The sequence below is a fragment of the Thamnophis elegans genome, chromosome 1 (assembly GCF_009769535.1).
Source record: "Thamnophis elegans isolate rThaEle1 chromosome 1, rThaEle1.pri, whole genome shotgun sequence".
NCBI lineage: Eukaryota > Metazoa > Chordata > Lepidosauria > Squamata > Colubridae > Thamnophis > Thamnophis elegans.
In genome coordinates this window covers 14,087,456-14,159,544 of record NC_045541.1, presented here as the reverse complement: position 1 = coordinate 14,159,544, position 72,089 = coordinate 14,087,456, and the positions used below count along the sequence as shown (strand labels likewise).

At 41.9% G+C, this 72,089-nt stretch overlaps 2 protein-coding genes across 2 annotated transcripts; one reads left to right on the top strand and one right to left on the bottom strand.

Annotated features, from left to right (window-relative positions):
- Window positions 1-29,944: 29,944 nt before the first annotated feature.
- Window positions 29,945-30,776, bottom strand: LOC116522660 (testis-specific serine/threonine-protein kinase 6-like). The gene is given in 3 exon segments (XM_032237678.1): window positions 29,945-30,408; window positions 30,411-30,644; window positions 30,647-30,776. Coding segments are annotated over 3 exon segments (828 nt in total).
- Window positions 30,777-35,927: 5,151 nt separating this feature from the next.
- NABP1 (nucleic acid binding protein 1) lies at window positions 35,928-46,386 on the top strand. The gene is made up of 7 exons (XM_032232579.1): window positions 35,928-36,632; window positions 37,181-37,294; window positions 42,646-42,716; window positions 43,047-43,148; window positions 44,810-44,884; window positions 45,125-45,173; window positions 46,238-46,386. The coding sequence occupies exons 1-7, from the start codon at window positions 36,548-36,550 to the stop codon at window positions 46,288-46,290; spliced, it is 549 nt and encodes a 182-aa protein (XP_032088470.1). The 5' UTR covers window positions 35,928-36,547; the 3' UTR covers window positions 46,291-46,386.
- The last annotated feature ends 25,703 nt before the right edge of the window (window positions 46,387-72,089 follow it).

Genomic DNA, 72,089 nt, shown 5'->3' with positions numbered 1-72,089 from the left:
GACCTCAGAAGGATGGAAGGCTGAGTCAACCTTGAGCTGGTCAGGATAAAACTCCTGACTGTGGGCAGAGTTAGCCTGCAATACTGCATTCTAAACACTATACCGCCATGGCTTTTCTTGATCATTTCTCGTAATCTCTGCGTGAAAACCTTCGCCCAGCCTTGCTTGCTGATGTGGAGCTATGCTAGGAAGAGTTTCAAAGGGAAAGGACCCCCTCCAGAAAGGACTGTTCTGTTTTTCCCATCAGGCATGCCCACTAGCTAAATAAACACGACAGAAGTGAAACGGATACAGGTATTCAACCCTTTAACTGCTTAGATGGAATAATTAAGTTCAGCATTTCTGAATCAGCAGAAGGAAACACAATTGTGGATTGTCTTCCAATTGCTTCTGATGTTTCAGAGAGTGAAAGTAGTGATCTTAAGGACTAGACATGGCATGGCCAAAAGGAGTCTGAGACCCAACTTGTCTGGGTAACAAACCACAGGTGCCATCTGTTCCTTCTTCTCCACTTAGGGAAGGAGAAAGGAGACAAGGAGCCACACAGACAGGAGAAAAAAGGTTTAAGAGTTGAACACTGACTGATGCACAGTAGATGCTGTGATAAACCTTATTTATCAAGAGTTGCATTCTTGAATCACTGCTTATGAGACTTTCAGTTCCAGTATGGACCAGGAAAGCTCTGATGATGATTATATTAAAGAAGCCCAAGCCTCCAGGTTCCACCACAAAACCGCGGTAGACTAAAGCGCGTGTGACTAAAGCGCGGTGACAAAACCGCACCGTCCAAACCGACAACAGCGCGCCGACAGAAGCGCGCTGTAACATAACCCTAAAAATAACCCTAAACCTAACCCTAAACCTAACCCTAAACCTAACCCTAAACCTAACCCTAAACCTAACCCTAAACCTAACCCTAAACCTTACCTTAAGTTAAATCGCGCTTCTGTTGGCGCGCTGTTGTCGGCGCGCTGTTGTTGGTGTGCTTTTGACATCGCGGTTTTAGCGCCGCGGTGTTGTCGGTGCGCTTTTGACGTTCGCGGTTATGTCGTGCCACGAGCCTCCAATGATCAGATTTTAAAGGGAATTAGGCACAGGTAAACTTTATGTCCATGAAACTTCTTATTGTTTGCAGAAATATGGAGAAGTATTTAGCAACATACTAGGTTTATTTCAGTAGAGTAAATAAGAACGTATTCTAAATGGGTTGAGCACAATAACCAGCACAACTGAAATAACAAAGAAGCATTTCTTCTCTGAGGAAGTCTGTACAAATGAAGAAAACCCCTCTGGTTCTACTCAGAATTTTCTTGATCAACCACAACCTTCTAAACCAATTAGTGTTCTGACAGTGTAGTTAATTTTTACATGCCATGTAAATATTAAGGATGCGAGAAGTGCTTAATCTATGTCCTAAGATTAGTCATTACTAATACTGAATTAGTATTTCCAAATTTCAAAGGTATCTTACTGTTTGACTTGAAAACTAAACAAGATTCGAAGTGTCACTGAGTCTTCCAATTCTGGTACTCTAAAGGCAGTGGTGGGTTTCAAAAATTGTTCGAACCTACTCTGTGGGTGTGGCCTCCTTTGTGGGAGTGGCTTGCCACCCATGTGACCAGATGGGAGTGGCTTGCCGCCCATGTGACCGGATATAAAGTTGTCAACGACACTTGTCAGAACCACCTTAAATTACCTCACACACAGCACTGGCATGCATAAGAATATGATGTAAACCTGTTTTTCAAAAGGCATCTTTGCGTTAAAACAGCTTCAACACACGCAATGTTCTGATTGCACCACAAACGCAGGAGTCATCCTTACCTTTCACAGAGGCAATAAGTTTTATAAATATGAGCATGATAGTGTAGAATAATCATATCCAAGGACCAGTGGTGGGTTTCAAAATTTTTTGGAACCTCTTCTGTAGGTGTGGCCTGCTTTCCGGGTCCACTGGTGGAACCTCTTCTAACCGGTTCGGTAGATTTGATGAATCGGTTCTACCGAATAGGTGCAAACTGGTAGGAACCCACCTCTGTCTAAATGCCATAATTTGGGTTTCAATGTAATTCAGGATTGTAACAGATATGGGTTGCTTCCCTAACCCCATAATCTCTACATGAGTGTAGGGAGTCAGCACCCACCCCTCTCCTAGAGAAATTAAATATTTTAGGAAATATTAAAAGGAACAGAATATTTCCCCTAAAAGGGAGGCAGAAACTCAGGGCCCCCACCTGTGTCAATGGGCCATTAAGGCCTGAGCCAGTCTATTCTACATAACAAAGATCCACCTCCTCCAGGCACAGCCATAATAGAAATCTCAAAGCCCTTGCATTACGTCATCACCCAGCAACAGCTCAACCAAGCTTGGAACTCAAAAGACAACCTACAGAGTTGCCCCTGCATGGCCCCATGGGAGTGTGACAACCAATCAGAATGCAAGCTCAAATTCAAAAGCCCAGATTGGGCGTAAAACTAGGGCACTCCCAGCATCTCTTCCCTTTTTGGCCTGGACTTCAAACCATGTGATCCTGTCCACCATCAAACCATCTTTCCAAGCAGTCTCCATGTTTCCAGTGTCTTTTCCCCCTCTTGGACATTTCTGTCCCAGATGAACATTTCTTCCAACATGAGGAAATGTTATGTGGAGAAAATACAGCTGATACCCCCTAGGGCTTCTCTGTAAATAAACAAAAAAGCACATCTCCAGGTTCAAATGTTACAACATCTGGTTATTTCTAACCTGAAAATGCCTGTGTTTGAAAAACGTTGTCAATATAACAGGAAACAGGAATTTTAAAAAAAGAGTTGGAGATCGTATATTCCTGCTGGAATTGGGTTGTTGTTGTTAAGGATTTCAGTCAGTCATACATTCAGGAGAGTTTTGAAAAGATCAGACAAGGAAACGGGAAAGATTTCTGATGACTGGTCTGTGTGGAATTACATATAAAGCAGCACATGGTTTCGTTTTCCTGTCAAAGCCCTGGCCAATAGCGTCCTCAGTTAAATTAGAACGATTAATGGTTGCTAGATTAGATAATACTGTAAGGAGATATTTTCTTTGATTTGATTCTGCAAGAATGTGATTAGTCAGGTGGTGGGGCTAAAATAGATTGAAAGATTTTTTTAAACTTGAATATTTACATACATTTATCCAATTCAACTTTCTGAATGTATGCATAAATCGCAATGGAACTATATGTTGACATACAGATTTTCCAGAATCTTGCAATGTAGTCCTCTGCAGTTTAAAAATGAGTAAACTGCTGTGTTATGTTAGAGACAAATTGTTTGCAAATTATGCAGACACAGCATAGAACATACAGTGGACCCTAAGCTTAACAGATCTTGTTGCAATGGACTTGAAATGAATCAACTCTTTGAGGTGGTTTATACCATTTGGATAATTACAGCATGACACAAATGATGTGATTTCATCATGCACGATGATGTCCTTATTCAAAGGATGCAGGTGGATGCAAATGAAGTAACTGACAAAAATGAGCATTAGTTCAAATTCATGTCGGGAGTAAATTTGTAGATGCCAGAACAGGTCTTCAACTGGAAAAATGAGAAATGGGATGGTAAGGTTGTGTTGGGCACTTTCCTTCAATAAAGGCTGAAGCAATATTATCTTTCGAAGCTGCTTGGCAAAGCAACCTAGTCTCTCTCTCTCTTTTTAAAAGTACACCAAAATTGCTGCACAGCTTCACTTTTCAAAACTCCAAGGAATCTTCTGCAAGCTCTTCTAGTACTTGCAAAGCTGGAAGAGGTGAAGCAATAGCAATAGCAGTTAGACTTATATACCGCTTCATAGGGCTTTCAGCCCTCTCTAAGCGGTTTACAGAGTCAGCCTATCGCCCCCAACAATAAATGAAGCAACAGTAAATGAATCTCATTTGCATAACTCTCAGTGCTGCTAACTGAACCAAATCAAAGCAGGTCCATTTTGTAGGCTGTACCCTCATCCAGAGATGCTTTTGAGCCTATTGACATAAAAAACACGTACTAGCTTCATTTCCCTTTTTGAAAATATAATATTCATCCATTATTTAGAATTTTTTTAACTAGATTATCCTAAATTTGTTTTAGGGAATATGCTATAATTTTATTTTAGCCAATAGAAGCCAAACGGGGCAATCTTTTGCAACAAGACAAATAAATATTCTATCACCCTTTCTTTAACTGGTATAAAATCTTTCTCCAAGTTGGATTCTTTTCTTGGGGAGCTGCGTCTGTTGATTCAGAAGAAGAATTCAACAATGAAGGCGAAAGCCTAAAATTAGTTCCCTGATTCTAAAATCTTCTTGGTTTTCTTTCCCTGCTTCTCTGTTTTGCTAACATCTTGCCTGATGAAAAAAGACAAAACATTTTGCATAATGAAAATGAGAACTTAAAACATTTGACCACTATTTTATGGCATCTTGGTTGGCCTAATAAAGATATGCACTACTATTAATTTATTATGTTCATCAGTATGGTCTCGTATGAAGAGTTTCACAAAACAGAGATGTAAACCAAAATAGGAGGATGAAGGAATATTACTAGGCATGCTCGCCGTCTTGAGTTGTTTATAAAAATAATAAAGATGAAATTAAACAAACAAACAAATAAATACAGTCTAATTACTGCCTGTAGGTGGCATTGTTCATCAGTGTACACCATACTGAATTGGAATACTTTTGCACTTGTTTTATCCTGCATAGCATAACCCTATGCTGCATATTTGTTTGGGAATGCTTTATCTTGCCTTAGTCTTTTTATACTGCAATCTAAATTAAACTAGTTATAAATGCATGACTTTCAATTCAGTAGCATTTACTCCTAAATAATTGAGGATTAGTTCACAGTCTATGAATTCCTGAATTTCTGGGAAAATGTATTTTGACATACTGTACAAAAATTGTGTATTGTCACTGGCAGTTCCAAAACATTCTATGGTTTTGTTTAAATACATTATCACCTTTATTTGTAAATAGAGCTATAAATATGATATGAGAGCCAATTTGGTGTAGGAATTAAAGCATGAGGCTAGAAACTGGGAGACTGAGTTCTAGTCCTGCCTTAGGCACAAAGCCTAACATTGGGCCAGTCACTTTATCTCAGCCCTGGGAAGCAGGCAAAGGCAAACAACTTTTTAAAAACCTTGCCCCCCAAAAAATTCAAGGACTTGTCTAGGCAGTTGCCAGGAGTCAACACTGACTCAAAGGCATAAATTTAAATACATCCCAATTAAACTTGTATCCAAGAATTAATCCCATTTCCTGTGGATTAAAAGTTCTGCAATGATCTCAAATTAACATTTTTGTTGTATGACTGGGGCATTCTTGGAGTTGAAATCCAGGCATCTTAAAGTTGCCACGGTTGAGGTAAGGTGTACAGATTTGAATTTCTGGAAGAAAATCCAAAGATAAATAATTGAAGATAAATAAATCAAAATCCTACAAAGTACAAAGTATTATGGAGAAATAAAATGGAATCATGATGATGGGTTCCAGACCCATCATTATGTTCCATGTGCTTCCAGAATGGTTGCAATAAATGTTGAAAAGCTGTGTAGGTGCTTCCATGTTTTTAAAATGTTGGAAATGAGAGCACCAACATGATTCCACGTTGCAAGAAGTGCTCAAGTTCCTCAAAGCAATGATTTCCATCAAAGAATATTGAGAGCATGTATTCTGAGGAAGACAGTATTTTGGCTGTAAAGAATTTGATTACTTAAAACATCCAGTTGGTTCTTAACACTGATTTAAGCTTCTTTTTGTTTCATATTAGTGGGATTTACCTTAATGTAAGTTAAATGTGCATTTTATTAAGTTGTTGCATTTGGAGACAAAGTTTTTAAAAGCAGATTTCAAACAAAGTGCAATGTGAACTAATATTCATTTGACCTTGCTTTAAATCAAGAAAATTGGAAGATTCTAGAATATACAGCTGGCTCATGCAACTTGCTGAGCCATTCCTGATTCCCATTCTCATTTCATTTCTTTGTGTAAATAGAGACTGCACACTAAATTGTACTCAACATTTTCCTGTAGCTATATATTGGTAGGAAGAAGAATTATGGTAGCCACAACAATTAATTGTCATCTATAATACTGAAAAGAACACTAAGGGCTCATTTCTGTTATGCCAAGCCATAATTTGATGTAATGTCTGCCAGACCTATTATCTGTGGCCTAACAGCTTTTTTCAAGCTTTCATAATTCTTCTAAATATGAAAAATGTTTGCCGTACAGCTGACAGTAAGACAAAAGAAATGTGTACAATGTGTACTGTAGGCAAACAACTCTATTATACTATTACTTTCTTTAGAAAAACCAGTTAGACTAGCTGATCTCGAGATCCCTTTAGTCTTGATGTTTTACATGTGAAATTATGATTTGAAAGTTAATAAATCCTGTTTGGAATTGGCTATGAATTTGAGGATGCTGACAATATAATCATGATTCAGGTGAGATCAGCAAATATAAATAAATAAAAAGGATTGTTTTTAATAAATAAACTAAACTTTTTTCTCTTTCAAAGCTAATGTGTATCAAATTCAAAGGTGCTACTAAATCATACAGTAAATTGTCAGTAGAAACATGAAGTGTATGAGATTCAAAATGTGGGGACTTTCACCATACCAAATGTTCTCCTCAGAGGTCTGCATAGCAATTAAATCTCTCGTTTAGAAAGCTTTCACCAAATGAATCTTTGTTCATTTTGAACACACTAGATTTGGTCCTTCTGAGCACATATATCCCATATGTTAGCAATATAGTTCTGATAACAACAGGACTTTAAGTAGGTTCTTTGCTGACCACAATAACACTTGTATGAGCAGTGAACATTTTTTACATTTTAGTCTAAGATGTTTAGGCAAGATTTCCTCAGTGAATTCAGCCTCTCTTCGTTGCTGCTATTTATGTCCATGTTTCCTCTCTCTCTTGGATCAACTCAACTGTTTATAAGCAAAGGAGAAGATGAACAGTGCTGGTCCTTCAATCTGCTTTTATAATAGCTCACTCAGAGAAGACAAAGGGGTACATCAAGCAAGGAGGAGAAACAACAGGTCACCCGAGATTGGTTTGTTAATGTAATGGCCATGCCAAACAGTGCCAACTACAGTCCTGCAACCTTGAGATATTTTTCTGTTGCTCAGAAGGTTGTGTACTCCAGCTAGATTGCAAAATGAATTTTTGGCAACGTGAAGAGTAAAAACCAGCTCTCTAAAGGCCTTAGTAAAGTTACAACTGCAGCTGCAAAATTAGATCTTGCCCCCCATGGCAGTGAGAATCACTTAAAGACACTAAGTTTATTTATTGTTAGGTGTTTTTTGTATGGATTAGTGTTGTGGCCCAGCAGGAGCCATTGGAGCTGCCACCAGACTCCGACAGCGAGGGGCCCTATGAGTCGGCTCTGGAGGATGTGGAGGACCCTGGACAGGGTTCCGACTCCAAGCAGGGCGCAGAGAGACTGGTTGGCCACCAGGTGGGGCCTGAGCCTTGGACCAGTGGGGAGGAGACAAGGGAGAGTGATCCAGAAGCCAGCAGTGAGTTGTTCCTGGATGCACACCATCAAAGAGCTACTCGGCGTCAGGAACAATTATGCAATTACAGGAGATAATTGCGCTCAGTTGGTGGTCATTAGGCTCCTCTCCAGACTATAAAAAAGACTGCTTGTGACATGCCCCTCTTGCAGAAGTCAACGCATTGACTAAAGAGAACGTAACTAACTTGGCAGGCTGGATTGCTGCCAAGGTTTGTCTGACTTGCTGCCAAGGTTTGTCTGACTTGCTGCCAAGGTCCTTATCTGTTTGTTTGCTTGGCTTTCGGCCACCGAGATTTTGGCTTCTTGCTATTAAAAGTACATTCTAGTTAAGCTTGTCTCAGCTTTCATTACTGGACGGAGGAGGGGGTCAGAACAGATTAGTATGTATTTGTTAATGTTTGGCAAATTTACAGTTCACAGTATTATATGAACCTAGCAAATGTTAAGTAAGTTGTGTGACAGCAATCAATATGACTAATGCCAACAGAAAGCAAAGAGAACAGTGTTAAACATAGTAATATGTGTGAGTTGGATAGATCTCTGGGCTGGTCCCCTTAGAAGTTAGAAGTGCTGAAAGCAGAAGTAAGGTGTTGAACAGAATAATCCTGCTCCTTGTCTCACAAACGTGCTTCTCAAGGACAAGACATTTTTTTAAAGGAACTTAGATGGCATCTGATTGACTTTTCTATGTGGAATATGGAGTGAGAGTAAGGAAGCAATGTGTGGTCCTTTGCCTCAAGCTATCCCATGGACTAATTCGATCTTAGTCATATGCACTTGTCTCATTGGGAAAATTATTTTTGTTTTTTTACAAATAAGATTCCATTTTGTACTAGTGGAGATAAGCAAAGTGCTCATTCAAAGTATTGGCTACGATAAAATAACATGTTGCTGTGCTCAAATGAGATAGTGCCATTTTTTCAAAGAATGAATTATTATGTGATATCTAAAAGATTGCATCATCTGTAAATATTTTTATCTCAGGTACTCTGCCATGCATCTAGCACATTTAACACAATCACCCAGCAGAAAATGAAATCTTTTTGAAAAAGATTTCTCCCTTCTTGTAACTCAAAGTCGTATGACATTTACATTCATGTCTTAATTTGAAGTGAAATAAAATTACCAGATGTTAATTGCAACGTTGTGGTTTCTTTAATAATTTGTTTAAAAAAAATGTTTTCTAATATAAATTTGAGAATGAAAAAATTCAATTGTAATTTTCAATTTTGTTATAGGAATTGTTCCATTTTTAAGAGGGGGAAAAATTCACACTATGTCAAATAGCCACTTAAGTTACCAGAAAAGGAGTGAGAATGGTGACTTGTGATTCCATTGGAACAGCAAGAAGATTTAAAACATACACCTCATTGGTGTTTTTATGTATAAAATGCCTTCCTTTTTGTATTGTTGGGCATAGCATGGCTGGGCAAGACCTAGGATTTCTAAATCCAAATCTCTGAGCTTCCTCCTCCTTTTCTCTCTATTCTTTAAAAAAAAAATCAGCAGTTTCCTCATGCGGCCTAACATGGGGCATCATCACTCCTTTTACCTCCAAGGCAGTGGTGGGTTTCAAAAATTATTTGAACCTACTCTGTGGGTGTGGCCTCCTTTGTGGGAGTGGCTTGCTGTCCATGTGATTGGATGGGAGTGGCTTGCCACCCATTTGACCGGATATGAAGATGCCGACGACACTTGTCAGAACCACCTTAAATTACCTCACACACAGCACTGGCATGCATAAGAATATGATGTAACCTTGTTTTTTAAAAGGCATCTTTGGTTTGCGTTAAAACAACTTCAACACACGCAATGTTCTGATTGCACCACAAATGCAGTAGTCATCCTTACCTGTCACAGAGGCACTGAGTTTTATAAATATGAGCATGATAGTGTAGAATAATCATATCCGAGGACCAGGGGTGGGTTTCAAAAAAGTTTGAAACCTCTTCTGTAGGTGTGGCCTGCTTTCCGGGTCCACTGGTGGAACCTCTTCTAACCGGTTCGGTAAATTTGACGAACCGGTTCTACCGAATAGGTGCGAACTGGTAGGAACCTACCTCTGCGCCAAGGCCAGCCTATTATATAAGAAGGGTGTAAGGGAAGAAGATTTGATAATAGTACATAAGAAGGAGAAACAATAAAAGTGCTTAATAAGAAGCAGGAGTAATTGCAGTAGTATATTATATGAAAACTTTTGGTGACCTGCCTAGCACCTTCAAAATAGGCCTGCCCTGACAGGCATTATACATTATCTAAAATAATCTTTGGGAGGGGATGGTGTTTTGCCTTTGACAAAGGGGATCCCAAAAGTTAAAGAATGTGATCTATTCTGTATTTCTACTCATCTATTGAATGTTAGATTCAACAAACAGGAGTGTTTATTGCTTGTCTGTAAATATATTACATGTTGTAGTTTGTGGATTGTTTTTCTTTTCTTTTGATTTGATTTGCTCAATACCAGAGGTGGGTTCCTACCAGTTCGCACCAGTTCAGTAGAACCGGTTCATCAAATCTACCGAACCGGTTAGAAGAGGTTCCACCAGTGGACCCGGAAAGCAGGCCACACCTACAGCAGAGGTTCCAAATTTTTTTTGAAACCCACCACTCACACACACACACACACACACACACACACACACACACACAGACTCACAGAGAGAGAAAGAGAAAGAAAGGAAGAAATTAATAAAGGAAAAAAGAAAAAGGAAAGAAAAAGTGAGAGAGAGATGAAAGAAAAAAGGAAAAAGGGACAGAGAGACAAAAGGAAGGAAGGAGAGGAAGAGAGAGAAAGAGAGAGAGAGAGAGAGAGAGAGAACACATGGCCAGCAAGCCACTCCCACCAGGTCACATGGTCGGCAAGCCACTCCCACAAAGGAGGCCACACCCACAGAGTAGGTTTGAAAATTTTTTGAAACCTACCACTGCTCAATACATTACCTCTGCCTCATTTGTATGCTCATTATCTTCAAATCCATGAACGTATTGCTCAGAGTATTTAAAACATGTGCATAATAAAATAAGAAGAAACAAGACTGGATGGATAATTGGGAACAATGGTAAAAGGATATAGAGAAGTGTTGGGGTCCGGCAGGAGTTGTTAGAGCTGTCGCCAGACTGCTACAGCCAGGGGGTTGATGAGGTGGCCTTGGAGGAGGTGGAGGACCCTGGACAGGGTGTTGTGGCCCGGCAGGAGTTGTTAGAGCTGTCGCCAGACTCCGACAGCCAGAGGGGTGATGAGGTGGCCTTGGAGGAGGTGGAGGACCCTGGACAAGTTGTTGTGACCCGGCAGGAGCCGTTAGAGCTGCCGCCAGAATCCGACAGCAAGGGGGTTGATGAGATGGCCTTGGAGGAGGTGGAGGACCCTGGGCAGGGTGTTGATGCCGAGCAGGGCCAGGATAGACTGGGTGGCCACTGGGTGGCGGGAGAGCATTGGATCAAAGGGAATGTTCCTGAAAGTATTTGGGAGTTATATCAGGAGGCAAACAGGCTGAGGTCTACTCAGCGGAAAGGACAAAGGAGGAAACACAGGAGATGATTGCGAGTCTCTTATATGGACAACCCATCCCGACCGCATTCGGACCGTCAGACCTGGGGGAAGGGCCCTACGGTGAGGGATAGAGTTGTGGCTCGGTAGGAGCCTTTGGAGCTGCTATCAGACTTTGACACAGAAACCTCCTGTGAGTGGTTTCAGGATGCACACAGGAGAAGGGCTGACCGACGTAAGGAACAATTGAGGACTCACAGGAGATGATAACAAGCAGCTGTGGCTTGTTAGGATCTCCTCCTGCGGATAAAAGATTGATGATGCCACGCCCTGGTCGCAGAAGTCAACGTTCCGTTTCTGTTCTAGTCAAGTTCTCTGTTTGTTTGCAACCATCGAGAAAAAGCACTTGGATAAGTGATTTGATTTATATAATCCTGTTTTGCTGTAGTTTACTTTTGCCAGAGCATTTATCTGTGTTTATTTTGGGCTCGCAGCCAGCAAGAGCCGGGATTGATAAAAACATTCCTTTGAACATTCTGTTTGGCTGTAGTTTCTGAACGGGCAAGGTGGGGGTCAGAACAGAGAAGTATAGTAAATGTCTTGTAGAAATTAGATTGTTGTACTTTCTGATTCATATTTACTATTTCTCAGCTTTTTCTGTTGTTTTGTTTTGCATAATGTTACTTACCCTAAAAGGGAATAACATGATGAGTAGGGATATACTGCTGCAGCTCTGTTCGGCATAGTTTGGAGCCTCTGGGTGTAACCATGTTTTCCTGGACTACTATTAGTTTTCCATATTTTTCAAAGTATTTCTTTATGGGAATGATCCCTTGCAAAGATTACTTGGTAATTATGATTACACCAGTAATTATGAAATCAAATTTAACTATTCAGTGATGTTACTTGGAGGAAAAAAAGAGTAGGAGTAATGATTCCTATAATTGCACATGTACTGTAACTGCTACAAAGAAGACTGGAAGACACTTTTTATGTCTTTGTTCTTTTCTATTTTTTTTCTATCACTTTTTTCTATCATTTTAGTTTCCCATTTTATTTCTTCCTTTTTCTTTTGTCACGCTATTATAATTTGTATTATTTTTTACTCTTGGTCTTTAAAGCTTTCGATAAAACTATATGCCTGTAGAGTATGTTTGTCTGTGTCCATTATTCCTTGTTCATTCATTCCTGATGGGAGCCGAGGAGTATGAGGGTTCTGAGCAGGATCTTAGCTCAGTGTTTCTCAACCTTGGTCACTTGAAGATGTCTGGACTTCAACTCCCAGAATTCCCCAGCCAGTGAATGCCAGACATCTTCAAGTGACCAAAGTTGAGAAACACTGTCTTAGCTGTTCCTAGCAGTGCACTCTTCTGGATAAAGAACTCTGATGTTCTTCTTGGAATCTGTTGGATCTACTCCCCCAGATTAGGAGTCAGAGCTCTGAGTGCTCTTACCACCACTAGAACCACTCTGGCCTTTACTTTCCACATCCACTCTATTTCCCCCTTCAGGCCCCGGTACTTCTCAAGATTCTCATATTTCCTCTTCTTGATATCACTTGGCACCACTACATCTATCACCACTGCTATCTTCAGGTTCTTCTCTACAGCCATGTTATCTAATTGATTGGCTAGCATCTGCCTATTTGTCTGGATATGGAACAGTGGTGGGTTTCAAAAATTGTTTGAACCTACTCTGTGGGTGTGGCCTCCTTTGTGGGAGTGGCTTGCCACCCATGTGACCGGATAGGAGTGGCTTGCTGCCCATGTGACCGGATATGAAGATGCCGACGACACTTGTCAGAACCACCTTAAATTACCTCACACACAGCACTGGCATGCATAAGAATATGATGTAAACTTGTTTTTCAAAAGGCGTCTTTGGTTTGCGTTAAAACAACTTCAACACACGCAATGTTCTGATTGCACCACAAACGCAGTAGTCATCCTTACCTTTCACAGAGGCACTGAGTTTTATAAATATGAGCATGATAGTGTAGAATAATCATATCCAAGGACCAGTGGTGGGTTTCAAAAAAATTTGGAACCTCTTCTGTAGGTGTGGCCTGCTTTCCGGGTCCACTGGTGGAACCTCTTCTAACCGGTTCGGTAGATTTGATGAACCGGTTCTACTGAATAGGTGCGAACTGGTAGGAACCCACCTCTGATATGGAAGTTCTATGCAATCTTAGCCCTGTTATTCTCCACAACCTTCTGTGGAATCTCCCATATGAACTTGGGAAGGTCTAGATTCTAGCACATACACTGTGAAGACATTCCTGTACACAATGCCAACAACTTGGTTATGCCATACAACGTATGATGTCCTTGTCTGAATCTTAAATCCTGCCACTATATATTAGACTGTCTTGAATCCTGCCTAGCATGGTAGAACCCTGCTTCTATGGATCTTGTTTTTGGTACCTGTTCTTGTGTAGCTATGATCAGTGACTCATTGCTGTCTTTTAGTCTAGTCCTTTCTATACACTGTAGGATATCCCAATGTCTGCCACTCCAGCTGACTTACCATGACATTCTCCCAGCAGCTCATTTTTGGATGCCATCTTCCCGTTGTCCTCCTGTAGGATCTAGGCTTCATCCAGGACAATGGTTTTGACGTTCCAAGACCCTACCCACTTTCTGGCTAATGCACAGCATCAGGATTTTGGATTTGGGATGGAGACCTCCCTACATTGTGAGGAGCTTCTGGGTTTTCACGTCAGCAGCTTTCATTTCCTTTCTGCCTAGCTCATTATATCAGCATGTCATCAGATATGTGGCAGGGCCCAAGGCCTGTGGGGTTGTAGTGGGGCGGGATGGAGGGAGGCATGTTTGTAAGAGCAAATCCACTGTATTTTGTTCACGTGATTGCAAGGTTGCTGCAACTGCTGTAATTTTGAAAACAGGTCATAAGTAGTTTTTGTGGGATCTGACCAGTGGTGGGATTCAGCCGGTTCGCACCTATTCAGGAGAACCAGTTGATAATTTTCTAAGTAGTTCAGAGAACCGATTGTTGGAAGAAATCTCCTTTTGTTTTTTTTCCACTTTACAGGGCTAATCCTGTAAGGAAGGCAGGAAGGAAATATTCTAGTGTTGTTTCTAGCCTAATCTTTATTGCCCTGCTTACAGAAACTGCCTCTCCAGTTAACCCTTATTACATTGTAACAGCTAAGGTGAAGCACCCATCAACCTCAGTGACCTTGAGTTGGCCACACCCACCCAGTCACATGACCACTGAGCCCCACCTACCAAGATGGTCATTAGGGCAGAGAACCGGTTGTTAAATTATTTGAATCCCACCACTGGATCTGACATAACTTTGAATGATCATTTGACTGGTTATAACTTGAGGACTACCTGTAGCAGCAAAAGCTATTCGCATAGTAGGAAATGTAGTTGTAAAGTGCATATACTTTATACAATAGCAGAGGTATTCAGGAGTTTTCTGCTTTAAAACCACTAATGTCTTACATCTCTGTTCTGTCCCCCCTTCACGGCAAGACAGGCAAACTTAAAAGGAACTTTTCTTTATCAGTTCACAGTTCAAACTGGCTTCGAGCCCAAAAATAACATAAATACAAGTCTTTGACCAGATAACATAATGAAAACAAATCTTTCTTACGTCAACTCAATTTGAACAAAAGGAAAGCAAAACACTTCTTCCCAGTCTCTATGAATCAGGGCTACAGACATACAGACCACTTATCCAAGTGAATCTTACATTAAGCAATGCACTTCTCCAGTGTAGCCTTGAATCAGGGTTATAAGAAACAGAAAGCACTTATCCAAGTGTAACAAGCAATGTTGTATGAACCAAGAAACCCAAGAAGGAACGTTGACTCCAGCAACTAGGGCATGGCAGCATCCATCCTTTTATCTCCAAACTTGCTTCTAACCAGCCCCAGCTGCATAATGAATCTTGTATCCCGAAAAGACTCTCAGCAGACATCTGCTGAGTCACAACACATCTCTGTTTGTATCATCAGTCAGAATTGTAATTGGGAAATAAAGGAAGAGGACTCACTGTTCTTTGGGTTAATAGCAGTAAGGTTTAGATAAGTATAGGGACTGTCATAATTTCAAATACCATCAATAACCAACCGCAGCAGCTAATTACCTTGAAGGAACTCATTTCCTCTAGAAACCTTTTTCATATTTTTTGTGTAGTGACTGTGCTAGTTAGTCTTGACTTGCGACCACAATTGAACCCAACATTTCTATTGTTAAGTGAGGCATATGTTCAGTGAGCCTTGCCCCATTTTATGACCTTTCTTGCCACAGTTGTTAAGTGAATCTGGCTTCTCCCATTGATTTTGCTTGTCTAAAGTTTGCAAATGATCTAGGGACACTGCAACTGTCATAAATATGAATCAGTTGTCAAGCATCTGAATGTTGATTACATTAACATGGGATGCTATAAAGGTTGTAAGTGTGAAAAATGGCCTTAAGTCAGCTTTTCAGTGCTGTTTTAATTTTGAACAGTCACCAAATGAACTGTTGTAAATTAAGCACTACCTGCATTCTTACTTCACTTAGTACACAGGTATGAGCACATACTGTACCAAGGAAAGAAAAGGTTAGCATTGTATAAAGTGGATGAGAGTATCAATTGCACAGAATGTGCCGTAAATGTTTCTTTCGCTCCACATTGCCTGCTTAGCAAAGGGGAGAAGGTGTTTAGGCTGTTTTGTGTTGCTGTGTTTTGATTTTCCTACTTTGAGAGATTCAGGATTATAGTCCTATGTAAATTAGAAGCAATGAAGTAGTTTTCATTGTGATGCTTCTTTATAACCCATAATTAGTTGTCTAAAATGGGCTCACGTTTCTGTTTTGCCTGCTACTAGCATTAGAATGTCATATCTGAAAAGTCTTTTATTTGCTATGGATACAGATGATGGATGTGATATACAGTATTGGTTGTGATTAGGACACAGTGACTGAAATTGCCAGAAAGAACTGTTCACCATTAATCATTAATCCTAAACCAGACTCTGTGTGTGTTTGTGTGTATGGGGTGGGGAGAAATGTGGGATAGCCAAAAGTAGTAGGCATAATCTGTTGATGCACATAGTTCACCAGCAGACAAGGCAAGACCATTTTGATGGGCAAAAAAAGGAATATGAGACCATGTAAAAGTTCTGGGATGGTAATGTTTTATTTATGTCAAATACAGTATGTTTCTAATTATCCTCACAAATGATTTTACAATCCATTGTTTCTTTGAAGTGCACTGAAATTACTTGAATTTGTATGCTTTCATTTGTTTCTTAGCACAAAATACTTCTCTCTTGTTAATAAATATGATAATAATAGGACTTGTTTATGGTATTTGGATGATGAGACTCATACTGAATAAGATAACTTTGGAATTACACTCAGATGCCAGGTGAGCAAAAGAACAAATATGTGAATCATGCTTTTTTCTCATTCCTCTCTCTCATCATTCTCTAAATGATGGGATTTAGGTTGGCTTCCAGGTAAACATTAACCTGAAATTACAGGCACTAGATAATTCTCATGTCACATCTGTCTTCTGGACAATACAAATCCAATACAGATGACTCATTAGTTAATAGAAAACTGTAAACAATATCTGAAATTTGCCCTGAATTCTTCTATAGCTTTGCATTGTGGCAGATTGGCATGATCTGGTAAAATGAAATAAACTTTCCAAGGAATGAGGAGTTTTTCAAAAAAGCAAAAGTTTGAAGGACAGTAATATCTGTGCTTTGGAGGGATGCTCTGGATTAAAAGGAATACAGAAATAAGATAAAAGTCATTTTGACATTGAAACCACAGTCATTTAAGTGACATGCTTTCTCTGGAGAATTATATGATTTAAAATTTGGCTAGCACAGAGGATTGTATGGTTAAGTTCACTTGTTATTACCTAGACCTAAATTTTTCAGAGTTCCCTTGGAAAGGGGAATGACTATTAAGATAATGACGTAATAACTATTAAGTCAAGCTCAGTGTTATTGTCCTGGCAATATTATAAGTAGTTTGCCACTGTCTTTTTGTGTGTGTTTGTGTATGTGTATTTATTTTACCAAACTACAGTTTATGTGCTCCAGTTTATATATATACCTGGTATTTCCTAGTGATTTCGCAGTCAATTGCTATGAACCTTTGGTACAAAATAGTTTTGAAATAGTTTTACAATTCATCATTTCTCTAAATATTCTGAAATTACTGGATTTCTATGTTTTAATTAGCTTCTTGCACAAATATTTCTCTCATGCTTACAAAGATGAATACAGTAATCAGGAGTTATTGTTGTGGTATTTGCATGATGAGAGTCATATTGAACAGAAAGCTTGAAGGGAAGTAAGTAAGTGGGAAAAATTAAAATGGCCAGGGAGCTGAATGCCAGATGAGCAAGAGAAAAAAAAAATGTGAATATTGGAAATATGAAAAACATAATCATTGAACATAATGGACACAATGATTCTTTCAAGGTGGAATAACGGAGGCAGGATCAGTTTGGATGATGACCACTAAATCTAAAAGTCTTAAAAAACTAAACATGCAAAGTACATTGTGTTTTATACATGTAGATATGTTTCTTGGCGCAGAAGAGGGTCATAGCAGGTGGCTGTACCCTAGCTGACCAAGGCTGATCTTGAAAAAATCTAAACAGAGTTTGCCTGCTAAATACTTGAACATGTGGATTATCAGGTAGTCCTAAGCAGTAGACTAAATTGGGAATTTGAGGCAATTTCAAATTCCTTAAATGTTACTACCAAAAAAATAATTGTTGCATTGATACATTCATCAGCAGCAGCACCTGTGCCTCTAGGCAGGCGAGGTACGAAAAGGTATGAGTGGGAAGGGCAGGAGCCAGTCAGTGGTGCATTTTACCGGTTCTCCAAACTGCCCATAATTTGTCCTACTGTTCAGGAGAACCGGTCAGAACCGGCTGAATTTCACCCCTGCCGGAAGTGCTCACCTGACTAGTGGCCAACAGAGCCCCAGACAGAATTGCGCCCTGTGAGGGGGCCACCTCCAGCACTCGTCTGCCACCTCCCTTGCCTCTTAGCGCACCCCTGACACAACCTTGCCTTTTAGCGCACCCCTAAGTCAGTGGTTCCCAAACTTGGCAACTTTAAGACTTGTGGCTGGAGAATTCTAGGAGTTGAAGTCCACAAGTCTTAAAGTTGCCAAGTTTGGGAACCACTGCCCTTTAGTCATCTCAGCGCCTCCCCAGGGGGCGGTAATGCCCACTTTGGGAACCACATGGTCTAGAGCTATGATGGTGAGTCTGTGCCACGCATAGCCATGTTTGCTGGCACATGAGCCATCAGCTCTGGTGCTGCTTTTCGGGCTTGCGGAGGGCTGGGGGAGGCCGTTTTCGCCCTCCCTAAGCTTCAGGAAAGCCTTCAGAGCCTGCGGAGGGCAAATACCAGAACTTCTGGTTGGCCAGTTGGGCCTGTTTTTCACCCTCCCCACGCTCCGGAGGCTTTCCTGAAGCATGAGGAGGGTGAAAACAGCCTCCCACAGAGGCCCTCTGGAAGCCGGATGCATTTCCAGCTTCTGGACGGCCTCCAGGGGGCCCCAGGGAGGCCATTTTCGGCCTCCCTGGGCTTCAGGAAAGCCTCCGGAGCTTTGGGAGAATGAAAACTCCCTCTCGTGCAGGGTGGGGGCCGCATGCACATGCACAGGTGGGCGGGGCACATTGAATTGTGGGTGTGGACACACATGCACGCACAATAGCACAATTTTGGCACGTCTTTACAAAAAGGTTCGCCATCAGTGGTCTAGAGCATAAGATTCCAGTTGGGTCTGGACCACAATTTGTACAATGTGCAGTTCCTGTTCTGTCCCCCCTTCTCCGCTCGTTAAACAGACGACAGGCAAACAACTTAAAAGGAACTCTCTTTATCAGTTCTCGGCTCAAACTGGCTGCGAGCCCAAAAATAACATAAATACATTCTCTGAGGAGATAACAGAATACAAAACAAATCTCTCTTACGGCAATGCACTTCTCCAAGTGTATCCTTGAATCAGGGTTACAGAAAACCAAGCACTTTTCCAAGTGTATCTTACATAAACCACAACTGATGATCAATCAATGTTGAACGAACCAAGGAACATTGACTCCTGCAACCAGGGCGTGGCACCATCCGTCCTTTTATCACCAGAATATGCCCCTAACGAGCCCCAGCTGTATAGTTAATCTTGCATCCTGAAAAGACTCACAGAAGACGTCTGCTGAGTCACAACAAGTTCCTATCCTTCAGGATAAATAGATTAGCCATTGTTGTGAGCTCCAAGAATCTTTCATTATTTCAACTTCCATGGTGAAATAATTCTAACCACTGCACCAAGTGGTGGTGTACTAGTTAAAATGCAGTATTGTAGGCTGATGCGACACACTGCCAGGAGTTTGATCCTGACTGGCTCAAGGTTGACTCAGCCTTTCATCCTTCCGAGGTTGGTAAAATGAGGACTCAGATTGTTCGGGCAATCTATTGACTCTGTGTAAACCCCTTAGGGAGTGCTGTAAATTACTATGAAGCTGAATATAAGTCTAAGTGCTATTGCTACTCCTATATAGTGAGTTTTTTTGACTAAAACAGTTTTTCGCATACCGGTGCACTGTGACTGGTGGATCAATTCATCAAATTACCAATCAGCAGGCTGGCTGAGAATTTTGAGAATTGCAATCCTAACATATCTGGATTGCAGTCCGTTCCAGAAGGCAGGCAAAGATCTTTACTCTTTTTCTTTAGCAACTACTGGAGAAATGAGAACTCTCTTGGAATCATACCACATTTAAAAGTGGTCTTTAAAAATGACTGTCACTTTTTTTTTAAAGGCTCCTCCAAATACATACAGTACCTCCTCTGCAATTTTCCCTGCTCCTTTTGACTTTAGTTTCATTCTTCCTTCAACTTGTATTTCTGAAGCTATTTTTGTTTTGTGCAAAAATACAAACAAAGCTAAATAGAAGGTTAAGAGGAATGTTTTATTCTATTCTTGTCTTACTTTTCTGGGGTTCCCAGAGGAATGGAAAAGAATAAAGTGTAGTGTTTTGCCTCCTAAATTAAACTGCATTTGGAATTAGAATTACTCTGCATTTGACAGAACAGCCACTTCTGTTATAAGTAGAGCCGTGATAAATTGTAAACATTAAAAAGGTATTCTGGCCCTAAAATAGTCTTTCAGCTCTCTCTGGCAGATGCTAATTGCCATGATTGTCTGCTAAAATATTTTGTTTCACAAAGATGGCTTAGCAATCCCTCCCTAGAATTGTGCAATCTGACTCAAATGGGAAATGGCTTGCTGAGACTAATAAGCACTTAGGTGTAGGGTGCTGTCATGGCAACCCTTCATATAATACAGAAGAAGGTAAGCCTGTTAAGTCACTCTGTTTGCCTTCCTTTTATCACTGTGAACAGCCCTGGCTTAATTACCATTCCTGGAAATCATCAGACTACCTGCTTAGATGAATATCCAAAGAAATTAATGTGGAACTGGCCATGTTTGAGGTCCACTTATTTTTATAAACTTTCCATGGTTTTATTGGCTCAGAATAGGCCCAATGTATGTCCATTTCACAGGAAGATGTAAATATTTATGCTAAAAATACTTAAATGTGTTTTTTTTAGCACACCTTCTGTTGTGGCTGCTTCTTCTTCTTCTTCTTCTTCTTCTTCTTCTTCTTCTTCTTCTTCTTCTTCTTCTTCTTCTTCTTCTTCCTCCTCCTCCTCCTCCTCCTCCTCCTCCTCCTCCTCCTCTTTTTCTTCCTCCTCCTCCTCCCCTCTTCCTCCTCCTCCTCCTCCTCCTCCTCCTTCTCCTCCTCCTCCTCCTTCCCCTTCCCCTTCCCCTCCTCCTCCTCCTCCTCCTCCTCCTCCTCCTCCTCCTCCTCCTCCTCCTCCTCCTTCTTCTTCTATATCGTTAAGAGTAGCATGATATGTTGTCTTTTCCCATAATGGAACCACAGTTGCCTCAGGTAAACAGTACTGGGGAGATGCAAAAATCCTGGAAGAGAACGGCACGAAGATCTTATCCAATCACAAGTGCTGAAATAGCATTCAGCATTGATAGAAGACAGGCTTAAGATACAGAAGGACCTTAACAAACTTGAACATTGGGCACTATCTAATAAAACTATCTAATAAAACTATCTAATTAAATGAAATTCAATAGTGAAAAGAGTAAGGTTCTACATTTAGGCAAGAAAAATGAAATGCACAGGTACAGTATAGGTGGTACCTTCCTCAATAGTAGTAACTGTGAGAGGGATCTTGGAGTCCTAGTGGACAACCATTTAAATATGAGCCAGCCGTGTGCAGCAGCTGCCAAAAAAGCCAACACAGTTCTAGGCTACATAAACAGAGGGAATAGAATCAAGATCATGTGAAGTGTTAATACCACTTGATAATGCCTTGGTAAGGCCACACTTGGAATACGGCATTCAGTTTTGGTTGCCACGATGTAGAAAAGATGTGGAGACTCTAGAAAGAGTGCAGAGAAGAGCAACAAAGATGATAAGGAACTGGAGACTAAAACATATGAAGAAATGTTGCAGGAACTGGGTATATCTAGTTTAATAGAAAGGACTAGGGGAGACATGATAGTAGTGTTCCAATATCTCAGGGGTTGCCACAAAGAAGAGGGAGTCGAACTATTTTCCAAGGCACCTGAGTGTACAACAAGAAGCAATGAGTGGAAACTAATCAAGGAGAGAAGCAACTTAGAACTGAGGAGAGATTTCCTGACAGTTAGAACAATTAATCAGTGGAACAGAAGTTGCCTCCAGAAGTTGTGAATGCCCCAACACTGGAAGTCTTTAAGAAGATGTTGGATAGCCATTTGTCTGGAATGGTATAGGGTTTCCTGCCTAGGCAGGGTGTTGGACTAGAAGACCTCCAGGGTCCCTTCCAACTCGGGTATTGTATTGTATTGTATTGTATTGTATTGTATTGTATTGTATTGTATTGTATTGTATTGTATTGTATTGTATTGTATTGATCTAGGCTTTCATAATTGAAAGAGGGAAGGCAACATGTCAATTTCTAAATGTAACAAAATGTCTTGGGCTGATCTTGTTGGTCATGTATTCCACTTGATTCTTGCTAGATGCTTCTAAAGCACGGAATATAATTTGTTTTGGCAACAGTGAGAAGTTTATTGTGACCCATTTAAAAGAATTCACTCGATGTGGGAGATTTTGCAGTGAAAATAAAATGGAAACAAAATGTGTCATCATCCTTAAATGCTTTACAAGTCTGTTTTTCTAGAATCGCAGCAGCACGAGAGTTTTTTTAGTATGGCTCTTTCCTGTTCAATTCTGACAAAATGATTATCATTAAACAAGGACTATGTGGGTTGTTAAGAAAGGAGATCACATGATTGTGACTTTCGGTTTCCCTCCAGCTTCTCCAGTGACTTTTCTTGTTAAACTGCATCAGTGTTTATGGAATGCCAATCGGAAATCTGAGCCAGTTGCCAAGCACCTTGATTGTGATCATGTGGCCAAGGGGGCACTGCAACAGCTGGAACTTCAAGGACCAATCAGAAGAACCACTTGTTTAATGCTGTAAATTTGAGCAAGTTTTGAATGAGTGGCCAATAAGTGAGGACTTCTTGTAATGGTTTAACTGGGTATTTTTCTAAGTGGAAACGTGTTTTATAAAACAAGCTTAAATTAAGAAACCCTTGAATTAACTTTGTGAGTTATATTGTCTTGGGTCTTTTATTTTACATAATTAGAATGTTAAAATGAAAATGTTCATAATGAAAGTCATAGAATTAAAACCACCACATGGTCTGATTTTATCGTTTAACAGAACGGAACAATATAGAAGATTACTACTGATTGAGCTGCTAGTTAACAATTGTATTCTTTCATTTATATTTGCAACTACACCCTTCTGAAGGGTCATGTGTAATGTTTTCTCATGTGTAAATTGTCAGTCTTACTAATACATTATGGCACAATCCTCAAACTGTTAATCAGTTTGTTAATCATGAACCAAAAACTTCTGGAGTAACTTGTCTGATGAAATCCTCAATAACTTTATTAAAATGACCAACACATAATTAGTAACACCAGGTATTAAATTGAACTAGGGCATGGGACTTTAAAACAGGATGTGGTATGATGAAGTAAGACTTAGTGTTCTCTCTCCTTAAGAAGTTATATGGAAGTTATAAAAATTGTTGCACATTTGTATATAAAATGACATATATATTTCAAGATCTCCATTACAATTTTAGGCCAAAAGAACCAATGAGACTGCATGAACCAACTCCTGTTGCTTCTTTTATTATTTTTAGCAAAGAAAATAATGTCACACATTAACTTAGAATTATGAATATAAAGGAGTGCCAGTTTGGCACAGTGCTTAAGGTCCTAAGCAAGAAACTGGAAAAAACACGAGTTCTAGTCCTTTCATAGGCATAATGCCAGCTTAGTGACTTTGGGCCAGTCACTTTCTCACAGCCCTAAGAAGCAGGCAATGGCAGACTACTCCTGAAATCTTGTCAAGAACATTTTAGGGAGTTGTTCAGACATGTACATTACAGACAATAAATAAAATAGGCAACTTTAAAAGAATGGGAGAAGTGTATTGCCAGTATTCCCTACGGCCTTATTTGTCTAGTTACTATTCAGATTGTGCAACCGTGAGAATGTAGATAAATTGCTTGAAGACTGAGGCACATGGAAATCTACCACATGGTTCTCAACTGACGCATACTTCTTGATGGGAGATAGTGCTCCTGCTGCCCTAAAAAAGCTAGCAATGAAATTTTCATGGGGTGGGGGATACAAACGTTGGTTCACTGACAAAACCGTGAAGCCCTTTTCCGTGCCGACATAACCGCGGAGGGCAAATCCGCGCCGTCCGAAGCGCTAAGCAAAATGCGACCCTAGCGCGCCGACATAACCGCGGAGAGCAAATCCGCGCCTTCCGAAGCGCTCAGCAAAATGCTTTTACTAGCATTCAAAAGCTAACCCTAACCCTAACCCTAACCTAAACCTAACCCTAAACCTAACCCTAACCCTAACCCTAACCCTAACCCTAACTTTAACTTAAATCGGCTTTCTGTCACCGCGCTGTTGTAAAGCGCCCTTCTGTCGCCGGACTGTTGTCGCCGCGCTGTTGTTGGTGCGGTGATGACATCGTGGTTTTAGCGACGCGGTTCTGTCGGTGCGCTTTTGTCGTGCGCGCGTTTGTCGGGTCACGACAAACGTTTAGATCTTGAAAATTACTCCCTAGTATCTAATGTCCCATTCCCATAATTCTGGAGGCAATGCATTATCTAGTTTCTGACCTCAGTCTGATTTATGAATGCTTAATTTTGGAAATGGACGGCGGGAATACAATCCCATTGATTCTTGAGCATAGCGTTGATCTGAAGCATCTTGGGTTAATGGATGCCACTAGGATTCATTTTATAACTTCTGTTTGCATGAAATCTTTGCAGTTTCCCAGATTTAATGGGGGATGATTTTATTATACAATTAGACATCCACAATTGGTTATAATGAGTACCTTTTATCAGCACAGCATTAACTGTGACTCTCATCCGTATGTGGTAGAACTTGCTATAGAAACTCATCTCCACCTAGCCCATATCCAGGCTAGACTTCTTTGACATATTCCACATATGAGGTGGAGACTAGTGCACAAATAATGCAGCAGATCAACTGATTTTATTAAACCAATTTCTCCCGTCAGCTCTAAGTCCAATTCAAAACATTGATACTGATCTTTTAAGCTGTTTGAGAATAACTTCGTGAAAAAGCACCAACAGGGCAGAAGCTCTCTCTCTGCCCCAGAAACTAAGGTGATACTTGCATGCACAAAAAGCAGCAGCAACAACATAGTCCTTTCATTGGGGTTCCAACAGGGGTGAAATGCTACCGGTTTGGACCGGTTTGCCCGAACCGGTAGTAAAAAAATGCTACTGGTTCGAGCGAACCGGTATTTTTGACAATCAGCTGTGACACGTGATTTATGTTAGCTAGTGTAGGAAGCTAAAACCCACCCCTCTCCTAGAAAAATGAAATATTCTAGGAAATATTGAAAAAGCAGAATATTATATTTCCCTGGATGTGAAAAGGGAGAAACATGTTTTAAAGAAAAAGTAGCTCCCTGCAGCTTCCTACTCATTCCCCTTTGTCAATGGGCCATTAAGATGCCCAAGCCAGTCCCTTTACATAATAAAGAGTTCTCCCCTTCAGCTCCAGGGCGATGGGATTAAGGCATGATTAGCCTTTACCCTCTCACCACATGGCATCTGAGAACTCAACCAAACCTGGATTCAAAACACAGCCAAGAGAATTGCTCCTGCATGGCCCCATGGGAATATGACAACGAATCAGAATACATTGCTTACACAGGAACAGGAAACAGATAGGTGGGGCCAAACAGATTATAAAAAACCCTGCAAGCTCCTTCTTTGCGCTCTCTTCTTCTCCACCCAACATTGAAGCATGTGATCACCTTGTCTGTTCAGGACTCAAGCCATGTGGTCCTGTCCACCATTAAACCATCTTTCCAAGCAGCCTCCATGTCTCCAGTGTCTTTTTGCCCACTTGGAGCCGAACCCAGAAGGACATTTCTTCCAACACTAGAAAGCAGGATTTCCTTTCTAGAGAATCTAAACCATGTGGCACAGCGGATTCCTCCCCCTCGCTGTTCTACTTACCTTTCAGGCATGCTCAGTAGCAGGCTCTGCCCACCCACGCAGACGTTATCATGTCTGTTTTTGGCGCTCTGTGCTCACATTTGTGAACCGGTAGCCTCCTGCCAATTACCTCCCTGCGACCTATAAGATCACATAGATTGGGCCTCCTCCGAATACCATCCGCCAGTCAGTGCCGACTGGCAACTACACGGAGGAGGGCCTTTTCAGTAGCAGCTCCGACCCTTTGGAACGATCTCCCCGTGGAGATTCGTACCCTCACCACCGTCCAGACCTTCCGCACAGCCCTCAAGATCTGGCTATCCCGTCAGGCCTGGGGATAAGATCACAATCTGTCCCCACCCGAATGAAGAATGAATGTTGTGTACTATTTTACTCTTATGTATTGTTTTATGTTTATTGTTTATACCCCCCCTCCCTATTTTATGTAAGCCGCCCTGAGTCCCCGCGGGAAAAGGGCGGCCTATAAATATTAATAAAATATCTAAAAATATATATATATATCTAAATATCCCTGGGTTCCACATTCATTACCGCTGTCCTTGGGTCATCCACCTTAATCCTTCTGCTTTGTTTCATTTAAATTAAGACCTTAAAAGATTTTTATTTCAGACAACATTCATTGAAAGAATAGTTGCATATATATTTCCTTTCAGCTGTCTTCTGTTTAGAATACAGTGGTAGACATAATACGATTGGTTTTATGATTTCTCCACTCGTCTTTGCATCGTTAATTTTTAATACTCTTGTGTTAATTGGGAAAGATGCTGGGTCACCTTCAGAAATTTAAGCACTCTGAAATGTAGCGAACAAGCACAGCCAGTCTTCGACTTACGACCATAACTGAGCCCAAATGTTAACCAAGACAGTTGTGAAGTGAGTTTTTGCACCATTTTACAACATTATTTCGCAACGGTTAAGTGAATCATTGCAGTTGTTAAATTAGTAACACGGTCAGTGAATCTGGCTTCCCCCTTGACTTGGCTTGTCAGAAGTTCTCAATAGGGGATTGTATGACCCTGAAACCCTGCAATCATCACAGAGGTCAGTTGCCAAGCATTCACATTATGATCATGTGACCACAAGGATGGTGCAATAGTTGTAAGTGTGACAAATGGTCATAAGTCCCTTTTTCAGTCCCATTGTAACTTCGAACTGTCACTAAATGAATGGTTGTAAGTTAAAGACAATCTGTACCTTAAATAAATGAAACGGGAGGTTTGGAAGTCAGATCTCTTTGGCTTGTTATGGAGAATTCTCTTAGCATCAGCTGCCTTCTTCTATATAGCATGTAAAACTGAAGTCTTGATACTAAAACTGACCTCGGGCATTTTCTGTTTAGCCTTCATTTCATACTTTTAATCATTAGAAGACAGACGGATGATATAGCACAGTTCTTTTTTTGCTTTTTAAGCAACATATAATGCACAAGTAATATGTTAAATAAATATGCTTGATTTTAGAATGTTTAGTTCCATAAACTTTAACGTGACCCAACAAAAGGGCGAACGTCAAAACCGCGCCCAACTAAACCGTGTCGCTGACGTCATCAACGCAGCGACAACAGCCAGCGCGGAGAAAGAAGGGCGCTTTACAATAGCGCGTCGAAAGAAAGCCGATTTAACTTAAGGTAAGGGTTAGGTTTAGGGTTAGGTTTAGGGTTAGGTTAAGGGTTAGGTTTAGGGTTAGGTTTAGGGTTAGTTTAGGGTTAGGGGTTAAGTTTAGGTTTAGGGTTACTTTTACAGCGCGCTTCTGTCTCCGCGCTGTTGTCGCCCTGTTGATGACGTCAGCGACGCGGTTTAGTCAGCCGCGGTTTAGTCGTTCACCCTTTTGTCGGTGAACCAAACTTTAACATCATACAAAGAGTTTGATTTCAATCCAATGTTATATTTCTGGGACGATCAGATCAGAGGTTTGTACGTGTAAACATTCTGATTCCATAGGGGGAAATATCAGGTAATGGAAGTACACTAAATTGCTGCCTAGCATAACACAAATCAGAAAATCAGAGATAATGTGCAACTCTAAATTAATTTAGTTTTACTCTGTAAATTGAAGAGTTGGATTCTTCAAATAATTTTGCTGTTATATATCTGATCATTCCCCAATTACACTGATTACAATTTAAAAATATTAAGCTACTCTATGTCATTTTGACACTTTTTTGTTAGTTTTACTGTGTGGCATCCTGCATAATCCAAGGTAGAAAATCATAATTCTGTGAAATAGTTGGGGTATGTTAATGATTAGACTAGAATAGAATAACAGAGTTGGAAGGGACCTGGGATATCTTCTAGCCCGAAACCCCTGCTTAGGCAGAAAACCTTATACCGCTTCAGAAAAATGGTTATCCAACCTCTTCTTAAAAACTTCCAGTGTCGGAGGCAAGTTGTTCCACTGATTAATTGTTCTAACTGTCAGGAAATTGGTCCTCAGCTCTAAGTTGCTTCTCTCCTTGATTAGTTTCCATGCATTGCTTCTTGTTCTACCCTCAGGTGCCTTGGAGAATAGTTTGACTCCCTCTTCTTTGTGGCAACCCCTGAGATATTGGAACACTGCTATCATGTCTCCCCTATCCTTCTTTTCATTAAACTAGACATACCCAGTTCCTGCAACCGTTCTTCATATGTTTTACTCTCAAGTCCCCTAATCATCTTTGTTGCTCTTCTCTGCACTCTTTCTAGAGTCGTGATGGTGAACGTATGGCACGCGTGCCCAAAGTGGCACACGAAGCCATGTCGGCTGGCGTGCACAGCCTTGCCTGTTTGTCTTCAGGGTTTCTGACGTGCATGCGCACCCAACGATCAGATGTCCTTTGCACGCAGTGTGCGCATGCGCTCAGGCCAGCTGATTGTTGGGTGTGTGTGCACGTCAGAACCCGGAGGTTCGGCTTTTCCAGAGTGTGGTACATTTGCATGTGTGGCAGTGCCAAAAACTGGCCTGCGCATGGACGGCAGTCAACTGATCGTGCACATGCATGCTAGAACCTGGAAGTTCGGCTTTTCTGGAGTGTGGCCCTGTTGAGTGCGTGCGCGCAACATTTCCACACAATCTTTTTGGCACTCGGTGTTCTAGAGTCTCCACATCTTTTTTGCATCGTACAAACCTGGATGCAGTATTCCAAGAGTGGCCTTATAAAGTGGTGGTAACACTTCAGTGGTGGGTTTCAAAAATGCTTCGAACCTACTCTGTGGGTGTGGCCTCCTTTGTGGGAGTGGCTTGCCACCCATGTGACCGGATGGGAGTGGCTTGCCGCCCATGTGACTGGATATGAAGATGCCAACGACACTTGTCAGAACCACCTTAAATTACCTCACACACAGCACTGGCATGCATAAGAATATGATGCAAACTTGTTTTTTAAAAGGCATCTTTGGTTTGCGTTAAAACAACTTCAACACACGCAATGTTCTGATTGCACCACAAACACAATAGTCATCCTTACCTTTCACAGAGGCACTGAGTTTTATAAATATGAGCATGATAGTGTAGAATAATCATATTCAAGGACCAGTGGTGGGTTTCAAAAAATTTTGGAACCTCTTCTGTAGGTGTGGCCTGCTTTCCGGGTCCACTGGTGGAACCTCTCCTAACCGATTCGGTAGATTTGACGAACCGGTTCTACCGAATAGGTGCGAACTGGTAGGAACCCACCTCTGTAACACTTCATGCGATCTTGATTCTATCCCTCTGTTTATGCAGCCTATAACTGTGTTGGCTTTTTGGCAGCTGCTGCACACCGCTGGCTCATATTTAAATGGAAGTCCACTAGGACTCCAAGATCCCTCTCACAGTTACTACTACAATAGTACAATTACTACTACCGTTACTATATATGGGTAGAATAATTTGCCTGGGCAACACTTTTCCTTTTACCCCACAAAACACATTCCCCAAACTTGAGTTAGGCATAGGAAACTTGCTCTCCATTTCAGAAACCATGAAAGAAATACAGACAATACAGAATGAGAGCTAATGTATAAAAGAGAGTTTAAAAGAACTCACTGCATCCAATCAGGAATACATTAGTTAGGAAGTAAGTCCCTTTAATTTCAGAGGAACCTATATTTGAATTGGTTTTTTTCCCCCCTCTAAAGCAATTTGCCCTCTTACTTCCCCTAGTCAATATCCCAGAAATCTTTTTCCACAGTGACGTAGTTTCCATTTTTTTTTTCTCCCCATGATTCCTCTTGAAACAGTTGCCTGCAGTAGATAAACTGGCTGCATCACGCAATTGGCAAGGTAGGGAAGGACTCTCAATTTAAGCTTCCCCTTTCAGCCAGCTGTTCTTGGATACGAGTCCCACGCCGGGTCGGGATTCCGGAGTGAACTGGAGTAGCTGCCTAATGAGAGCCTTGCAGGGCTCAGACAGACAAGGCAGATCTTCAGGGAACATGACCCCTTTCTTCTGGCGGCAGGGCATGCTGTGAATGTGCGTGTCATCAAAAGGCATGCAGCCAGTAATCATCACATAGAGCATTACGCCCAAGCTCCATATATCGTACTTCTTTGGATCGTAGGGGATACCCATCAGCACTTCTGGGGACGCGTACGCAGCTGATCCACAGTAGGTAGTACTCAACTCAGGGTATCCACGCGATTCTTTGCCAAAACCAAAGTCGGTCAATTTTGCTCGCCGGCCGTCTGAAGTAAGCAACACATTCTCACACTTCAGATCCCGGTGCACCAAATGCCTGTCGTGGAGGTAGCGCACGGCACCCACAACTGGGCAAAGATGTCTCGCGCTTCAGGGGCGCAGGGTAATTTCCCTGCTTGTTGTACCATTTGTAGCAAGTCTGTGGACGCAGCTTCCATCACGATGTAGAGAGTCCCGTTGCAAACTTCAATGAATTCATACACTCTTACAATGTGTGGGTGCCGGATCCCTCGCAGAATGGAGAGTTCCCGCGGTAGAAACTTTTCCACAAAATCCCGGGGCGCTCGACGTCGGTCCACCATTTGATTGCTAGCGGCCCTTTGTATTTGGCCGAGGTGGCCACTCTTACCTTGGAATAGCTTCCTTCTCCCAAGGTTTGGCCCAGCTTGTAACCCAGGTCACTCAAAAGTTTGTCTCCTTTGGAAGCCCTTGACATGATGACCTGGCTAGGCTGTAAGTCTTTAATTTTCTTTGTGGGGACTCAGTGCTTTAACCCATTGTGATTGGTATCTCTAGACTTTTACTCCCCCATATGCCCTTTGAGGCTTGGGCCTTCGAAGTCATCACTACTCAAAACATGTATTATGAAGTGCAAGGGGTGTCATGGGTTATGTCTGCAAAGCATAATCAGAAGTGTCAATTGGTCCCTTTAGTCCAGAGAAGTTCATTTGAGACAGACTCAGGAAATCCCCAGAAGAGGATTCGGTTATTACCACTCTAGTTCTTTTCTATAATATATTTGTTTTCTGTGTGGAGATATCATGTCTTGTTTTTAAGAATAGCACTTTCTCTACTAAAATGTTACAGCTCACAGTTTGATTATCTGTGCTGGATTTTTGTAATTTTTGAAGTTTTGTTACTCTTTTCTCATCTCTTATGAGTTTACCATTTTTTTTAGAAATTAATTGTACAGTAAACTTTCTTTTAAAAAAAAAAAAATCCCCAATGGTTTAAATCAGGGGTAGTCAACCTTTTTATACCTACTGCCCACTTTTGTATCTCTGTTAGTAGTAAAATTTTCTAACCGCCCACCAGTTCCACAGTAAAGGTGATTTATAAAGTAGGAAAGTAACTTTACTTTATAAAATTTATAAAGCAGTTACAGCAAACCCCTACCGCCCGCCATGGAAGCTGGAACGCCCACTTAGTGGGCGGTACGGACCAGGTTGACTACCACTGGTTTAAATGATCAAAATGTGCCAAGTAATCAAGATCAGAATTTCAAACTTCTTGATGTGGAACCCAATTGTTCTGTTCTATTTAAAAAAAATGTCCCAGAACCCCTGATCAAGAGGCAAAGCTTTAGTGGCAGAAGATTGGTGATGTCTGGGTGGGGGGAAAAAAATCCTTTATTATGGAATCCAATCAAATCCTTGCAGATCACTGTGGAATAGAGTTTGAAAAGTTGACCAAAACAGTTTTAAATGTCTGAGTTTTAGAAATGTATCAACTTCTCTGTGGGAGCGCCTTCCCTGTGGAATGAGCTGCCCCCGGAGCTTCGTATAATCCCCGACCTCTGGTCCTTCCGACGCGCCCTAAAAAGTTGGCTTTTCCAGCAAGCCAGCCTGGCCTGAACAAAACAAAATAAATTATTAATTTTAATCGAATTTCTTTAAAAATGTTATTGTTAACCTTAATTGGGTTTGTTTTTTTGGATATTCTATTTAATTTTTTTTAAACTTTTGTAATATGCTTTTTTAATGTTGTACACCGCCCTGAGTCCTTGGGAGAGGGCGGCATATAAATCCAATAAACCGAAAGCGAAACTTGAAAGGAAGAAAAATGACCTGAAAAATCCTTCATGCTAATATATATTAGCACCAATATTCTAATATAGATTGATAAAAAACAGGTCAGTTAAAAAAATGTCAGTTAAAATAATAGCCTTGATTAAGAAAGCTTACAATAGCTCTTCAAGGAGTTTCAAGGTCAAACTAGTTAAATAAAAGTAGAAGTCTCATTTGGGTAGAATAGAACCTTTATTCAGTCTTTTGACCATATCAAAAATATAAAACTAATACAAACATACAAGTGGATACAAGAAAACAATAGGACATGTACATTGTGAGTCATCACCCTACATTACATCCAATCTGACCCTGACCTTTATATATAATTTCAATTTATGTCACTTATAAAAAAATATATACAGCTAAAGAGAGGCAACTATTACAACTTTTATAGACTTCAGTGTAGCATTTGATTCAATAAACGGAATTTATCTGGAAGAAACTTATGGACCTAATCACAAATCTCATATTCCTCTCTTCAATCAAGACAATATACTCAAAAACTCATGCCTAAAGGTATACAGTTAGAAATGTCATATAAATGGAAAAGTGCCAGTCCAGGTGTAGCTGTTGCACACACCTTAGACAGAAGCAACCTAGAACGAGGAGAAATTTCCTGACAGTTAGAACATTAATCAGTGGCACAGCTTCCCTCCAGAGGTTGGAGGTTTTTAAGAAGAGATTGACAATCATTTGTCTGAAATGGTTTAGAGTCTCATACTTGACCAAGGGATTGGACTAGATGACCTCCAAGGTTCCTTCTAACTGTGTTAACTCTGTTAGTAAATGGATGATTCTTTTAATTGAATACTTCAATTAGTTCTTTAGTGTGGAACAAGGATATGGCCATATAACTCTGTCTCAAAATACGAATCAGTTGGAAATCAAATAAGCATTAAACACATTACAGCTGATGTTTGCTTCACATAAAATTATGATTATAATTAAAACAGATAGAAAAATCCTGTTTTTCCAAGAAGAAAATAACTGTTCCTCTAAACAATGCTTTTTCTAGGAATATTCCTATAACTATTATGAGTTGAATTTTGGCTGCATTCATACACAATATCCATTATATGATTTTAGCCTAGCAGTTTGAGCAAACTGCTAGGCTAAAGGTGTGGTTTACTCATCAAAACAAGATTAAACAAACCATGATCTGGAATTATATATGAAGATTTTTAAAAATTGAAAACGTATGTATTCAGACATCACTGAATTAGTGAATCATACCCATGTAATTAAGATAAAATAAAAGATAAAATAGGACTGCATTGTCACTTTTATCCTTATACATAAATTAAATGGATGTCAATCAATCATTCTTTCATTCAATCATTCATTTCGATATAGGCTCAATCTCATAACTCATGTTTAAAAAACATAGTTTTGATGCCAACTTGTATCATGTGGCATTGTACAGGTAGTCCTTGACTTACAACAGTTCATTTAGTCACTGGTCAAAGTTTACAACGGCACTGAGAAAGTGACTTATGACCATTTTTCACACTTACAACCATTGCAGCGTCCCCCACAATCTTATGACCAAAATTCAGATACTTGGCAACAATTTACGACGGTTGCCGTGCCCTGTAATCATGTGATAATTTATGCGACCTTCTGACAAGCAAAGTCAATGGGGAAGCCAGATTCACTTAACAACTGGGTTACTAACTTAAGAGCTGCAGTGATTCATTTAACAATTGTGGCAAGAAAGGTTGCAAATTGGGGAAACATTGCTGTCTTGCTTAGTAACAGAAATTTTGGACTCAATTGAGGTCATAAGATGACCACTAACTGTAATCTAGTCCTGGCCAGTCTCTAAACCAGTGTTTCTCAACCTTGGCAACTTGAAGATGTCCGGACTTCAACCAATGCTGGCTGGGGAATTCTGGGAGTTGAAGTCCGGACATCTTCAAGTTGCCAAGGTTGAGAAACACTGCTCTAAACTGACCTCAGACCAAACAAAGGAATTTCTGCCTTTTGGCCTTGATCTTATAGCAAATACCTACTGAAGGAATATCTGCTTTTTATCACTTCCAAGCTGTCGGTTTTGGATGTGACAATCCTAGAATTAGGTAGTGATATTTTTTTTACAGTATTCCTGGATGCAATTCATCCTGCTGGGGCAAAATAAATCATACAAAATAAAGAGGTCACCGTATTTCCATCAATTCAAGCTTCATTCGTGTTGTACCTCTTGAAATCTAAATCATTTTGTTTTAAAGAAATGGGAAACCTACCCAAATTGTATGAACCATACAGAAGATTAGCAAGATAGGTGTTTGTTCTGTCAGGATTAACTATGGAATTCTCTATTCAATTCTGTAGAAAAAAAAAATGCATTCAGTCCAATTCGGCTTTATCAGGGAAGTGGTATCTATATAAACAATGCCTTCTCAGTAAACTAGGTAAGGTTTTTCTGGACTGGTTTTCTGGACTGGTTTTTTCTGATATCCAAGCATTATATACATGCTCAAGATTGCATGCAGGTAAAGAGAAGCGATGGAGGGATAGGGAATCACAGGAAATGCAAGCACTGTTTGGTTTTGGATAAATTCTATGAAATTATTGGAGATACTTCACTTAACCATCCTTAAGTCTTTTATAAGTTACACATTCAATAAACTCTGGAACCCTCAACTGTAATTTAACTAGGTATTAAGCCTGGGAGAAATGTTATTTTATGAGGCACTTAATAAATGGAATAATTATATGCTTGACTGTACACCACATACGCATTTCCCCCCCCCCCCCAAGTAGGGATCCGCTGACCTAAATTGTACACTATTTAGCTACAGCTACCGAGAAACAAGCCCATCAATCAGGTCGGGGATCATTGATCTGGAATATAACGCCTGGGTTGGCTTTCAAATATTCTTTTTCCGCCTGAAAAAAAGTGCAGTTTTCAAGCCTTAAGCCAATTACAGCCCCCTTTTAAGACTGTCGGTTATTATCTCCAGCGTTCAAGCTTTCCCAGACACGGAACGCATGGATTTTGCTGCTTTCAACGTTATCTAAGCCAGTGTTTCTCAACCTTGGCAACTTGAAGATGTCCGGACTTCAACTCCCAGAATTCCCCAGCCAGCAAATGCTGGCTGGGGATTCTGGGAGTTGAAGTCCGGACATCTTCAAGTTGCCAAGGTTGAGAAACACTGATCTAAGCTTTGGGGGAGAAGCCGTTTTACTCTACACGGCAAACGCGGGGTAATCCTAGCGCGGACAGATTGGCCGGCACCCTCCTTTCGAAACGGGGGAAGTCAATGAAGGAATCGGCGGGCACGTGAAAAGCCAGAGACCGCCATTCCGGGAAGCTCCCGATGAGAGCGGAGCATTGTCCTCGGGTGAAGCCAAGCTCCCGCTCTCCCCGCGAAAGGAGCCGAAGGAAAAGAAGGTGCGGACGGCGACGAGCCGGAGTAAATATTCTAGGTCAGAGGACAAAAGAATCTCCTCCGACCAATCGGCTCCTTTCACGAGGCACTTTGTCACATTCAGTTCCATTCCGCGCCCCCCCGGACGGTACCATTTCGCTTGGGTGGGCCCCGTCCTGCTTTTTTTAAAAATTTATATCTCCAGCGCCGGTTGGTCACAGAGCGGATAACATACGACGCGAGGTTGACACCGGCAGTCGGTGTCTTCCTTCTCTGTTTCCCTCGTACCGCCCTTCGCACTCTTTTCCTCCCTTCCCCTCGCGAAGAGCAAATGGATCGGTCCGCTCGACTATAAAAGCGCGGTGCGGCACATGCTTGCCTTCCATAGAGGGGGAGCGTTTGCGAAAGGAGCTGGGGTGCTGGGAGTGAAGTTACTGCACTTTCCTGGGCTTGGTGTGCTCACTAGGAGGGCTGGGTGGGTGGGTGAACAAGGCGCAGCAAAGCACCTTAAGTGGTTGTAAAATAACAAGGAACAAGAGAAAGCGGCCTCCGCTTTCTTTTCTCCCCTCGTTTTCCGGTGGAGCGAAGAGCGCTGTAAGAAGCAGGGAGGAGAGGAGAATGCTGGACTGGTTTTTCCCTTCCACCGGCAGGGGCGGAAATCGCAGTTGAAGCCGGCCAAACTCTCTTGCCTGTTATAATCACAGAGCTCGGGCTTCTAAACCCAACCCGGCTTTAGATTTGTCTGCGATCAGGGGTTCCCTCTCTCCCCCCCCCTCGATTAGGAGTTCAACCAGTTTGAGCGACAGGAAGGGGTTGCTGTGTGTGCGTGTGCCTTGTCTCTTTAAAAAAAGCGCCTTCTCCCCTTGCCACCTCCAGCTGTACATATAATTGCTTTTTTAATATATTTTTTGAAAAGCTGGTCAAAATACCCATCCCGATCCCCGGCTGCCCTCTGGTACCCTGTGCTCCGCTGTTAAGGGATGGTTTGTCCTGCTCATTCTGTCCCCGCAACGCCCGTATCTTCCTCCTGAGCAAGTAGCCTGAGCATGGCAAACGAGACACACTTCTTCATAAAAGATATAAAGGCCGGACTGAAAAATGTAAATGTCGTCTTTATTGTACTGGAGATAGGTAAGTGGGTGTCCCTTGGAACCATCTCATTCATTGTTTCCTTCCCCCCCCATCTCTTCCTCCCCGCCTCTCCTTCCTATCTTTCCTTCTTCCTCTTTCTAGCTCAGAAGCTGTGTGTGTGTGTGTGAGTTTGGGACACGTGGTCACTTCAGGGGAAAAGGTTGGCAGTCCCATTGGTGTGTGCTCCACCCTTTAAATATAGACTTTTAAAAGGTAGACTTTTAGTTATCTTCTAATTTTTTATTTTAGTATTTTTCTGCCATCACTTCCCAAGCTTTTAAACTCCGTAATAACTTCCTAATCCTATTTAGGCAAAGTTAAAAAAAAGTTCCCCTCGCACATAGGTGCTGGTCATTCTCGACTCTAGGGGGCGGTGCTCATCTCCATTTCAAAAAGCCAAAGATCATATTTACAGGAGAATAAATCATGGTGGCAGCTTATATTTATTGGGTCATTGTTCCTGTGTATGTCTCATTGGCTGCTTTTTCTCTCTCTCTCTCTCTCTCTCTCTCTCTTTTCTTTTCTTTTTTTTTGCTGTTTCCTGGCAGGACGTGTTACCAAAACCAAAGACGGACACGAAGTCAGGGCGTGCAAAGTAGCTGACAAGACAGGAAGCATCACCATCTCTGTGTGGGATGAGCTTGGCAGCCTCATCCAGCCAGGTGATATTATTCGGTTGACCAAAGGGTACGTAATGCAAAATAAGGATGATGTCAGGCTGAGCTCAGTCTGGCTTGTTTGCTCTTGAAGCAGCTTGTCTGCTACTCGGAAGGCGGTGTTCCCTGAACATGGACTAGGTAAAACTCGCACGGAAGCAGCTGTGGCTGCCATCTCTCTTGGAAAAAGAGGGCAATGGGAAACGGGAATTCTTTTCTTGCAAGGCTGCTAGCAGTTAAAAGTTTGGGAACAGCTAACTGGTTGTGCTGTGTCTAAACCGAGTCTGCTACAATCAATATACTGTACATAGGAAGAACTGTTGGGCTGGTTCATCCCTTTGCCACCTCTAATCCACAAAATGCCTGTTGACGGACAATACTTCTTCAAGGTTGTTCCAATCCCCTAATGCTTGATCCTTTTAACGGGAGGACAGGCCTAGATTGACAAGCAGAAAGGGGATCCCCATGCCACTTTGTTTCTTGGGAAAACACCTGTCCTCTCAGTGCTTATACTCCCATGAACTAGATTGAGTGGTCGGATCCTGAGGGTAAGCGGTAGGCACAGGAAGGGGGTTCACTGTTTCCGCTAGTCTGCCCTCCCTCTCTGTCACACACAGTGCTTTGTATATAGGCAATAGCATTAGACTTATATACCGCTTCATAGGGCTTTCAGCCCTCTCTAAGCGGTTTACAGAGTCAGCATATCGCCCCCAACAACAATCCGGGTTCTCATTTTACCCACCTCGGAAGGATGGAAGGCTGAGTCAACCCTGAGCCGGTGAGATTTGAACAGCTGAAGTAGCCTGCAGTGCTGCATTCAACCAGTGCGCCACCTCGGCTCCTATATGACTGGAAGTGACCCAGATATAAACAAAAGGGTTGGTGTATAGCAATGGAGCCTTTTTAAACCACACGTTGACCTCGGCTGAGCTCTTAAAGCGGCCTTCCCCAACCTTATGACTCCCAATTTTCCAACCAACGTGGCCACTGATTGAGTTGGCTGCAGGTGGCGGCACTTTGATGGAATCGGTTGAGAAGGCGGGCTTAAGAAAACAGGTGACCTGCCCAGTTTTCTTGATTGTCTCTGAGCCCCTTTTTTTTGTAGAAGTGAGTTGACTTAAGGGATTTCCTATAATGGAGAAACAAAAGCTATTCACTCCCCTTCTGTCCTTCCTCTTCAAGAGCCAAGTTGAACATTGCAGTGGTAGAACTTGGGAAATGCTCAAGACTTGTGAAATAAAGAGATATCCAGATAGCAGAACTTAACTTTATCTAAACTGGGGAAAAACAAAAAACAACCCACAGTCAAATCAGATTAGCATTTGCATGGGAGGCAGCTAGGAAATCATCGAGCCACAAGCCCAAGGTATCATATTTATATTTATTTATCTTATGGGAAGAAAGCAAGTTTGGTATTGAAACAACTTTGGGTATTGTTGCCAAGGAAACAAGAGTCAAGCTTGATGTAAGGGAGATTTCACTTCTTTAAAAGACTTTCATAACGATGACCAGGAGGAGGGATCAGAACTGCTCTCTGCATTCATATCCTCTCTGGAGATAGAGTAGTTTAGGTCAGGGGTCTCCAACCTTGGCAAGCCTTGCGGACTTCAAGTCCCAGAATTCCACAGCCAGCTATTTTTGACTTCCCCGTAACTGAAACAGTTTTCTGCAGAGGCAGGGAGATAAGAAGGCATTTTGGTGGTGCTCAGCTTCATAGCTAACACTCTGAACACCTTTTACAACTTCCTCAGCTTTTTTTTTTAAAGACCATGACAATTCATTTTATTGCATGACTTCCCAATAAAGACCAACCCTAGAAGCAACCTTTGAACAAAACACCCTGCTTGAGGGTACTTCTCTGACCCCCCCACCCCACCAAAACACACACACTTGTAAATGGTGAATCTCACTGCCGTTTTTAAATTTACACCTCCTTTTTCAGTATCTGAGCTGGCCTAGAGTTTCTTATGGAGTTGGGAATTCAAGGCCTCCTCCCTCCACAATGTCTTGAGCAAAACGGGCCCTGTAAGGTGAAATTTCTCAGACTGATTTTTTATAAACAAGGGCAATTCTTTGGTGTCTTTACACGAAGGGTAAATGGCTCTGAATGCTTAGATATAGTACCCTCTTTTGAAGTAAGATAGAATAATGGATTGAGATCTGGTGTAATGTGATTATAACATCTTTCCTGTTGCAGCTGGCTATTTCTGCCTCTTCGGTCGGAGAGTCTCTGTTATCAAGTATTACTGAGAAAGCGGGCTATTTTAAAATGGGGAGAGAGATAATTATAATTAGTAATAAAGCATCTTAATTTATTATAGTATTCTGCATTTTTTTGCATCAGATTCAGTTCAAAGGAAGCTAACGTGTGTCAGGGATGGCCTTGTTGAATTATTTGCCAGTTAGTATTAAAAAAAAAAGATTTAAGCTATATTTCATCCCATTCCAGTTAGCTTGACCTTCAGTTACTTTTTTATAACTAATTGCTTGAACTTTCTTTACTTTTTTATGTTAGAAATTTAAAAAAACACACAACAACATACACTATATTGCCAAAAGTATTCGCTCACCCATCCAAATAATCAGAATCAGGTGTTCCAATCACTTCCATGGCCACAGATGTATAAAATCAAGTACCTAGGCATGCAGACTGTTTTAACAAACATTTGTGAAAGAACGGGTCACTCTCAGGAGCTCAGTAATTCAGCGTGGAACTGTGATAGGATGCCACCTGTGCAACAAATCCAGTTGTGAAATTTCCCTCGCTCCTAAATATTCCACAGTCAACTGTCAGCTGTATTATAAGATCGTGGAAGTGTTTGGGAACGACAGCAACTCAGCCACGAAGGTGGTAGCGCGTGTAAACCTGTCCAACAAGTGTGTGACCTCACCTCACAAATGCGCTTCTGGAAGAATGGACAAAAATTCCCATAAACACACTCCTGAACCTTTGTGGACAGCCTTCCAGAAGAGTTGAAGCTGTTATAGCGCAAAGGGAGGACCGACGTCATATTGAACCCCATGGATTAGAATGGGATGTCACTTACAGTAAGTTCATATGCGAGAAAGGCAGGTGAGCGAATATTTTAGCAATATTGTGTATATCCTGGTCAAATTGCATCAGCTATGAAGTTCCTGAGAAGAATTTATGGACACAATAGGATGATGATTCTTCTTACATAATACTTTACAATGATGACATGTTTGAATAGAAGAAATGCTTTTAAAAGTAGAAAATCTGATGTGTCAGTGAATAAATAACAAATCTGGTTGCTGGTAGCACCACGTTCTGCAAAAGCCTTGGTCCAGTTTTGCAGAATTGTTCTTGTGTAATTGGAGGAAAGGAAGTGGTTTTAAGGAATTGCTGATTGTATTGTGTTGGCACCTCCCCATGCTCTGGATTCCCCCACCCCCCCAATCCAATTCAGCACTCCCTCTGTTATTAAGACTTGCCCTGGCTGCTCATTCCATTAGAATGGTCTTAATACATTTAAACTGATTTGTCTTCGGATCTTTTTGTCTATCAGTTTATAATGTCCTGCTCAAGAGATAAGACAATCCTTTCCAGTACAACTGGCCTTATAATCCTGCAACTGCAATGAAATGGAATACCCTTACATCCACATTTAACATACCTTGGACAGAAGCATGCAATATATCCCAAATGAGGCTGGAACATATTCTTTGGCTTAAAAGACAGTCATGGCTGCTTACTTGGGAACAATAATGACTTGCTTCTGTATCAATGGGCAACCAGATGGCTAACCTTTTGTCGTGTGCTGAAAGCACGCACATGCACCCATAATACAATGCTTGTGTGACCTCCCCGTGTACGCCCCACCCTTGCGCATGCATGCACAAACCCTGTGTGCCCTATCCCCTGCGCATTTGCACACAACCCCTCCATACGTCCTGCATGCACTCCTCCCCGTACATCCATGCGCAAACCCGTGCATGCTCATGCAACCCCCCTCATACCCTACATATCTGCACATGACTCCTGCATGTGCACTCCATGCCATACATGCACATCTGCATGTGCCCCTGCCACATGAACGGCCGAGACCTAAAAAACAGCTGGTGGGCAGATTGATTGATTGATTTGGCTTGTATGCCGCCCTATTCCCGGAAGACTCAGGGTGGCTAACAATCAAAAGGGGAGGGGGTATAAAAAAATAGAAAACAGGAATTTAAAATACAACAACAGTCATAACCTCGGAGGGAGCTGGATAGTTCAACAGCCCAGGCCTGCCGGAACAGCCAGGTCTTTATTTGCGGAAGGCCGGAAGGGTGGTAAGGGTCCGGATCTCAAGGGGAGATCGTTCCAGAGGCCGGAGCAGCCACAGAGAAGGCCCTCCCTCGGGGAGTCGCCAGCCGACATTGGCCGGCAGATGAATTCGGAGGAGGCCTAGTCTGTGGGATCTAATAGGTCTTTGGGAGGTGACTGGCAGGAGCGGTCTCTCAAGTAACCAGGTCATGCACGGTGGGGTTGAGCTGGGCCAACGGCTCGCGTGCCACAGAGAGGGCTCTGCATGCCCCAGGTTCACCCATCATGGCTTTAGACTAACTTCTAAGTCCTTCATAGGGCATACGTGGCACAATACCATATCAGAGTTGCTTTTTTACTTGCATTTTTAGCAGAACTCATGCGTGACTCACAAAGAGATGGAGAGCTTTCTTTGAAAACTCAACACTTTGGCCATCTGTGGAAAAGTTTTAGAAGCAATATTAATTGTTTTTAAGGAGACCGTATCTTTTTCCTCTTTCTATCAGCCTCAGTGAAATCTGCTAAAGAGTTATTTTGTTGAATTATGAGTCTCAAGGGCCATCTGGAGGCATAAAGTGGAATGCAAATTTCAGTTATTTAATTCTTCAACTTGATAAAATAAAGTTATCCAATGGGTTCTTAATTACAACCAAAGTATAGAAGTCAGCAATTAATGTAAGGCAAGTTTAATGTTTCAGTGCTTTAAGGTTATTTTTTTATTGTATTGACATAAATGTGATGGCATTTGATGAATGATGACTTATGTTTTATCCTGATAAAACTTGTACTGTCACCACATTCTCTTCTAGCGTGTTTAATGGTTCAATCTGACTGGAGCTGGAAGGGACCTTGGAGGTGTTCTTGTCCAGCCCCCTGGTCAAGCAGGAGACCTTATACCATTTCAGACAGGTGGCTGTCCAAGCTTTTCTTTAAAAAAACTCCAGTGATGAAGAACCCACAACTTCAATGGCAAACTGTTCCACTGATTAATTGTCCTCATTGTTAGGAAGTTTCTACTTAATTTCAGGTTGCTTCTCTCCTTGTTTAATTTCCATCCACTCCATAATGTTGCTTGTGTTTCCTTGCTTAGGTATGCCTCTTGTGGAAAGGATGCCTTACGCTTATACTGGAAGGGGAGGTGACCCTGCAAAAAATTGGGGAGTGAGTATCTCATTTTGCACATAACCTGTTCATTGTTTGAAGCCGGATAGGCAAAATCCAGGCCTTAAAATCCAGGCCATTTACTACTGCTCTGGTGTTCATTCAACATTATTTGGTTTTATTCTGGCTGAAAGTGGGATGTGGGGGATTATAGCGCTGGGAACTTCAATAGCTAAGAAATGGCATCTTGATCCGTCTTTTCCATCCTGCATAATTTATGTCTTTTGAATATTAGTTGTAAGCAGGTAAGTTTAGCCATTTGTTAGGTTAAGACATTTCACTTTCAAGGACTTGCAGCACGAAAATCTGAAGTCCTCTATTTATTCACAGGCCAGGTACGGTAGAGGCAGCCGCAATGCGAGCTTCCACATCCTACTCTGGTATTGCGCTCCAATCTGTCCTGGAGGAGCCAGCCTCTCTAGGGGTGTAAAGGTAAATTTCCCCCTCTATGTAGCAGAATCTTTTAGGTTCTAATTAAGGTCTCTTGAGATCTACTGTGTCCTGAATGAGATGGTTGCCGTGTCTAGCATTTATCAACTTTGTGTAGGCTTATTCATTGAGACCGGTAATAAAAACTTTAAAAGCAAAGATTGGACCCGTTCAGATTTTTTCTTCTTTACTTTAGGGGCTGGTTCATCTTGACATGAATGATGGTGGGAGCATTAGATGATTCACCAAACGTTTAAACCTGTATTGAAGATGTACTGAAAATGCTTGTCTCTCCTTGCATTGTGTTAGATGCAATGGAAGAATTCTTGGCATTCAGCTCTCTGTTTTCTGTGAATTGGGCGAGCCTTGTATATTCAATAACGGCGATTAATGTGCTAGTGACCCCATTCAAACTTTTCAATAATTCGTCCATAAATCGTCTTCCAGTCATTCTGTCATAATCATGCATTGTGAACCAGGCCAGATAGGAATATTTAGGGCATAGTTCGAACAGTTGGAATGTTAAGTGGCCTCTTGTGTGATTATACTAAGTCTAATTTATGCAATGTGACCTCCGATTATTCACAGTACATTACCTTCCATTATATCTGCTTCCATTTTTTTAAATTAAAGCAAAAAATCCGGTGTCTGGATTTAGAGAAGATTAGTATACATTTCTAAAAGAGATGATGGCTATCAGATTTTAGTTTGTGGAGGCTAAGTGACGATATAGTGCTTCACAGTACTCTCTAAGCAGTTTACAGAGTCAGAATATTGCCCTCAACAGTCTGGGTCCTCATTTTATCCATCTCGGAAGGATGGAAGGCTGAGTCAACCTTGAGCCGTTCAGAATTGAACTGCTGGCAGTCGGCAGCCAACAGAAGTAGCTTGCAGTACTGCATTCTAACCACTGCACCACCACGGATGTTGTCATAAAGGGGGAAAAGTGAACATGAATAGTTTTGTTAGAAGATAAGTGTTGCAATGGAAAATGGCAGAGGGGTGGTATTTTAGCAAAAACAAGGCTGATCGCCTGATGATCTGGATTTAGAGAAGATTATACATTTCTAAAAGAGATGGCTATCTGATTTTAGTTTTGGGACGCTAAGTGATGCCAGAGATTGAAATGCATTTGTTTTGGATTTGCCGTGGAAAGAACATTCTGCTGAGCACAATGTCACTTAATAGATTCTGCCCCACAGGAGACTCAGACGCAAATACAATTGTTTGGTAGAAGAGGTTTTAAAGAGCAATTTAAGATGCAGAATTTTGGGGTGGCCACATTTGAAATGTTAACTGATCCTAAAACACTTCTCTTTGGAACTTGTTGCACACTAGCCTTACTGTGTCTTCTCTGCATGGCTCAAATCTAGGCATGTTTTCATACAAGTGAGGCATTCATGATTCAGTGGATCTCCCTCTCAGGGAAAACGTACAAAGGGTTGCAGCCCTGGTGTGTATCCTTCTGCAGAAGTGATTAGAATGTTAAATACGGGCATCTTAACAGCAGAAGGAAAATGGGGGCTTAGAATTGCAACCTTGGAGGCAATCTTGTAGCCCTTTCTGGTTACCTCTGGGGTTTATTGCCTGGAAACTGGACAGAGGTTGCAGAAATAGTTGCAGCAAGAAACTTCATTCTCTCATGAGCTTGTTTTTCTGTACAGGTTCTGCATGGTGTATTCAGAAGTGCCCAATTCAGTGAACCCAGTTCAGATCACTCAGGGCAGCCGAATAAAGTGGTAGGTTTTGTCACACGCAGCACCATTCTGGGGTCTGCCGTCAGCAGCTTTTAAGATAGGTTTTTCTTGGGTCTTATCTAATACGAGCTTTCACTGCAGTGGAATTTTTTTCCTCATCTTTATGGGAACAATGGGCGTTTAAATGAGTGGGGTGGGGGGGATAACTTTTTCAAGGAGAAAATGGTTTGTTTTCTTAATGCTTTTCTCCCCCCCTCCCCCTTTTGCATTTCTTTTTTCAAGGCACAGGGTGAGCAGGCTAATTCTGGTACTTGTACTTTTGGGCCAACTGGTAAGTAAGTGTATGGGAAGTAGGAGACCAGCATGGAAATGGCTATTTGGGAAGATGCCTCCGTTTAAATTGGTGGTTGATTTTTAATAGGCAAAGCTAAAAAACTACAGTTAACTTTTGGCTTGCTCCTAGATTAACCGTAATAATTAAAGCCAATTTGACACAGAACTTAAACAGCAAGTCAACTTACATGCCTAGCCCTGGACTCATCACTAATGACTCCAAAGTCATTGACTAAGATGAGCGGCTATAGAAATAAATAAATTTAAATAATAAATCCAAAACTTTGCTAGACAAATCTCGGAGGAGTATTCACTGCTTCTTGTCCAGTCAGATTTTGATAATATGTCTCAGTTTACATCTCCCATTCCACAATTTCATTTCACAAATAAATAAACCATGGGCAGAGTAGGCGTCTGATTCCTTCGGCATAACCCCTACACATCAACCATTTTATCAACATAACTTACTGGGGAAGAACATACGGGGAACTGGTTTTGAAGAACCTCAAGTTCCTGATCAAAGGACGCAACCCAATTTATTAACCCAAAGCTGGACACAATTAAAAAAAATATGTTTGCTATATAATCTTCTTTGTAAGATAATTATTCCCGGTAAGTTTAACACCCAGTAAAGATTTTGCACCATCATGTTAACAACTTTTAAGATGCGTGAACGTCAACTCTCAGAATTTCCCAGCCATCATCTTCAAGTCCCCGCATCTTAAAAGTTGATGTGATACATTAACTTCTTTAATTAGCTTTGGTGCCTGTTTATAGATTAGCAGGAATTACCTGCATTATACAAGATCCTACTACGTCATTAAGACTGTCATCACTTGTTTTTGGTTGCATTGATTACCATTGTGTGACAAGCTACCTCTTTGTGGTCTACACTGGGGATTTCACAGCTCTCGGCAACTTCATGCTAAATGCTCCCTAGTTAAGAACAGGCTCTTTTGAGCATTGACAGTCTCCATTGCTAAAGAAACGTGAGGTGAGAAAATAGAAAAGTTTGATGACAGTTTTTAAAAAATTGTTTCCTCTTTTGTTTTTTGTTTTTAGGAAATGGTTTGCCAACTGGACCAGAGTTGAGTGGATTGTTCCACTGCTTCTAATCATGCCCCCCACTATTCAGGTTCTGGGAGGTCTGGCGGACGGGCCCCCACTCCTCTCGCGCCTCTACTGTCTAACAATGCTCGTCCCTTTCAAAGCACAATTAGTAACGGGAGGGACCCCCGCAGGGCCTCCAAAAGATGACCAAACCAATCACCCACCCTGTCCACATAGCCTCGTTAGCCTACTTGAACACTTCCTGCACTTTTATTTATGTTTACTGTGAAATGTTTATATTCTTTCTGATTCTCGGCCTTCCATTGTCCGGAGGGAGAGACTTTCTCACTTCTCTGCCCCTCCCCTTCTCCGCGCCCCGATTCAAACTTCAGTGAAGCTACTGATCATGCGTCGTCACCCCGGAAAGAAAATGTGTGGAAATATAGAAGCCTATTTGAAAATAGATTTCCTTGTTAAATATTAGTTGCCGTTTTCCAAAAGGTGGCCCAGTTTTGGCTGGAAAAGTATTTTATTTCGTGTTTAGTTTGTGTGATGCAGCCTTAAGATGCTTATTTCCTTTCTGCTCCTGGGACTGACACACATCCCAGTTGGTGGGAGCTTGTGATAATTGGGGTGGGAGGTGGGGAGGGGAGGGGTAGGAAGAAGTTCCATCTAACAAGCCGTTCTTAATTAAAAAATTCTTAACAATAAGTGCAGATGAACTGTCCAAGCTGGTTGACTTGTTATTTGGTTGGGATTGATCTCACGGCAAGAGTCACATGGTCTTGTCAAAAAATGTACGATGATAAGAATCCAACTTATATAAAACAAACCCCAGATTTTTACCAGATATCCCGCCTTTCAAAAATGCCGACAGATCTTTAAATCTCTCAAACATATATCTGTTTCTTTTAATCACCATTCTTGGCAATTGAAGTTTTTCATACTTGAAGTACCTTATTTTTCAGATTATAAGACACACCTTACTAAGAAGCATCTAATTTAGAAGAGGAAAACAAACAAAGGTTTTTGGCCTCCGTGGGCCCCATTTTTGGCCTTTTTGGTGGGGCCTTTTCCAGACCTTTTTTTCTACTCATTTTTCAAGGCCTTTTTTGGTTCCTTTTTTTGAGGCTTTTTTTGACCCATTTGGGGAGCTTATTTCAGGCCCGTTCTCAATTTTTTTCCAGCCCATTTTTTTCAGCTTTTTTCAGCCTGCTTTTTCAAGGCTTTTTTCAGCCCATTTTTGAGTCTCTTTTCGGCCCATTTTTGAGGTTTTTTTCAGCCCGCTTTTTTTTTTTAAAAAACAGGTTGCAAAATGCCTCAAAAATGGGCCGAAAAAAAGCCTTGAAAACGGCTGAAAAAAAAGGCCCCAAAAATGGGCTGGAAAAGCCTTAAAAAGGGAAGAAAAAAACGCCCGAAAACAGGGTGTACGGAGGCCAAAAATGGCTGGTGGGTGGGCGGGGCTTCAGCAGTATTCGGTCTATAAGACGCACCGAACTTTTCAACCGCTTTTGGGAGACAAAAAGTGCGTCTTATAGTCCATAAAATATGGTAGGTTATTTTGTCCTTTTGATCTTTTCTTGGTGTCCAAATTCCAGCTGGTGTGGAATCTGGGAAAACCTTTGCCGGATTGATTCTGCAGATTGCTGCTGCAGAGGATGCCCTGCTGATTTCAAGTGGCAAGTAGGGATTTCAAGATGGTTTATGTGTAGGAAAGAGAAGAAAGATTTCCTGTACGCAGCCAAAGAACATCCTAGACATGGAATTTTTTCATTTGCACTGTTTCCTTCCCCCCTCGGAACATGAGAATATTGAATCTCAGACTTGCAAATTATGCAGGAGTGTTCTTCCAAGGGGTAATAACATAGTAGTGGCGCTCCACCCTTTTATAGGAGAATAGTGAGGGATGCAGCATATAATGAAAGGGAGAGAGGGCTGGTGTCACAGTAGCATGATGTTTTCATCCTTTTCACAAAAGGGGATTCTTTGGAGACCTCGAGCCTTCCCAAGTAAGCAGCATAAATCTTTCCCTGGCAACTGCTACAAAGAGAAGGTGGTTGTGATCAATGATAATTGCTTTTTGTGAGAACCTCAATTCTTAAGTGCCTGTGAAACCAGGGGTCTCCAACCTTGGCAGCTTTAAGACTGGCAGACTTCAACTCCCAGAATTCCCCAGTCCAGCTTTGCTTAAAAGTTGCCGAGGTTGGAGGCCCCTGTGTTAAACCACTGCTTTTGCAGTTCTTAACTTTGGTGGTGTGGGGTTTCTTTTAGAAAAAGAATCTTTGCTCTGACCCAATTCAAATTTCAGATTGCTGAGTTTGAGAAAGCAGAATTACACTGGCATTAATACTAAGTTTTACTGTTAAAAAAAACCCATTTTGTAATTATTTCCTTGGTAGTGATAAAACTATCCAGTCTTCCCTAAGATTATGATTTGGAATATATCAAAATGCTATAAGATGACTGGATTCTCACCCCCCCCCCCTTTACCTTTTGGATGAAGTGTTCATAATTAGATTTGCACTATTTTAAGAAAAACAAACAAACCTTGGTGAGTTTTTTTACTTGTTTAAAAAACAGTTTAAAGCAATGACTTCTGTTGGTCCAGATTTACATGGACATAAATATAATTTCTAAATATAGAGGATGTAGATATACTAACTTTATAAAACAAATTTTTGGAATCCTTTTTAAGCACTTCCACTGTCCTTTTTCTAAAATGGTAAATGTCCTGTTAAATAACAGTGGGTGCTTATTGAAAGCTTCAGTAGTATATGGACTGATGGGGAATATGATAGACCTGTTTGAAACGCCCCAGCATACATACTATTTTATGTAATTTTGGATCTATGCATCTTGAAATGGGGATGGAATGCCCACGATACAATGTCTTAAGCGTCTGCGTTCTTTCCTGAATAAAATCTAGTACCTGCAGATTTTCAATCTCTTCACATCTTGTACAGTCATGTCTTAATATTTTGATAAGTGAAGGTATTGTGGAAAAGAGTTCTTCCAATAGCTGCAAAAAAAAGAAATTGGATAGGGTTTGTTCATAAGTTTAGGGTGTAATTGGAAAGTAGCTTCCTGCTCCTATAAAACCATGGCATTCACCCTTTAAAAACTACGCTTTGACCACTAGGGTGGCCCCTGTGAGTGAAAAGGTAAACTCTTTCTGCTGGCTGGGCGTGACCCGACAAATGCGCGCTCGACAAAAGCGCACCAACGAAACTGCGTCGTGAAAACCTGCGACATCAATGCGCCCACAACAGTGCACCGACAGAAGCACGATTTAAGTTAAGGTAAGGGTTAGGTAAGGGTTAGGTTTAGAGCGCGCTTCTGTCGGTGCGCTTCTGCGCTCATCATCGGCACGATTTAGAACTCGCGGTTTTGCCGCCGCGATTTCATCGGGCGCGGCTTTTGTTGAGCGCAGCATTTGTCAGGGAACCTGGCTGGGTTCTCAAATCTTAGTGTATTTGGCTCACAGCTATTTTTAAGTATTGTTTTGCATAACCTAACCAAGATTGGCTAATACAGTGCATGTTAAATAAAGTAAATTGAACATTTGGCTTATGCAGTTTATGAGCCCTATATGATGGCTAGCCTAACTGCATTCCAGTATGGTGAGAAATTAGAGAATCAAGCTAATTTATTGGTTACTTAAAAGAGCTCTTAATTCTAAAATATAGCAATAGCACTGAAGACGTATACTTTAGACTTAGACTTTACAACCCTCTCTAAGCAGTTTAGAGAGTCAGCATATTTCCCCCAACAATCTGGGTCCTCATTTTACTGACCTCAGAAGGATGGAAGGCTGAGTCAACCCTGAGCCTGGTGAGAATCAAAACTGCTGGCAGCCAGTGATCAGCAGAAGAAACCTGCAGTACTGCACTCTAAACCATTGTGCCACTGCAGCTCATTTAATCCTATCTTAAAGTAGTTAAACATCACCATCTGTATCCTGGCAACTACTAGTCAAACAAAAATAGCCTCTGCTAAAGATGTTGTATAAACATGAATGTTAAGAGATGCTTTTGTGTGACTTGAGTGGTTCCACCACAAATCCGCGAAGCCCTTATCTGCGGAGACATAAGCGCGAAGACTAATTCGCGCCGTTCTAAGCGCTAATGAAAAACGCGACCCTACCGCGATGACATAATCGCGGAGGGCAAATCCGCGCATTCCCAAGCACTCAGTAACCTAATCCTAAGCCTAACCCTAAAACAACCCCTAAACCTAATCCTAACCCTTACGTTAAATGAAATCGGCTTTCTGCCGCGGTGCCGTTTTAAAGCGCCCTTCTGTTGCCGTGCTGTTGTCGTGCTTTAGCGACGCGATTTTACTCACCGCTATTTTGACGGGCGCGGTTTTGTCGTGCCACGGACTTGAGTATTGGGTGGTCATTCTAGAAGTATGAACGTTCTTTGATATCACAGGGATAGGACTTCACTTGCAGGTTTTGTTTTAATCCTGTTTTAGAGATAACTCTTTCCCCCACCCACACCCAGGTGTTGTCAATTTCAAAATAGCTGAAGATCATCAGTTTTTAACAATCGGAAGGTTTTAGAAAGTGGATGAAGGGCTGCTGTACATGAAGGCCAATGTCTTTTTCGGTCAGTCCCACTAACTTTACTGCTGTAAAAAAAAATAGTATTACTGTGAGCTGTTGTTTTCTCTGTGTCCATCCTATGTCCATTTTCCTCTACTCGTCATCACAGCAATGATTATCTACTTTTGTTAGCAAAATAACATCAATTCTTAATTTACGTTTTCTTGCCCTCAAACTCCTCACACTGCTGCAAAAAACGGGATGGGCAAAGCAATATATACGTAAATAGTAATATTCAAGCATCCTTGCAAATGCTATAAGATGACTGGATCCCTTAGCGCAGTGTTTCTCAACCTTGGCGACTTTTAGTCCTGTGGACTTCCAACTCCCAGAATTCCCCAGCCAGCTATGCTGGCTGGGGGATTCTGGGAGTTGAAGTCCACAGGACTTTAAGTCGCCAAGGTCGAGAAATACTGCCTTAGCGCTTAGGCCAGTGATGGCAACCTTTTAGGCACTGAGTGTGCAAAGTGCGTGTGTGTGCCCAAACTGGAAGGCGTGGCGCGATGCACGCCCTGCACATACACCTGCGCCCCACGTTATGTACGGCAGAGGTCGGAAGACTGGCCAGTGGGAGGCATGCACGCATGCACATGCCCAGCAAAGACCCGAAACAGCTGGGTTGATGGTACAAGGTGTCATAGGTTTGCCACTACTGTCTTAGACATTTCTCACAAATCTAGAAAGTCTTGGAACTGTAGAAGAAATATACAGAGGTGGGTTTCAGCTGGCGTTACTGCCAGTTTGCTTGTGCGCATGCTGATGCGACGTGCATGCACCGTTCAGTGGAAATTATTCTGTGCATGCGCAGACTAAAAAGGTGGCAACAGCAACGACCGGGAAACCAGTTTGGGGGTGTGGCCAGCCTAGGTCACTGTCAGTTCTGCAATCCAGGCCGCCATTCCACTATCAGTTTGGCTAAAACGGTAGGAACCCACCTCTGATTCCATACTGATAAAAGTTCTAGAACAAAGCTTGATTAAATTATGTGCCTATGTGTGATGTACCCATGGTTCGCCCATGAGGCCAATGTTGAGAAAAGACACGGACACGAGCTTTCTCGGGATGGGACGACCCAGATTGGGGGTCTGGGAGCCCCTTTTATTAAGATAGGACAAAGGCAGGAGGAGCAATCAGCATGTGATTTAAGACAGCCTGTCAAACTACAATTGCTAATCTGCTCAGGGAAGTTCTGCCTATATATGGTCAAATCCTGGGCGTCGTTGGGTAAGGCACATCTAGAGCGAACTATCAGGATGTTATGTTATGAACTATCAGGATGTTTATGGAGTTTGTTTTTTTCCTGTGTGGTTCAGCGTGGCTGCACATGCCCTGTTATGCACTGGGCCATGGGTGACCGCCACACCTACACAAGGAGTTATATGACAACACCTATGAAAGTTTGGAAGTAAAATGGATCTTGTTTTTTTGTTTGTTACTTAAGCATTAAGCTGTTTTGTTACTTAAGTATTTAAACTGGTTCTAGTATGAATGTGTCATAGTAGGTGGCCATACCTAGCAGATCTTAAAAGGTGAATGCCATTTTGTTCTTTGGGACCCTCAGAAATATCTAGGACAGTAGACTAGATTGAGCAGCTAAAAACCTGGAAGAAGGCATTGATGCAGAATAAGTATTAGGACAAAAAAAAATACCACATTAATTTAGTCCATTTGCTTTGGGGGTGAGTGAAGCTTTGCACAGCAATCTTCACCTTTTGCTATGAAGATCAGATTTAATTGTGAAGGGCTGGTGCTCCCCCAGTGCAGCAGTGAGAACAGGGTTTAATTTGCACAGCTGAAACCAACACGAGGTTATCGGGATCTCTTTATTAAGGGCCATGTTGCATGAGATTTTCAGGAAGCCCACTGGCAGGCCCATTATGTAGGTGTTTCTCAATGATCTTCACTCTGACCCAATTCAAAATTTCAGATTGCTGAGTTTGAGAAAGCAGAATTACACTGGCATTAATACTAAGGTTTACTGTTAAAAACCTGTTTTGTAATTATTCCTTGGTGGTGATAAAACTATCCAGTCTTCCTAAAGATTATGATTTGGAATATAGCAAAATGCTGGATGACTGGATTCTCAACCCCCCCCCCCCTTTACCTTTTGGATGAAGTGTTCATAATTAGATTTGCACTATTTTAAGAAAAACAAACAAACAAACCTTGGTGGGGTTTTTTTTTCCTTGTTTAAAAACAGTTTAAAGCAATGACTTCTGTTGGTCCAGATTTACATGGACATAAATATAATTTCTAATATAGAGGATGTAGATATATACTAACCTTTATAAAACAAATTTTGGAATACCTTTTTAAGCACTTCCCACTGTCCTTAACACGAGGTTATCAGGATCTCTTTATTAAGGGCCATGTTGCATGAGATTTTCAGGAAGCCATGGCAGGCCCATTATCTTAACTTTTAATAAATTTATATGCCGCCCAATCCCGTAGGACTCCGGGCAGCTTACAGAAAAAGTTAAATATAAGGAGTTAAAATAAGGAAACAATTTAAAAAGAAACAATTTAAAAACAACGCACCATACACTCAATCTGGGTGGGGCTGGACCTCATTCCTGGAGTCAACAGCCCAGGCCTGCCGGAATAGCCAGGTTTTAGTGGCTTTTCGGAAGGCCGAGAGAGTGGGAGGTCCGGATCTCTACTGGTAGGTCATTCCACAGGGTCGGGAGCAGCTACAGAGAAGGCCCTCCTCCAAGGAGCCACCAGCCGGGCATTGTCCGGTCAACGGCACCCGGAGAAGGCCCAGTCTGTGAGTTCTTGGGAGGTATGTAGATGTTTCTCAATGATGCTTGGAATTAAGTCAATACAATATCAATATTACGGTCATACAGCAGCGCAGTATGTAAGTTTTGGAAATGTAGATCCAAGAATATGAATCTTATTCAAGTTTAATTCACATGAAAATGGATTCCTGGCCTTTAAAACAGAAAGGAGTCGGGGATTCTGAATATTAGGCAAAAACAATTCAAATTCAAAGACATTTTAGGCAAAAACAATGCCAAGGTAAATGTGGACATTATTGGTGATCTAAATGCTCCCTCTAGTGATGGTAACTTGCATGTAGCTGCTATACTATTAATAGACTTGTTCCACCATTGCAGGTCGAATGAATCGCAATTCAGCTGGTAGAGTTTCCCATCATTCCGTGTTCCCTCTGGGAAAAAACCGCCCTAATTTCCTTGCTAGATTTTTTTTCATCTGTTACTACTCAACTGGAAATGAGATTGGAATAGGAGAGAATGAACTGTTTTTAAAGTTGAGTGGTAGAGAAGAATCAAAAGTCATAATTTCTTCTCACTTTTTGAAATTTGTCATTCCTTTAGTCCTTGATTTGCAGAATAATATAATTTGAGTGAGTTAGGCTGAATGAAGAAAAAGGAAGGTCTAGATTTTTCTTGATTGAGGAATGGAAATGGGGTGACATGCATATTTTTATGCATATGGCTGGGGAAATGAATTGAGGTCAAAAAAGAAATGTCTTTCCATATTTCAAAAAGTCTGACCCTCTGATGAAACATTTCATTTCAGTCTCTGATAAACAACAACCAAATCTGTATCGTTTTGACACCCATTCTTGAGGAATCACACAAGCACAAAAAAGATTTGATGAGTGAAAAATAACTTTGCTGCTTTTGAACATGTACAAAAGACAACAGAAAATATTCCCATGATCGAATTCTTTAGGAAGAGCATAATTTTGACAAATTTTGGAAACAGTGGCAGAAGATTTCAAATTTAGCTTATTACTTAGCCATAGCAACTTATGACTTATATACTGCTTCATAGTGCTTGATAGCACCCTCTGAGCGATTTACAGAGTCACTGTATTGGCCCCCACCCCCAAAAATCTGGGTCCTCATTTTACCAGTCCTCAGAATGGTGAAAACCTGAGTCAACCGTGAACTGGCCAGGGTTGAACTCCAAGCTGTGTGGGAACAGTTAGCTTGAATTACTGCATTCTAAACCACTGCACCACCAATCTTTCTAGCTTTTATTTTTAATATTCTTTATGGTCCAATGTGCTGGATTTCAATAACAGGAAGGAGGATAGCAGAAGAAACCACCTGATATTTTTTTTTATTTTCACCATTTCTAATTTGTTTTAAAGTGTTCTAAAAACATTTTAAAGTGACCTTTCCTGCAATCTACTTCCATCAAATAATCAGCTATTGAAAACTGACATTTATTTTCGAGATGAACGTTTCTCTTTGGACATTTTGAATTCATGTGTACATTTCATTTGAGACAAAGACAAACAAAGCTTGAAAGATTACGATTAGTTCTTTTGTTAACAAGGCCAAATAGCCTCTTATAATTTAGGGAGTAAATATTTGAGGATTTTGAGTTGCTATACAATTACCTTGTAAAAACGTGATACCGTAAAGCTTTGGGACCGTGAATGTTTGCAGCCAGCTACTTTTGTCAAATGATCAAAACAATATGTCAGCACTCCTCCATTGAATAATTAGGAAAGAAAACCATGAGACTCCATTGATAGAAATCAAGTGTACTTTTACTAATATAAATGATCAGAAGCGTAGCAAAGCGAAGACTGATTATTTAGGCGGCAAGCAAATGATATATAGAATAACCCATTCCCCACCCCTTGGCATCCCAGTCACAGTCCAATCATAATTCTCCCAAGTGTCAGGTGCGAGATAACTTCGAAAGGCATCACCAAGATGGAATGTCGGTGCTGTTGGCCTTGGCGGGAAACCTCCTCCGCATGCGCAGTAAGACAGGCAGCAGAACTCCAGACTCTTCCTCCAGCACAATTAGTAATCCCCTCCCAAATACCATGCCCATACCATACCACGTTTCAATGGCAGCCGAAGCAGTAGCAAAGCAGAGGCTGACACAATGTCCTGCTCTCATGACACAAGCTCTGTCCCTTTTGGAGTTGTGTGCCATGATGCATGTTTAGAAAGGTGTGGAACTTGCCTTGCAATGGTGATAGTGGGCTTCAAGTTAGTCATGACTCCTGGCAACTGTCTGGATTAGTCCTCCGCAGTTTTCTAGCAGGGTTTTCACAAGCAGTTTGCCTTTGTCTTCTTCCTAGGGCTGAGAAAGTGTGGTGGCCCAAGGTCATCCAGTGGCTTTGTTTCTAAGGCGGGACTAGAACTCACATCTCTTGGGTTTTACCTTGGTGCCTTAACCATTAGACCAATGGTGGTTTCAAATAATTTAACAACTGGTTCTCTGTCCTAATGACCAGGTGGGTGGGTGGGGCTTAGTGGTGATGTGACCGTGTGGGCGTGGCCAACTCAACATTACTCAGGTTGATGGACACTTTGCCTTAGCTATTACATATGTAATAAGGGGTTAACCGGAAGAGGCAGTTTCTATAAGCAGGGCAATAAAATTAAGCTAGAAACAACACCAGAATGTTTCCTTTCTGCTTTCCTTAGCCCTGTAAAGCGGAAAAAAATACCAAAAGAAGGTTTCTTCCCACAACCGGTTCTCTGACCTCTTAGAAAGTTAAGAACTGGTTCTCCCGAATAGGTACGAACTGGCTGAATCCCACCATTGCAACCTGCTTTAATCAGTCTGCATGTCTCACTCTTCCAGCCAATGCCATGTTGGGACAAAATACTCTCTCTTTGCAGTACATGAGTTAGCAGTATTCCATGGCATAGAAGGGTTTCAATGCCATTTCATTTTTATAGGCAATCCTCATGTTACCACTTTTGGTTTCCTTTTTTCCATTTATAGGAAATGAGAGAAGATTTAATGGACCATAAAATATAAGCTACAGGCAGAGATGATGATGAATGGTTGCAAAACCTTAGTATATTAGCTGCACCAAAGGCACAATAAATGTAAAGATTAAAAAGTTATTAATTTAAAAAATATTAACTATAACACATGCTTTCGGGAACTTCACAGATACATGGGAAATGTATTAACCAATTTAAAAGTTGTAAAATATTCCAAGATTAACGTTGAATATGAAATTGAAAAGAAACATTGCGCTGGATTAAGACGTAGTCAGGCTCGAAGGAGCCCACTGAAATCAGCTATGATTAAATTAATTTCATTGATCTACTCTTAAGCATCACAGAATCTTGATCTAATCGTAATAAGGAGGGTGATGCTAGGCCGATGATTAAGATGAACATTCTTAAAATGCTGAGTGTTTACATTATAAACTTGGCTCATTAATCTAGCGAAACTGTAAGAACTGTTAGCCAATTACAAAATATACGGGGTGGGGGGGGAGGTAAAGATATCAAGTGATGGTCAAATCTTCCTACTGATTGTTCACATCAGAGGTGGTATTCAGCAGGTTCTGACCAGTTCTGGAGAACCAGTAGCAGAAATTTTGAGTAGTTTGGAGAACCCGCAAATACCACCTCTGACTGGCCCCGCCCCATCTATTCTCTGTCTCCCAAGTCCCAGCTGATCGGGAGGAAATGGGGATTTTGCAGTAACCACCTCCTGGAGTGGGGAGGGAATGGAGATTTGTCTAGTATCCTTCCCCTGTCACACCCACCAAGCCACACCCACAGAACCGGTAGTAGAAAAGTTTGAACCCCACCACTAGTTCATGTACCCATGCAGAAACCAGTGAGGGCCTTGTGAAGTTTTGCTTGTAAGGAGAAGCTAAGACGGCAGTATTGTTAAGTTTCATGTAGAAAAAGTTCCTTAGAAGAGCGGGAAGGCTGTTGCGTTACTATTCTAGGCAGAAGACTTATTTTTGCCAGCGAAACTTTGGGAAGAGGTAATAGCTGGCAACTATTACCGAGGTGGCACAGTGGTTAGGGTGCAGTACTGCAGACCACTTCAGCTGACTGTTATCTGCAGTTCAGCGGTTCAAATCTCACCGGCTCAAGGTTGACTCAGCCTTCCATCCTTCCGAGGTGGGTGAAATGAGGACCCAGACTGTGGGGGCAATTTGCTGACTCAATTTGCTAAAAATCTGTAAACCGCTTAGCGAGGGCTGAAGCCCTATAAAGCGGCATATAAGTCTAATTAATAAATACAATAAATAAATAAATAACTAAGATGGACATAAATAGGCTGACTGTTGCAATCCTAGAATTTTAACACAGAACAATATATAGGCTGGGGAAAATTGTGTTGGGTAGTTCAGTGTTCACCACCTCTGAAGGCTTGTTAGTTTGTAGAGTCAGAGAAGATTGCTTGAAGAGTCTGTTGGGTATAATTTTTAAGTGACTCTAGGTGGCTTACAATTACGATGGAGGAGGTGGATGCTGAAAATGTAAGAGCAGACACATTGCTGGAAACAGTCTCCCTAATCATTCTATTTCTCTCCTTATTTCTAATCTAGGCATGACATTCATTCTCTCTCTCTCCCTCTCTCTCTCTCTCTCTCTCTCTCCCTCTCTCTCTCTCTCTCTCGCCTTCCTCCCCCCCCCCCCTCGCTTCCCCCCCTCTCTTTCTCCCTCTCTTTCACACTCCTCCCTCCCTCTCTGGAGAAATTTCCTGACACTTAGAACAATTAATCAATGGAACAACTTGCCTCCAGCAGTCGTGAATGCTTCAACACTGGAAGTTTTAAGATGTAGGATATCATTTGTCTGAGTGGTGTAGGGTTTCCTGCCTTAGCAGGGGGTTGCACCAGAAGACCTCTAAGGTCCCTTCCACTCTGTTATTCTATTCTATTCTCTCTCTCCAATATTATAGAATGCATCCATATCCTATTAAAAATACTTGTGGTACACAATATTTAGTAGAGAGAAGTGTTAATTGCTTTGCGTTTTACATTCCCTTAACAGTTGCTCCTTATTTTGAAAAAGAATGAAGTTAGGCACTTGGCCTATCTAGCCATAAATAGCCTTGTTAACTCCTACTATGGAATGTGGCTGGAAATCTAAACAAGATGTCTTATTTAATATATGCAGGAAAGATTGATATTTTACACTGGATTCCTCTCAAAATTATTTATTTGAAACATTTATTAGCCACCAATGTTCCAACCAACCTCTGGGTGGCTCCCAATCAAAAGTTAAACAACATCTGAAACCATATTACAATTATAAAACTAAAATCATCAAAACATTACAAACAATAAAAACCTGGCATCTGTTTATTTGGAGACCAAAGAAACCACAGGAAGCATCAGTCAGATAGTCTCAACTCAAGCTTAATGTGGCTGCTCAGCTTTCTTGAGCATATTTCAGAAATGGTTTGCATTCGCTTTTTCTTCTAAGGATGGTTTGACTTTCCCTGTGCCCAGTCCTGAAATTTCTTAGAATTTTTTCATCCCGAGTACTACTAAGTAAGGCCCCGCTTATCTTATCTTAGCCCTGCTGAGATTAGCAAGATCTCTGGGTGAAATCACCTGCCAAAGCAAGCTTGTTTTTAAAAATGGATATAGAACATTGTTGTCATATCAAGTGGTGAACCCCATGACAATAGACTGTGTGGCATCTAAACTATCATGTATTGCAGTATGGAATTCAGATTTTTTTACTACCAGTTCTGTGGGCGTGCATGGCTTGGTGGGCGTGACAGGGGAAGGATACTGCAAAATCAGTGGTGGGTTTCAAAAATTGTTCGAAACACTACTCTGTGGTGTGGCCTCCTTTGTGGAGTGGCTTGCCGCCCATGTGACTGGATGGGAGTGGCTTGCCGCCCATGTGACCGATATAAAGATGCCGACGACACCTGACAGAACCACCTTAAATTACCTCACACACAGCACTGGCATGCATAAGAATATGATGTAAACTTGTTTTTTAAAAGGCATCTTTGGTTTGCGTTAAAACAACTTCAACACACGCAATGTTCTGATTGCACCACAAACGCAGTGGGTCATCCTACCTTTCACAGAGGCACTGAGTTTTATAAATATGAGCGTGATAGTGTAGAATATCATATCCAAGGACCAGTGGTGGGTTTCAAAAAATGTTTGGAACCTCTTCTGTAGGTGTGGCATGCTTTCCAGGTTCACTGGTGGAACCTCTTCTAACCGGTTTGGTAGATTTGACCAACTGGTTCTACCGAATAGGTGCAAACTGGTAGGAACCCACCTCTGTAAATCTCCATTCCCTCCCCACTCCAGAGGAAGGTTACTGCAAAATTGCCATTTCCTACAATCAGCTGGGACTCGGGTGGCAGAGAATAGATGGGGGTAGAGTCAATCAGAAGTGGTAATACCGTTTCTCCAAACTACTCAAATTTCTGCTACTGGTTCGCCAGAACTGATCAGAACCTGCTGAACATCACCTACGAAGTATTGGCGAGAAAGGAAGAAGTGATGAAATTAGATCAGGAAGTTGAAATAAGGCACCGTCAACAAAAGCTCCATCTCCAGGTTTCCTGCTCAGTTCAGGCAGATGATAGACAGGAGTAGAGACCTCAAATTTGCTTCTGGAAAGAAAGGAGGAGGGTAACGGAACAAAATCTAATTCTGACATAACTTAGGCAAGTATCCATACAGCTGTAGCTATAGACACCAGCAAGGCTGTTTTAAAGGCATGTCTTTCTCATTCGATACAGTGTTGCTTCTATATTTTTTGCATCTGTCTTCAGAAAGCCGACTTTCATCATTATGAAAGCTGAGAGTGTGACAGAAATGCTAGATGCAGTAATTTGGATGATCTAGCTGACACCTCGGTACCAATAGGTTCAGGGTTATTTTTACAATGCAGTTGTGAAAGTGGTAGCACAGATGGGCCTTTGGAAAACCTTGTGAGATTTTAAATCTTGGCGTCATCAAGAACTTTGGTTAGTGGCCAAGATCAAGGAGTGCAAATGAACATATGAGAATTTTGTTCCAGTATTTAATACAGATACAATATCTATATCTTGTCTAATTGCGAAATGCTTCTCTGCAGGGTTTAAACAGCTGCCTTGGCGAATGTAATGAAAAGCAAAGACTAGGGAAATTCTAATGTGGAAAAATCAAATTCTCACCACAGAGGAGTTTAGCTTTAGGAGTTGGGCTATTTGGGGAATCCCAAACATATTTTTGCATCCTGTCCCCAATATATAAATAAAATTTACTTCCCAGTTTCAGGAAAAAAAATGCTATTTAATGCAGAGGCTTGCAACAAATTGTCCCTATCAAAGCCCTAGGACAGTGATGGCAACCTTTTGTGGCTCGTGTGCCAAAAGCGGTGGGAGTGCAGGGGGGGGGTCATGCGCAGGCGTGCCACATCCATAATGCTATGTGCGTGACCAGCACTCCCCCCCATTTTTGGTGTGCTTTTTTCATCCTCCCAGGCTCCAGAGGCTTTATAGGAGCCTGGGAGGGCAAAAAACAGCTTCCCCTGCCCTCCCGGAGGCCCTCTGAGACTCAGGATCTTTCCTGAAGCCTCCGGAACATGAAAAACCGGCCCTATGGGCAAACCTGAAGTTCGGGAACGGACTTCTGGTTTGCTTGTAGGGCCAGTTTTAGCCCTCCAGAGCCTTCAGCGGCCTTCAAGAGGCTTCCCTGAAGGCTCCGGAGGGCAAAAATGACCCTACGAGCAAACCGGAAGTGACTTTTGGTTTGTCCTTAGGGCCGTTTCTCCTCCTTCAGAGCCTTCAGGGGCCTTCTGGAGGCTTCCCTGAAGGCTCCGGAGGGCTCGTAGGGTCATTTTTTGTCCTCCGGAGCCTTCAGGGAAGCCGCCTGAAGGCTCCTGAATGCTCCAGAGGGCTAAAACTGCCCCTACTAGCAACCCAGAAATCACTTGCGTTTGCTTGTAGTGTCATTTTTTTGCCCTCTAGAGCCTTCAGGGAAGTCTCCTGAAGCCTCCAGAGGGCTAAAACCGGCCCCTACGAGCAAACCGGAAGTACATTCCTGAACTTCCAGTTTGTCCATAGGGCCAGTTTTTTCACACTCCGGAGGCTTCAGGGAAGCTCTCACATGCCACTCGTGCCATATGTTCTCCATTACGGTCATAGGGGGTGTAAAATAAATACTCCTTTTACAGATTTTCAAAATTCTCTGTGGACATCACTTTCAACTTCATGGTGCTGGATGTGAAGAATGATGGAGGGAATGCTTATGAGATGCCTTTAGCCATTATTTGAGTTAATAACCGTGTGTGTGTAAATATTGTTTTGGGAAGACTCATATGATTTAAAGATGGGATTATGATTATTTTGAATGGGGTGGGTGGTTTGGTGACCTAGAGCTGGAGCGCTTACCTTATGATCAGGAGGCTGTGAGTTCGAGCCTAGGTAGCCTAGTTCGAGCCTCTGGGTGCAGAGAGAAAATATCTGCTAGGAGCTCCACATAGGCATCAGGTAAGGGCATCTATCCAGTAAAATGCTCAGCTCCATTCAGTTGTTCCGATTCCATCACGATGCAAGGGATTACAGAGTTGTTAAAAGAAAAAAAAAAGATTTATTTTGAATTAGATGAAGACCATGGATTTACCAAGCACTATTCTTTTACAATGGAAACATGGAGCCATCCCAGGGTGTAAGTAGGTCATTGGTGGAATTCTTGGGAATCCGTTTTCTACAAATTTCAATACAGTCCAGAGCATAATCTGGTATAAGACAATCAATGATATATTTAGCTGACTCAAGAAGGTCAAAAGAAAATGCCTTGGTTCTGAGCTCCTTCACCCCACACCAAGTCCTGGAATAAAAAATAAAAAATGTCATGCACAATAGAATATAGTAAGAGTGGCTACTGCAGAGGTAGTAATCTGCTGGTTTTGCCCTGGTTTGAGTGAACCAGTAGTGGCGGCAGCGGGAGGCTCCGTCCAACCACCCAAACGTCATCACAGACATTCTGCGCATATGCGGGAGCAAAGCGAGCACACGCACATGCACCCTTCCAGTTCTGAACCAGTAGCAAAAATAAGAGGATTTCATGCCTGGGCTACTCCATATTGGTATATTGGGTATGAGAGGAAAACACTGAATGAAAGTTGTACGGTATGCTGGTTTGACAGCCGCGGACAAAAGGTATTACAGAGGGCGATGAGCACAGCACAAAAAAATCATGCACTGCCCCCTGACCCCACTGGATGAAATCGCCAGGACCCACTGCCTTAGCAGACATGAAGAAAATCCTCAGGGATGATTCACATCCTGGTCAGGTCTTCTTTAGTCTCCTACCATCGGACAGGAGATATAGAAGCATAGCTAGCCCGATGAGCAGCTGAAAAATAGCTTTTATCTGTGCGCCATCAGACTTCTGAACGCAACCTAACACCACAATCAGGTTTAATATGATAGGCTTGCAGGGCCAGCACATGTGTAACATTGTTTATACCGGTGTAATACAATGTTATATACATATATGTTCTGAGCCCCCTCATCCCACACCAACACACACTCCGAGCCAAAGATAAGTTACGGCATTTAATTAACAGACAGACAGGTCCTTGGCAGCAAACCGGCACAGACACGCTTGGGCAGCAATCCAGCCTGCCAAGCTCACAATAATGTTCTCCAACATTAGTTCCTGTGTTGACTTCTGCAAAAGGGGCGTGTGCACAAGCAGTCCTTTTATAGTCTGGAGAGAAGCCTAATTACCACCAGCTGAGTGCAATTACCTCCTGTACTTGCACAACTGTCCTGATGCCTGTTAGCTCTTCGGTGCTGGGCATCCAGGAACAACTCACTGCTGACATCAGGATCACACTCCCTTTTCTCCTCCCCACTGGTCCAAGGCTCAGTGCCTCCTGGTGGCCAACAAGCCTCTCTGCGCCCTGCTCGGAGTCAGAACCCTGTCCAGGGTCCTCCACATCCTCGCTGGTCGGAGTCTGGTGCAGCTCCAACGGCTCCTGCTGGCCACAACACATATATAAGGGAATGTATATGGGAATGTGTGCTAGTTATACTTATTTCGATTTAGGGATTTCTTTTTCTTTTATTATTGAGTTATTGAGATGTATTCTGTGTTTTCGGGGGGGGGGCTGCACCAAGGGAGGCTCATTCAATTTCATTGTGCACATGTTGTGCATTGACAATAAAGGTTTGATCTGATTTGTATACCTCCAAAACTACCCACTACCCTATTGCATTTAAAAGCCGGTAGACATGACTGCTGGCATTTTAGTAAGGGAGAAAGAATCCAGCTCTGTGGAAGTCTTGAGCCAGTTGTTCCCTTCAGCGGGGAAAAAGATCACCCATAAACTTTACAGAGTCGCAGTTTTGCAAAGAAAACACCAGATTTGCTTCAGCTTCAGATCAATTGCACATGGTTTACAGAGCATATTGTCCCCACAAATCAGGGTCCTCATTTTACCTACCTTGGAAAGATGGAAGGCTGAGGTCACTTTAAGCCAGTCAGGATCAAACTCCTGGCAATGAGCAGAATCAGCCGTAATACTTCATTCTAAACACTGCACTACCGTGGCTCATCTTATGCCTATCTTGCTTCTTTAGGGAGACCCCTCCCTCTCCCCTCCCCCAATAATTTGGCTTGTGGTTGAAACAAATTCCAGATCAAGCTAGAACTCACAAGAGTTTTTTTTTCTGAGGGTGGGAAGGGCAAAGTATACTTTTCATAGTAGGCACTATGTTGGGAAGATCCCAAGGATAATTGGAGTTAGACTTCCACATGATTAAAGATTGTGGCAGGCTTCCCTTCCTCTCAAAAAATCCTCAATCCACCAATTTCTTTCTGAACTGCCTTTAATACATTATTCCCTGGGTGCTATTACATCTTGATATAACGGAAAACTAATGGGACCTAGAGAATATTACATTTTTACCGTGCAAGTGGAGAGGGATAGGTTTTTGACAAATTGATCCAGCTAAAATAGTTTCCACCTTGTGTGTAAGCTCCGTTAGGTGGCATGTGCTTTACCATCTTCAATGAGACACAGGCCGTTCCAGGTGGATGGCACCCAGTATTAGTCAGAACGCATTCCATGCGCTGGCCATCTTTCTATCTATCACAGTTTTATGTGTCAAGAAAAAAATAGATTGAAAAAAAATAACCTTTTTTTTTTTTACTTTAAGAGGGAGGGAGGTCACAAATGAAAATGTCTTTATCTGAATCTCCCATCAAATTTGTTGAAAGAAGCAGGATGACTGCACGAGAAATAAGGTTGTCTTACGTTTTAGAGGGGCGTGGATGCTGTTTGTCCTTTATTCAGAAGTCACTGGAAATCCAAACACACTATTTATTTATTTATTCATTCATATGTAAATAGACATGCATGCACACATACATACATACCAGAGGTGTTTTCAGCTGGTGCTGACCAGTTCTGGAGAACCGGTAGTGGAAATTTGGAGTAAGTTCGGAGAACTGGTAAATACCACCTCTGACTGACTCCGCCCCCATCCATTCTCTGCCTCCCGAGTCCCAGATGATTGGGAGGAAATGGGGATTTTGCAGTACCTTTCCCTGCCATGCCCACCAATCACGCCACGCCCCATAGAAACTGGTAGAATTTTTTTTTTAAATCCCGGTCAACTGGAAGTTCTCCAGCTGGATGAGATGTGGGTGGGGTGGGGGGTGAGCTCTGAAGAACCTAACATGAACCTTGTTCTGACAAACCAATTATAAGATCCTTTTTTGGATCAGAACCAGAGGTGGGTTTCTACCAGTTCGCACCTATTCGGTAGAACCGGTTGGTCAAATCTACCGAACCTGTTAGAAGAGGTTCCACCAGTGGACCCAGAAAGCAGGCCACACCTACAGAAGAGGTTCCAAAAATTTTTGAAACCCACCACTGGTCCTTGGATATGATTATTCTACACTATCATGCTCATATTTATAAAACTCAGTGCCTCTGTGAAAGGTAAGGAAGACTACTGCATTTGTGGTGCAATCAGAACATTGCGTGTGTTGAAGTTGTTTTAACGCAAACCAAAGATGCCTTTTAAAAACAAATTTACATCACATTCTTATGCATGCCAGTGCTGTGTGTGAGGTAATTTAAGGTGGTTCTGACAAGTGTCTCGGCATCTTCTATCCGGTCACATGGGTGGCAAGCCACTCCCACCAAAGGAGGCCACACCCACAGAGTAGGTTCGAACAATTTTTGAAACCCACCACTGATCAGAACCTCCCTGTGGGGGATGGGTGAAGAAGGGGCATCATCTCATCAGACCCAGAGGGAGTGCAACAGGTCCCTCGTAGGTCAGAGATTTGCTCTCTGAATCGGAGTCGGGGCTGGCAGCATGGCAACATGGCTGTACAAGAAGCTGGCTTCAGGCCAAAGCAGCTGAGGCAGGAGCTTTCAGAGGCAAGATGAAAGCCTGGTAAGAAGATCTATTAACCCACAGTTATAAATCAGAATTTGGAAAAGGCAAAAAACCTTGAAGCGCATAAATAATATTGATGGACAGATTGGGTTTTGGCAAAAAGAAAGAAAGAAGGGGAAAAATGGAGGGGTTGAATCACTAGCCCAAAAGAGAGTCATTTGCTTGAAACAATTTGGACAGAAAGGAGAAAGTAGAGAAGTGACAAACCCACTCAAACAAAAACTCTAAATTTGGTTTTGGAACTGAAAAGATTGTGTTTTTAAAAGAGTCTAGGAGCGTGAAGATCTGCTTCATCGAGTTTCTTCTAACTAACATATTTTAAACAACTCCAATTATCAGAGGTGGAATATAACAAGGGGAAAAATCAAGAAAAAAGCACTATTTTCTCACTGATAATCTAATCTTGCCTGCAGTGAATGGAATGTGAAACCCCTGAGCAGGAAGATTAATTAACCAATTGCCATAAATTAGAAGTTGGAAAAGCAGGAGGCGAAGAGTAACATATCAGAGTTTGGCTGTATGCAAGTTTGTCCCAATTAATATATTTGAGCAACTATAACCAACGAGAGGTGGAAGGTAACAAGGGAAAAAATAATAAAATCAAGAACTGGGAAAATATGAAGGGGTTTTTTTTGTGTGCAAAAGATCAAAATGGCTCCCGTTTCTCTTCCCCTTCACATTAGTTGTATTAGCTAAATTTAAGGTGGACCAGAACTTTGAAATAAGAACTGTATAACCTAACTGTAATTTTGGAACTGGACATTAAGGAAGAACAAGGATCAAGATGGCTCCTGCCTCCCTTCTTCTCCACTTCAACTGAACCAGCTAAATTTAAGGTGGATCAGAACTCTGAAACAAGAATTGTATAACTAACTGTAACTTTGGAACTGGACATTATGGAAAGGTGGAAAGTTGAAGAACTACGTGAGGGAGAAGAAAGTAATGGATAAGGTACAAATATGGTGTATGGAGATCAGAAGAGCCAATAATTGTTTTTGGGAGGTTGATGGTAAGATGAATTGATGTAAACATTTAATAATATTATATGATGTTGGTTATGTAATAATACACATTTGATATATGTTATGAAAATGAAAAATAAAAATTTTAAATCCCCCACAGATACATACATCATCTGGATGCTGCCTACTCAATAGATTTTGGAATATAGCGATTAAAGCTGCAAAAATGAGAAATACAGCCCTAATTTCTAATATTTGTACATTCAATGAGTCTTTAGGACTGGGCAATATGATAATTGCCTGGATCAATTTCTTACTTATCCAATAAATAAAAAATAAATCTACAATGAAGATTACTCATTGTGTCTCCTTAGCCAGCTGTTCTGGCCCCCCTCCATCCGGTAATGAACGCAGACACAGGCTTAGCTGTTTGCCACTCTTTATTCACAGCAATTATAATCCTGTTGGCTGAAAGCCCAGACACGACTGACTGGCAAGATGTTGGCAGCAACCAGACTCCAACAGATACGGGAACACAAGGCAAACCAGACAAGGAATTCTCCAGATTACTATGAATGGTTGTGTCCTGCAAAAGGACTCCTCCCAAAGTCTCTTCTTATACTCTCTTGGGAGGGGCCAAGCCACAACTACCTGGGCTTGATTATCTCTTACGAGTCTGTCTCCATAACTGCTGCCTCCGTTTCTCTGCCCTTCGTTGCCTGGCGTCAGGGACAAACTCCCTTGATCTTCCCCACTGCTTCATGCCTCAGACATTGCCTGGTGGCCAACCAGTCTCTCTGGTCCCTGCTCTGAGTCTGAACCCTGCTCAGGGTCCTTCACATCTTCCATAGTAGACTCATAGTAGTCTTCGCTATCGGAGTCCATCGGCAACTCCAACGGCTCCTGCTGGGCCACAACAGCCAGCCAACCTGCTGCACCAATATTTTTGCAAATTGATGTTTGAGATCGCTGATTTTCAACAGGTAGACTTTAATTTTGTGTTCCGATGACATTGTGTCATTATTAGTCTGGACAAACAAAGAAGTTAAGACTAACAAGGTGGCGCAGTGGTTTAAATGCAGCACTGCACGCTACTGCTATATCAGCAGTTCAGCAGTTCAATCTCACCGGCTCAGGGTTGACTCAGCCTTCCATCCTTCCGAGGTGGGTAAATGAGGACCCAGATTGTTGGGGGCAATATGCTGACCTCTCTGTAAACCGCTTAGAGAGGCCTGAAAGGCCTATGAAGCGGTATATAAGTCTACTGCTATTGCTACTAACAAGAAAATATGAGAGACAATCTACATGATGACTTTGACAAATGTATTGATACCATTGTGCTCAAAAGGGGGGAAAAAGCTCTGATGCTTTTTCCAAAGTTGATTGCCTTGCAGGGGCAACTATGATAGCTTTGGTGAAGGCTCCAAAAACCCTAAGATCATCATAATGCCCCACACTTGGAGACTGTCATCCCTATAGAGTAGACTGGGGTACGAAACAAATGCCCTATAGCAATGGTCTCCAACCTTGGCAACTTAAGACTTGTGGACTTTCAACTCCTAGAGTTCCTAGGAGTAAAAGCTCCTAGAGCAAAGCTGGCTGAGGAACTCTGGGAGTTGAAGTCCACAAGTCTTAAATTTGCCAAGGTTGGAGACCACTGCCCTATAGGTCTAAAACTCTTGTCTGATCCTGCCCTTGGTAACAAATCATTCTGCTTTAAGGCCATTCCCTCTACTTCTATAGAAACTGGTGGGAACTCTGATAAGATACAGTTTATTCCACTTCAGGCTTCAACTGTTATATTTTATACGATTTCTTAATGCCTTTCCATCTGTTTCTTATTAATGTATAAGTTGCACTGTATTCAGTGGGCATTATTCATGGCAAAGTGTACACAGAACTGCCTGCACACATGACATCTATGTGATTTCCCTGCCAGCCCACTCAACCCCAACAATTTACCAGAGGCCTGTTTCTTAATTCTATTTTAGAAATGAGCTGTCACATGCCTGACAACCTGATTATTTTTCTGGGATACTAAACTGTTCTCTGCACTCCAATTTGTAGAAGTGTAGCTGGAGAGAGGTCACTATTTACGTCGACAAGTTAGCATGAATGTTAGGAAAGCAAATGCCACTAATCAATGCAGGCTTTCAGAATTCACCTTGTCAGTGAGTATTTTTCTGTTCTAATAATTAATGGGACATTTTTTTCTAGGCTTAGTTTCAGCAAAATAATAGCACTTAGCAATAGCACCTAGAGTTATAGACTGCTTCATAGTGCTTACAGCCCTCTCTAGGATCCTGACTCTTTCTGCTGGGTTCTCAATCTTAGGGTATTTGGCTCACAGCTATTTTAAATATTGTTTTGCATAACTTACCCCGTGACCCGACAAAAGCGCGCACGACAAAAGCTCGGCAACAAAACCACGTCGCTAAACAGCGGCGTCATCAACACGCCGACAACAGCGCGGTGACAATAGCGTGGAGACAGAAGGGCGCTTTACAACAGTGCGTTGACAGAAAGCCGATATAACTTAACGTAAGGGTTAGGTTTAGGGTTAGGTTTAGGGTTAGGTTTAGGGTTAGGTTTAGGGTTAGGTTTAGGGTTAGGTTTAGGGTTAGAGTTAGGGTTAGGTTTAGGGTTAGGTTTAGGGTTAGAGTTAGGGTTAGGGTTAGGGTTAGGGTTAGGGTTAGGGTTAGGGTTAGGGTTAGGATTAGGTTTAGGGTTAGGGTTAGGGTGGGTTTAGGGTTAGGTTTAGGGTTAGGTTTAGGTTTAGCCTTACGTTTAGGGTTAGGGTTAGCCTTACGTTCAGGGTTAGGGTTACGTTTAGGGTTAGGCTTAGGTTTAGTTTTACAGCGCGCTTCTGTCACTGCGCTGTCGTCGGCGCGATTCAGCGTTCATTCGTCGAAGCGCTTTAGAACACGCGGTTTTGTCACCGCGGTTTAGTCGGGCACGGTTTTGTCGTTCGCCCTTTTGTCGGGTGAACCAACTTAACCAAGATTGAATAATGCAATGAATGTTAAATAAAGTAAATTGAACATTTGGCTTATGCAGTTTATGAGCCCTATATGAGGCTAACCTAACTGCATTCCAGTATGGTGAGAAATTAGAGAATCAAGCATAATTTATTGGTTTCCATGGGCCACTTAAAAGTGCTCTTAATTCTAAAGTAATAGCAATAGCACTGAAGATATATACTTTAGACTTAGACTTTACAGCCCGCTCTAAGCACTTTAGAGAGTCAGCATATTTCCCCAACAATCTGGGTCCTCATTTTACGGACCTCAGAAGGACGGAAGGTTGAGTCAACCTGAGCCTGGTGAGAATCAAACTAATGGCAGACAATGATCAGCAGAAGTAACCTGCAGTATTGCACTCTAACCACTGTGCCACTGAGGCTCATAATACATTTTAAGAAGTCACATGGTAGTGTGTCCTGCAAAATTAATTGCATCTGTATTTATTTATTGTATTTAATACATTTGCATATTATTACTTATTCCGTTGGCCTTCAAAAAAGTATACAAAGCCAAGAAATTATTCAATTAAAACTCAGAGATAAAAAGCACGATATGCTTAATCTGGTCAGGAAGGGTCTAGTAGTTACAAGCATATTATGTGCTAAAGTTGATTAGCTTTGGAGCACTTCTTATATGGGGTAAACCCAAGCTATTTGATTGGATAAATAGAACCCATATAATGGATTAGTTTAGTTTCAAGCATATTTCTGTGAACGTAGCCAAGTATAACAAATACAACTTCAACATAGACTAATCACATACATTTAATGCTGACATAAGCAAAGCTATTGGACATTGTTCTCTCAGTAGTAAAACATGAAACAGTTTGACATGGAAAAACAAAGGCTCAGGTAAGTTCCTGTACATATTCACTAGATGAATATCTGGATATTCTCTGCTATAGAAGGAAGCTTCCTGCATTGGGAGAAGGCACCATAATGAAAAGATCTCACCTTGAATGATGTAGTCATTTAAGCTTTGTCAAGTATGGACCTATGGAGTTGGGAGGACAGGCATTTTTAAACTCTTGGGTCTCAAGCAGTGGTGGGTTCCGGATCCTGTTCCAACCGGGATGGTTGGAATGGGCCTGGTGGCATCCACATGGAAGCACGCAGTTTGCATGCATGTGTCTTAGCGCCTCTGCAAGCCTCCGTGATGCTCCAGCTGCTCAGTGGAGCATTGCGCCGGCGCTATACATGCCTGTGCGCAGAAGCGCAGAGCCTTAAAAGACCAGTAAGGAGTTCGGGCAGGTGGGTGGGCCCTCTGGAGCACTGTACCGAAACGGTATCCAGTGCTCCGGGCAGGCTCCTTTACACCGTACCGGGGCGCACCCCCTGCAATTCACCACTGGTCTCAAGCCATTTGGGGCTTTAAATAGGAATCTCAATACCTTGGCTTAGAAGTGGGAAAAGGGCGAAAAAACAGATTCAATGGGCCACCTGGAAGTTCAGAAATGATCTGTTTCCACCTTCTGAGGGTCTCTGGGGGGCAGGGGAGGGCGTTTTCACCCTCTACAGGCATCAGGAAAGCCTCCAGTGCCTGGGGAAGGTGTGGGGTGGTGGTGGTGTCACATGCACATGCATAGGTGGGTGGGGCACGCACTCATGCAATAGCAGGCACACACAATTTTGACATGCCTTTAGAAAAAGCGTAGCCATCACTGGTATATATTTGATATAGATTAGCACTAGGCTTCAAGTATGCGAACCCATGATCAGAAACAATCTGACAATAGCTGGCAGATGTGGGCTTCAAAAATATCAGCAACGATTTCTCTGCCTGATTGCTGGGTGGGTGTGGCCATGGTGGGTGTGGCCTACTTGACCTCCTGCACCACGGCAGGGGGGAGGCTTTTTGCTATCCCCAGATTCCGAAGGCTTTCCTTGAGCCTCTGGGAGAGCAAAAACTGCTGCCCCGGGCTCTGGAGGCCCTCTGGAGGCTGAAAACAGGCCATTTCCGGCCTTCTGGAACTTCTGGGAGGTCTGTTTTTCTCCCTCCCCAAACCTCCCTGCGGTTACTCGCATCCAAACAGGCCGTGTGGAGACTCCTCGAAGCGTGGGCCAGAGTGGGAGGGGAGGGGAGTGCAGGCCTAGCCAGGGGTAGGATTGGAGGTTTTCCAAACT

Excerpts from the sequence above, each read along its gene's own strand:
- NABP1 (XM_032232579.1), top strand. The coding sequence starts at position 36,548 with ATGGCAAACGAGACACACTTCTTCATAAAAGATATAAAGGCCGGACTG. Across the intron at positions 36,633-37,180 it reads CTTTATTGTACTGGAGATAG|GACGTGTTACCAAAACCAAA; the intron begins GTAAGTGGGTGT and ends GTTTCCTGGCAG. Across the intron at positions 44,885-45,124 it reads CAGGGCAGCCGAATAAAGTG|GCACAGGGTGAGCAGGCTAA; the intron begins GTAGGTTTTGTC and ends TCTTTTTTCAAG.